A 72,089-nucleotide genomic window follows, 5' to 3' on the forward strand; every position below is an offset into this window, starting at 1 on the left:
TGGACCATGGCCAATATAATTGTGTAGATAATGAATAAAAAATACAGTTTTAATATACTAAATAATTTAGACATTATTGATGTAGTTAAGTTTAACTTGAGTATTGAAGGTACATTATTTTGTATATTATCAAATAATGTACATTTAGTATATAATAAATAATATATTTTTAGTATATTAAAAATGTACCTTTTATTCATGGTCCACAAAATAATTTGCCTACATGGCCCGGGTCGACCATGCCCATGAGAATAAGGCTTCCCGTGAGAAATATAGACAAATGGTAGACATCAATTTAGTAGATTTAATAGTTGAAAAAAAAAAAGAAATTAGGAAAAAAAAGAGAGGGTCAATTTCATAAATATTACAAACTTTAAAATTTGTAATATTTATAAAATTAACATTGTTCTTTTTACTCCCTTATTTTTTAGCCATTGATCATCCTAGATGAATGGATCAGATTAGTCCAAACTTATCACGGGAAACCTTGTTCGCATTTGATCCAGATTATTACGGAGTATTATATATATATGGGAAAATGTTTCGTTCCCCTGAAAAATTCCCCCCTCCTTAAATCCATCCTAGTATAATGTTCTTTATTTGTAATCTTTGATGCTCAACTTTGCATACTATGCATATAGTTTGGCTAATTAATTGACTAAAGTTCATGTTGAATTTTATACTGTTGACGGCTATGTTTTGTAAATTCTGTTAGTAACAATATGAGGAAAAAAAAAAGGATAAGGACAAATGAAGAAAGATTTTTTAATTTTTTTTAAAGTAAACAAAATGTAAAGCTAATTATTGCAAACAATTACATCAACACATTTTTTATTCCGGTTATACTCTTACCTTCGTTGGCTTTTATTATATTTTATAATAAGATTAATATATATATATATATATATATATATATATATATATATAGTTAAATATGGTATTCCATAAAGCTTAATTATTTTATAAGATAATAAATAGATTAAGTTGCATCCATGGAATAATTATGGTTTTTGATCTGACGATGCAAAAAAAAAAAAAAAAATCCTTGATCAATTAATTAGGCACTAGAACATACAATGACTCCTTTTATGGATCTTATTTAAGGGCGGAGCCAATGGGAGGTTAGGGTGTTCAAACTTTTAAAAACATACACAATGTTCTCATTGGCTCACAAATATAGTCCACATAATCATAAAAAAAATAATTACTTCAATTTACCTGAGGGTTCATCAATCAAGTACAACCTAAGGAACCATGGTCTCAAACCATTCAGTCTGCACATACATTTGCTTCTCAATGAACATATATTAAAATCACTATGATCATTGTGGCCTCACATACCCTTAAATCTTCAGGCTGATTAGTTGTCCCAACAAAAGGGGTGCCTACAATTCAGTGAGGGAATTAGTCACTATGTTTGACGGTATGTAGAAACCGTGGGTACACCAAAAAAAATAAAAAATTATGGGCTCACAGACACCAATAACTCATAATAATAAGTTATTTAAATTTTATTTACCATTTATAGTAGTCCTAAAATTTGAACATTAGACTATATATTTTTTTATACATAAATAAACTTTATCAAACATAGTATCATATTATAGTATATTATGTTACATCAAAATAGGGACAGCAACAATATATGTATGCATGTGGACACCTTTAATTTATTTGTTGTTTCAACCTCTTTGCATGGCTGCTTTATTTGTTCAATGTTTCCATCATCTCTCTTTTGAGAAGTCAATCTGCTTTTCATATTCCTGGGCTGTAATGCGCCTGTGCCAATATCTCACGTTGTGTATGTATCAATCCCACTTTCTTCAATAGTGCCTTAGCTTTATATTTCCCATGTCCCTCCCTTAGCTTATAGTATAGATGCTCTCCTCATTCACAAATTAAAATCTTGAGTTTTTGGATGGATGGGTAATATATAGTGGAAAGACCTAGTCATGGCTTATCCTCGACCAATCTTGAAATCATCAATCCTGTTGGTCATTGATTGATACCTAATTGACTTGATTTGCTTGCATAGGAATGTAGGGGCCAAATCTATTTGTTGATGGATTTAGGTTAGATATCTCAACCACTATTTATAGTTTTATTTATTTATTAATCTACATTCTTATTTTCCGTTACTAGCTAGATTCAATTTGCTACGAATTATTTAATTTCTTTTTCTCTTTCTTTATTATTGGTGAAACTATCAGCAACCAAAGAATAAGTTTCAGAATATAAGGCTAGAAAGCAATTAGACACCATTTAGTCAAGTTATGGATCGGAGACAAGACCAATAGGTTATTGTAAGCTTTAGTTCAATCATAACAATCTTCCTAGAATCTACGTATTTCATTTTATTAGTGTACTCTAACTAAATACACAGATCCTTAACTATATCTCCTCCGTTCATTCTAATTAGGACACTCCCTTCACCTAGCAATCGCCCACAATACACACTTTACGTACCTAGGGAGGGCAAAGGGGCGGGGAATTAGGCGAGGACGGAGAATCCCCATCTCCAATCAATTCTTAGTCAAAATCTTAAATTAGTGTAATTTTAATTTTAAAAACTAAGATTTTTATTTAAAAAATTAATATATATATATATATATATATATATATATATATTATTTTTAATTATAATAATTATAATAATTATTCGGGGACAGGGTGTGGCAGGGAAGGGTATTGTCGTCCCGTCTTTGTCCCCGATGGGGAATTACATACATTCCATGTCCCCGTCCCTGTTTCTCAAAAAATTTTCCCAACAGGGTCGGGGCAAATTGCAATTCCTAACTTTACTTTGTACTTTTAGCTCATTCACTATGCATCCTAGGCCAATCCATGGTAAAAATTCAAAACTCATATCCCAACATCCGTCTCTCACTTCTTGTGCAAGTATTGACATGGGAATCATAGTTTTATCAATTATGATGTCATTAAATGATAAAAGACTAAACTCAAGCGAAATATATAGAACAGTGTGATATTATATCTTTTTTGTATCATAGGTAGACGAGTGGATTCCGTGTGCAACTATTGCATAACCTGACTTTTCCGTGGTACCAAACACCAACCTAACCCCTAAAGGTGCCCATATATGATCCTCATAATTCGTCTTTCGTCACTTAGTGAAATCAATCGATGAGAGGGAGACAGAAATGGTGAATATTGGCCTACAATAAGTGAAATCAAATTAAAGTCAGGGCTGTTTTTCCTTTCTCTTTTTCTTTGTCATCTTTTTTTTTTTTTGGGGGGGGGGGGGGGGGGGGTTGGATTTAAGAGGTTGAAATTTGGTAAAAGCCATTTAGTGGGCACTACCAAAAGGTAGACAACACAACAAAGTTCAACTCCCTACACTCATTCACTATAAAAAAGGGTTAATTTTAATAATGACCCTATGTTGGGAAAAACCTAACTCTAGTCATGATGGTGTGCATTGGATAGAGCGAGGCTAATCACATTGCTAAATTTCTGTTTTCCACAATGCTTCAAGGTTGTCGGGAAACCAAAAAACACCTAGTTGTCCCTTAATCAATACTAATTTTGGTATAATAATGATGTGAAGACATTATAAAATTTTAAAATGCAACCAATTAGAGCTAGTTATTAGGTTATAGGCCATGGCAAATCTCCCCATGTTATTCCATTAAGAAACCCCAAGCTGTATGATTGAATATACAATTTATTATTATTATTATTATTATTATTATTATTATTATTATTAATTTCTTTTATGTTACTTCAATTTACTCAACATTTTTAATTGGGGTGTTTGGTAAAATGATAACTCGTAAATTTTTTTAATGGATTTGCCTAATTTTAATTTATTTAGTCAATTCATTAAAGTTATTATTGGGTAAATAGAAAATTTTATAAACAAATATGAAATGCTAAAAGTAGTATTAGTGAATAACATATATTTAATTGAGTTACTTTCATTGGAAGTCTTTTTTTTTTTTTCCAGACCTATTTAAATGACATTAAATATGACGACATTTTAGTTTATTCAGTTTTTAAGTGTTAATTTTTTGGATCCTAGATTTATATGTGCTGCGTAGCCTCAGGTTGTGGAGGTTTTGCTACGGATGTGCGGATTGCAATTGAAGAAGACATGGGACTCTAGCCGTGATTCCGTGAATTAAGAATTTTTTTTAAAAAATAATACAGAGTAACAAATATAGTAGGTTAACTCACTTTGTATAAAAGAGATGAAAATGCCCTCGTATTTAACATCAAATGAACATGTTTGTTGATAGATCGACGACAAAAAATAATCATGTCATAATAATACTAGGACCAATAGGGAATGTTCTGAAAAAAAAAAAGAACTAAAAGTGGAATGACACCTATAAATCTAAGACAAAAAATGGAATTAATTCTTGAACAACAAACTATTTTTCCTACTAATTTATACTATTAATTTATATAATAATAATAATAATAATAATAATAATAATAATAATTATAATAATAATCAAAATGTCATTAATTTATATTTATATTAAACATATTATTAATCATTTATATCTATGCAATGATTTAATTTAAAAATATAAAATATAAAACCTGTAATAAAGGCCCGCACACGTTTCTTTTTTATTTTTCGGCCAGCTCCACAGCAAGAAGAAGAACAATATACAGTAATGATTCTTAAAATTAAATTATTAAAAATAACTAAATAAATAAAATAATATATTTATATCATTATAATCATATTACATATTACTATAAAAAATTAAATATCTAATTTACCTAATATTATTTTTATAAACAATTAATATTATTTACTAATCAAAACAAGTAACACAATATGCACATTATTCTCTAATTACTAAAGCATCTCATTCATTGCTTTAATTAGCATAGGTGTTGATTTGTTATGAATTTTGATGATTTTATTGGAAGCGAGTCCACCATAAATCGAATATAAAGGTACAGATCAGAACGGGAGGATACCGGTCCAAAACGGCGGCCCAAATAATACAAGCTACAATCCAAATAATGGGCTAATAATAATAATGTGGGCATGGGATCAAACCCTAGTATATAATAAGGGTTGAATGCTAAGACCACAAACCACTAAGCCAATTATGATTAGTGATCCAAGGGATGATTTTTAAACAGAGAAAAGGGTGCCTATTTATAGTGTAGAGCCCCCTCTAGATGCTCGACAAATGTACGGCATCAGCTTGCCTTCAATCTTGGCCGTACACGTGTCCCTACTACTTGGATGTCAACGATCTTCACACGGGTAAATAGAGTGGCATACCTTTTTATACACAAGATGCATGGTAGCTAGCTTGGTAGTTTGGAACTTGTGATGTTATGCTTGAGGTTGTGGGTTTTGATACTCCTCGGTAGCACATCTTTTAACATCTTGCTCCATGCTTCCTTCTTCACCCTCTTGGGCCCTATGTCCCCATAAACTTGTGTTAAAAGAGTATTATTTATGAAAAATGATATATGTACTCCAATGGAGTATAATTCCCGCCACATCAGCAGGGAGTAAAACAAAGAGTCAACATTACTTCTACTAAGACTCGAACCCACCCCCTTCCATATGGGAGGGCAACTGGATACTATTAAACCACAAGGTCTTGGGAAGTTTAAGGGCTTTATTTGTACTAACTATAATCATAACGCCCAAAATAAGGTAAAAAAGATTAATAAAATAGGAAAAATGTTGTTTTTGCCTTTGTGGGGGGTAGAGGTAGAGAGTGGATTTTTTTTTTTTTTTTTTGAGTGGAGGCGAGAAGATGCATCAATGACTTTATGCACAGAAACAAACACTATTTGATATTTTTAGTGATTGAATGGTAAAGGGTGTGTAACGTGTGCCGTCACTACAATAAAATGCTCAATGCCACACATTAATTCTGTTAACCTCCCTCACATGCTTACAACTAGTACAATTTTTCTCCATTTTGCCTTTTTACTCCGCAAGTGATGCAAACCCATTAAAACTAGCATTATATAGTGAGCTTAATAATACGAGAATCACATAAAAAGGTTTACAATTCTAATATAAAGGAATACGCTTGAAAATGCTGTTACGAAAATTATTGAAAGATCTTGAAAAATCTTCCGTGCACAATACAGAAAAAAAGAGTAGTAAAAATTATAAGGTGATATTTAGTAAAAATACTCATAGGGTGATAGCAATCATGGACTGTGTAGACCATACTATCAAATAATGTACATTCAGTACACAAATAGTATAATTTTAGTATATTAAAAATGTACATTGTATTAAGGGAAAGTACATTATTTGAGTAATGAAAAGACATTATTTTATATAATATACATTCAGTATACAAATAATGTACTTTTAATATATTAAAAGATGTACTTTTTATTATGGTCCACACAATAAATTGCCGGGTGATAGGGTATGGGCCAGGGCCAGGCCCAATGGGTCTAGGGTCTAGGGAGATTCACAAAGTGTTAGGAGGGAAAGGCAAAATTGGGTTTGGTAATAGGGAATTGGGGGCTAATCCGCTAATGTGTAAAGAAGCAGAATGTTCGAGGTATGAAAACTAGAGCAATCATTATTGCATGGAGCATGGTCCACACAGCTGTGTGAACCAAAAATAAAAAGTACATTATTTTTGTATTGAAGGTACATTATTTTTGTATTGTAGATACATTATTTTAGGGTATATTATTTTTGTATTGAAGGTACATTAATTTTGTACTGTAGGTACATTATTTGATATATACTATCAAATAATGTACTTACAGTACAAAATTAATGTACCTTCAGTACAAAAATAATGTACTTTTTATTTTGGTCCACACAGCTGTGTGGACCATGGTCCATGCAATAATTTGCCAAACTAGAGAGGCAACAAAATTCAAGGTTTGAAATCTAAAGGGTGGACATGTTAGACTTAATTTATCACATAGTAACATAATATGCAATAATCAGGATCGTACTAACCTCCAGCCATAGCTCTTAGTCGATGAAGGTTGAATGACATGGACTGCTGTAGGGTTTACGTGAGTGTTTTGTCTCTCACTTTGCTAGCTCTCTCTAGATGGTGTATGAGAAATGAAGTGTGAGCAGTGAGAAACTTGTGACCTTATATAACCACGGGCCATCATTGTGGTTGTCCTATATCAATAGGTATCCTAAACCCTAACCAGACTCCTAAAGTCTAGCTATCAGGTTGTTAGTGTTGCACCATACATCAAACACTTAATATTATCATAACTTATCCTAATGTAACGATAATGATAATAGGAAAACGTTACATTCTCTCACTTGGTGCAAACACCCTAGCCCAAAAACATAAAAACACCAACCATAGTGATATGTCCACATTAATTAATACGAGTAATATCCATTATGATCAAATGCAAACTGCCCTTAAGCACTTAATTAGGAAACAAAACTTAATGAAACAAACCCTATATATGTTTATTTCAAGTCCAACTGAAGTACATTTTCTTAGTAACATGAAGTAAATGAAAGTGTACACACTCAATTGAGAAAAATGTCTGAATGCAAAAGAATTTTATTAAACTGAATATATATATACCAATTATAAAATGGATGAAAGTCCCATTTTTTGAACCAGATCCTTGAATTTAAATTGAGGCATGCCTTTAGTTAAGGGATCTGCTAACATCAGCTCAGTATTAATGCACTCAATGACTACAACTTTATTCTTGACACGCGCGCTCCTTAATAGCTGGGAACTTTATGTCGATGTGCTTACTTCGACTCCCACTTTTGCCATTCTTAGCTATGAAGACTGTAGCTGAGTTGTCACAATAAACTTTCAATGGCTTCGATATAGAGTCCATAACTCTAAGCCCAGAGATAAAATTCTTTAGTCATACACCTTGTGAAGTAGCCTCGTAACAGGAAACGAACTCAGTTTCCATGGTAGAAGTAGCTATTAAGGTCTGTTTAACACTTCTCCATGAGAAAGCCCCACCGGTCATAATAAAGACGCACCCGGAAGTTGATTTCCGATAATCAACACAACCAGGAAGTCCACATCATAATAACCGACATCTAAATTGTCTGTGTGCCTAACCCAAGCTTGTAATCTCTTGTTGCTTTTAGAAACCTTAGAACCTTCTTCACAACTCTCTAGTGGTCTAATCCCGAACATTGTTCCAAACTGAATTTATCCCCCTTTGCTATGTGAGCAGCAACGCTTGGTAAACTATTTTGCATCTGAAATCTCTCTAAAACTTTGCTTATATAGGTTTCTTAAGATAAACCCAGTATGCCCTGAGACCTATCTCTATGAATTTTAATACCAATAACATAAGAGGCATCACCCATATCCTTAATGTCAAAGTTCTTAGAAAGAAATTGTTTCACATCACGAAGCATCCCCTTATCATTGGTGGCAAGTAAGATGTCATCCACATATAAAACAAGAAAACATATTCAACTCCCACTCACCTTCTGGTACATACAAGGATATAAGGGATTTTCAACAAAACCAAATGAAGAAATTATCCCACCGAATTTGATATACCATTGATGGGAAGCTTGTTTTAGATTGTATATGGATTTCTTAAGCTTACATACTAAATTCTCACCACCCCTAGAAGAGAAACCTTCAAGTTGTTTCATATAAACCTTTTCTTCTAGATCACCATTAAGGAAAGCAGTTTTCACATCCATTTGTTGCAACTCAAGATTAAAATGTGCAACTAAAGCCAGAACGACTCAAAGTGAATCTTTCTTTGATACAGGAGAAAATGTCTCATTACAATCGATTCCTTCTTGTTGTGTAAATTCCTTTGCAACAAATCTGGCCTTATATCTCTCAATGTTGCCTAATGAGTCTTAAAAAACTCATTTACAGCCAATGACCTTAGCCCTATTAGGCAACTCAACAAGATCCCACACCCCATTGCTCTTCATGGAATTCATTTCATCCTTCATGGCTTCAAACCATAAGTCTGACTGTGCACAATTTGTGGCTTGAGAAAACGTTTCAGGATCAGTCTCGGCTCCTATGTCAGATTCTTGTAGATACGAAACATAATAACTAGGAACTCCTGATCGCCTTATCCGTATAGACCGTCTTAAAGTTGGACCTCCACCACCTTGCAGAGGCTGTGGGGCAACAACCTCTTATTGAACTGGGGGCAGTTCTTGAATTGGCTTAGTCTGTCGCTTCAGGATCTTGCTGTAAGCCACGTACAACACCACGTCTCGAATCGAGTAGGGGCTGAACTCGGTCGACCCGACTGACACCCAACAGTCCTTATTCTCTCAATATCTTTTCATATTCTCATTATTCGTTATTTTAACGATTGTGTTGGCCAGTCATTGATTGCCAAAGAGTCATAAAACAAATATTGGCGCCGTCCATGGGGATCGAAATGAAAAGTCTACGTCCGATTTCCACACCAAGAAATTCTAGCATCCCAACTTGGTGACCACTTGAAGACACACTCAAACTGATTGGTTGGCCTGACATCTATGGGAAACCTTCAGCCGCCCAACTCTCGCACACTATATGGTCGGTATGTACCCCCCATGAGGAGATGATTCAAAATACCCCCATGAGGAAATGGAGGTTTGTTCAACTACACGACAGGTCTGAGCGCCTCCTCAAAGCCTTGCAGCGTGACTACATACCAGGAAGTGAGTCTCCATCAGACCCCTCCAGATAGGATTACTCATGGAGATTACGCTACCATGACCGATCGCCCGAGAAAACTCGGGGATCTGCTCCATCCAAGGATCATCGCCTTGCAGTCTCACTCCTAGACCGCTTAGGACCCCGAAGCCAACCATCCATCACCAAGTAGCTAGGGCAAGATAACTTGGCAGAAAAAAGTCAAGCTTAATCCCCAGTGGCGAGTGGAGTTCGCTTAGGCAACAAGCCTCCGAACGCGAACGTCGCAAGTAGATGAGTATAATAAGCAACTAAGACTAAGAGGTCGTGAAACTCGCTTCAGAGGTAAAGGACCTCTAACGGAAGATTGAGGGTAGAAAAAACTGGTCGACTATTTGGTTTCTATTGTCTACCAACCAATTCTCTGAGGAAATCGAAAAATACTGTGCGCCAAGAGACTTTAAGTGCCCAATGATGCCTATGTATGATAGGACAGATAACCCTAGATAGTGATCACATGGTCGGTTTCCAAGCAAATATGATGGTGGTAGGAGCGGAGGATCACATGTAATCATGTGCCTTCTTTTCAACACTTGGGGGGTAGCGCAATGTTAGTTCTTTTCATTTTCACCTCGATCTATTAGCTACTTTGAGACCTTGGTTGAGCAGTTTTTGACACACTTTGCGGGAAGCATAAAGGCTATGAAGAACTTTATGGCCTTAGCTTTCATACAACAAGAGGGAGATAGAAACATTGAAGGAATTCTTGAAACGGTGGCAAAAAGAGGTATGCCCAAACCACCCTAACATTGTTTATGGAAGCTTTGAGATCGGGAGACATATACACTAGCCTGAGGAGGGAAACCCCTGAAACCTATGCATAAGCCATTCAACGAGCTAACAAATATGTAGAAACAGAGGAGGCCTTACGGTAGAAGAAGAAGCGGGATGCAAAACGACCTCATAAAGAAATGGGAATGCGCCGGGGATCGATCGTAAAAATGGAAAACGGACCAAATACCAACACAGGACTGACCAACCTTCTTTACAGAGCGGTCTTTGCACTTGGGTCCTCATCAGTGTATGAGAAATGACAGTGTTACCCCACATCAACAGCAGACCTGCCACCACATCTATTACAGCTACGGGGCTAAAATATTTTTTTTACTACAGGAGTGTAGGACACACTACCAGAGAATGCATCACTCTGTGAAATGAGATCGAAGGTCTCATCCAAAGAGGGCAACCGACTGCTCGCCCAAACCAATGGCGACGACTATCCTCGCTTCCAGCCGAGGATCCCACCCCTGCTGACCCAAGACAAAACCCCCTCCAAAAGGGATGATGACCGCGGGGATCAAGAAAAATTGAACTGGAAACACAAACTTTTAATCAACTTAATATATGGGGGCTAGCAGGAAGGGATAACTTTACTGAAAGGAAATGATGGGCTAGACAACTATATGTAGAGGCAGTACAACATAGGGCAACTCCAAAAAGAAGCTGGAGGGAAACAATCACCTTTATAGATGAGGACCTCTCCAGCAGCCAAGTACCACATCGAGACGTCATTTTAATAGCAATGGGTATCAATGAGATCATTGTCCGAAGGGTACTCGTGGACATTGGTAGTAACGTAAATGTCATGTACCTCGAGATGTACAACAAATTAGGACTAGCCAGGGAGCAATTGCAGCCGGTTAGGACCCTACTCGCTGGATTCACTAGGGACAGTATAGAAACTGGGGGATGCATTACCTTACCTGTTGAGATAGGACAATACCCCAAGGTGTAGGCACTGGACATGGAATTTGTAGCCACCAAGATAAACTCCTCACACAATGTAATTCTCGGGCGACTTGGCAGGAGTGGTAGTGTCACTTGAACATCTTTACTTAAACTTTTGAACCCTAGAAGGAGTGGAAGTTGCCAAATGCAATCGCCATATGGCCATGCTGGTCTTGCTACCTCCTGAACTATGGACAAAGAGGGAGACGAGATATGCAAATCCAAACCAATGGAGGAAAACCAAATTAAATGCATAGGGAATTTTAAGGCGGCTAAAGAAGTTCTATCAATAGCCAGGAGAATAAACCCATATAGTTAACTTTTATGTACAATTGACTATTATAGTATCGTAATAAAACCATTAGTTCGATCTAAAAAAATAATCTTGCCAACCCTTTAAATAAAGTAAATACATTAAAAGATTGCACAGTCAAACAAGATGTTATCCACTCAGCCCATGATAGTTAGTCACCTAGCCCCCGGTAATCGGCTACTCGACCTCCGATTTTTTATCGCAAGACCCTCGGTAGTCGGCCTCTCGACCCCCAATAGTCAAACGCTTAGCCCCCAGTAGGAGGCCATTGGCCCTTGGTAGCTACCTGGTCTTGTGATGGTCGAAATTGGTGTTACCGAGAGGAATATTGGATGGTTAATTAGAGAACTCAAACATTCTCAAAATTCTGGCTATCGGAGAGGAGTACTGGATGGAGTTGACGGGAGGAGTTTTGGATGGTTAATTTGAGAACTCGATCTTTCTCAAAATTTTGGCGATCGGAAAGGAGTATCGGATGGTTAATTTGAGAACTCAAGCGTTATCAAGATTTTCGCGTACGAAGAGGAGTACCAGATGGTTAATTTGAGAACTCGAATGTTCTTAAAATTTTGGTGATTAGGTGTAGGCAGTTAGGTGGACTGGATGGACAGATTGGTCGGGTAGACTGGCCAGACTAGTCAGATGGATGGACTTGTAAGACTAGTCAGGATGACCAGTCGGGCTGGAGGGATGCATCGGTCAGGCAAATTAGACGGGTGGATTGGTTGGAAAAAACAATTAAAATAAAAGGAGGTACCAGGTGGTGGCACCGGTGGCCTACTAGGCAACAAGCGGGACAAAAAAAAAATCGAGTGCCTAAAGCGCTGACCAATCTGCCAAGCTAGGCAACATCATATCGACTGAGCCGCTACTCTGAGCCTAGGTCTTACGGGCCGAATTGACTGATTGAGAATTTTATGTTTTTAATGAATTTACATATTGATCTACTATCCTGTGACATCGACTCCGCGAAATATCAAGAAAGTGGGGAACTAAGATATGAATAGTGTGGCAAACTAACTAAATGGACTGACCCAAGAAAATAATTGGATTATAGAAGCTCAAGAGGGATGCCTAGTACTAGATAGTAAAATAGTTGCGATAGGATTAAGTTTATCATTCATAACATACGAAGTATTAAGGATTGAAATTATTTTACATTGAGCACACTACTTTTAATGTAATTCAGATTCCCGATAGGAAACAGCATGGGATTTCTACTCCTTGTAGGGCTCTTAGTCCAAAATATGTATATAGATAGTTCATCCCATATACGAAAAAATGACAAGCAATATTTATTAATACAATAATTTTTCTCTCAAAATTTCTTTTTGTATTCAATTCTTTATATTCTCACGTACTCATTATTTTAACGGTTTGGTTGTCCAGTCGTCGTTGACTGCCCAAAAGTCATAAAATCAACTCTAGTGATAAGCTTTGTTTTTCAAATTGTAAAAGTCTATTCAAACCCCCTCGCTCCCCCTCTAGACTTTTAACCTCGATGGAATTAACAAGTGGTATCAAAACTATTATTCTAAATAATCTTCTTGATTGAATTTAATTCTTTGTTGCGTTACGTTATTTTTATAAAATATTTTTTAAAATGACATTACTGATTCAATTCGACTATATATTTTCACCCGAAGATTTATGAATTATGATGAGGGTAAAATACTATCAGGCTTTTTACCAAGCCTAATTGTAATTTTGAAATTTCGAAGATTATGATGAGGGGAAGCATTAAGATGAATTGTTGACTTATGGTCTAATTTGTTAGCACATTGAAATTAATATATATATATATATATATATATATAGAGAGAGAGAGAGAGAGAGAGAGAGAGAGAGAGAGAGAGAGAGAGAGAGAGAGAGAGGGGATCGCGTTCAGGTGCGTACGGGCTGCCCATGAGAAAATTGCAGACGAATCGCAGCGCGCCATGTGTCCAGTATGTAGTTGCACCAAACGCTATAACTAGGTGCACTTAATGTTATAACTAGGTGCACCCAGATGCATAAATGTTTAAATTACTTGCACCAAAGTTCGAGCTATTTACGAAAATGCCACCGCGTCATTTTTTTAAAATTGCATGTTTAAATTATTTGCACAAAAGTTCGAGTTATTTACGAAAATGCCACCGCGTCGTTTTTTAAAATTGCATCTGATTCGTTGACCGTGAAACGTTCTCATTTCCTTCTTGGGTGACAGTTAGCACGAGAGTGTGCCCCTATATGATAGCATTTTTTCTTGTAAAATAACACTTCGCTGCTTTAGATAAAACTTGGAAGTAGAATTGGTTGAGGTCCTCTGGAAGAGGCCCTCTTCAAAAATTGGCTTATGCCACTCAATGCGACGCGCACACGGTATTCTTTAGTAAAAGGCGAAAGAATAGTTCGCTATGTGCTCATTGCGTGACTGCATGAGTTTTTCATTGAAAGCCACAATCTTCATATACACGTCGAAGGTGCTGGGCGCGAGTCTCTCTTGTCGATGTGGGACAACGGGTTGTTTCAGTTTTTATATTCCTAATTTCTAAACGCTACTGTTTCACCTATTTGGCTTTCATTTTCTAACCTTTTGAGGTTACTCGAAACATAAGCTATCCAATGGTCCATGCATTTTTCTTTTTAAGAATAAACTTGAATTTTAAATTCTTAAAAACTTACAATAATTCCTTCAATGTGGCATTTTCATTTGTGTTAGTGTGTTTCATAATAGTTACAGTAGTTATTATTTGCCAGAGAATAAATTGAAACTTGAATAGTGTAAAGTGTAAACACTGACAGGAATAGATGACAAATAATAATCCTAGGAAGCTGCTAATCATCATTACTAATTACTAATTACTAATTACGATCCCTTCTATGTACAGGTTAACACTGAAGAGAAATGTAAAGTCATAAGCAGTAGTATAGAGTTATGCATGTAACCTGAATTCCTTAATTTATGTAGTTTCTTTTAAAGTTATGAGCGAACAAACCATTATCCGCCAAAGAACTTGTGGTCAAGCGGCACCTGGTGTACACTCCCTTATGGAAGGGAGGGGGTTCGAGTCTCAGTGGAAGCATCTATTCTCTTTCAGTTTCAATAGATCAAGAAAGTAATTATGAACAGATATTACGTTGTAACAGAGTCAGTGGAAGTCAAAAAAAAAAAAAACCATTGTCCAACACAGGTGATATATGGTTCACGATGAGGAGCCTCTTCTCAAACTCATCAATATTTGCTTGTAATAATAAACAGGATTTCTTACTTAGCTTCTCAAACCCATTATTTGAAGGGCAAATGATATTTCAAGAAACAAGTACCTGAAGGATGCATGACTGAAGATGTTATGAAACCAATTCAAATGCATATTCACCCACACGTGGATGACAAATGGTTGCCACTTCTTTAAAGGCTGTTGTATTTTGATCTGTTAGAATAAACATAAAAAGTCAGTTTCAAGGAATATTTATATTTAAATCTGAAAACATAAGCTGATATTGACAATTTTAATAAAATATACGCATGAAGAGATGCAGGTATATATAAGTGTTATATCTTAAACAATACGGGGTGGAAATTGTATTGAGATTAGTTGTATGGGGAGAAAAGGTTTTAAAAGTCATATTGTAGTATCATTGAAGGGCTGAAATTCTAAAAATAATAATATTGTTGAGAGTGGGATTTGAACCCACGCCCTTTCGGACCAGAACCTTAATCTGGCGCCTTAGACCAACTCGGCCATCTCAACTTTTAATTATTTTTTCGCTGGAATCATATACATTGCTACATGTGTTTTTTCCTCAGGAATACAGGATTGAAGGCATTTCTGGGGTAAAAACGCAATCTAGCAGTGCATTTTACCTTTGTTTTAGAAAAAAAAAAATTGATAAAGGTGAAAGGTGGGTAATATACGGGTATTAAAACTGTATATCCCTCTACTATCTAAATATTTTTTTTTTGAAAATATACTAATATAAATCTAAATACATAATAAGTTTCAATAATGAGAGTTATATCCTTAATTTATGCCCATGTTTTATATGCTAACCTTTTTTGTACATTGTGTTTTTTGAGTTGTACTATGAAATAGTTTGGACAAAAATGCCCCTACGGATATAACATCTGTTATCTTTTCTATTATTGTTACCATACACATGCATTCACCATATATCTACAATCTCAATAAGAGTCAATAATGTTAGGGTTATAACGGGAAGAAAAAAATGCTGGTGTAATTATTTACTTAAACGAATGGTTCATATTATTTTGATTTTAGTAATTTTTTATGATTTTTCTTCTTTACCCTCTATTATATTGTTTTCTTCCCTTAAATAACCTGACATTCCGTTAGTATAAACGTTAGTAACAGAATATTTCGTTAACTTTTAACTTACCCATTAATTTCTATAAGAAATGTCTTAGGTTCGAATCACATCCCAATTAGAGTTAACATCACTGTTAAACATATACTACGAATATGTTAAGAGTATATTATTGAAAAAGTAAGTACCACTCTATTACTCTTATTAAATTAAATAAATTAACAGTTACAAAAAAAATACATATGCATTTCTTTAATTTAGAATTCGATGTTCACAATGCATTTATTCAAAAAAAAATATTCATTATCAAAAATTTTAAAAAGAGATAATTCAATTCATTTTTTTAGTACTACTGACTCTGTTACAATATAATTTCAATTCATTAGTTATATTGTCTTTATTTTTTACAATAAAAAGTACTCATTATCAAAAAATTTAAAAAGAGATATAATTTCATTAGTTATATGTCTTTATTTTCTACAATAAAAATTATTCGTTATAAAAAACATGGTATCATATACCATAACATCCTTGCACGAATCATGCATTTTCATTCACTACCACCAATAAACAAGATGCAATAAAGACACATCCAACAAAAAGGAAACTCAACTTCACTAAAGATGGAGAAGATGAAGACAATCCCGAGCCTCAGCAAATGAGTACTAAGAAAAAATTAATTCACTTTCCTCAGCAATTTTGATCATGATAGATAGTCATCTATAGTTAGTGGTTTATTTGTTTTTACTTACTTTAGTTGTAATTTATCTATTTACAATTTCGTTATATTTTACTAAAATATATAAGCATCGAGACTATTTAATTTCTTTGATTTGTATTAATTTAGCATTTTTTTCTCTCATTATTATATGAATACTTTAACCAATTAAGAAAAAGTAATTTCAAAATACACATTGACCATTGGTCTAAATGATCATTGTACGCATCATTCTTATTCACTACCACCAGTAAACAAGATGCAGTAAAGACACAACCAGCAAAAAAGAAACTACACCTCACAAAAGATGGAGAAGATGAAGACAATTCTCAGCCTTACCAAACGCGTACTAAGTAAAATAAATTTAATCCTCTCAAATTAGTACTTTTTTTCCAATTGTTTTTTTCTCGTGGTTCATCATGATAGATAGTTAGCTTTAGTTAGTGGTTTATTTGTTCGACTTACTTTAGTTATAATTTTGTTATTTTCAATTTCTTTATCTTTTATTATAATATAAGAGATTTTAATATTTTTCTATCTCTCTCATTATTATATGACTACTTTAACCAATTAAGGAACACTAATTGAAAAATATGCATTGGACATTATTTTAATCGCGCAAAGTACATGTAATAACTAGTAATTATATATGTTACGAAATTTGCCTAAAGTTTTGAACATCACCAGAGGGAGTGGAAGTCGCCTCGCCATATGGCTAGACAGGTCTTGCTACCTCCTGACGTATCGACAAATAGGGAGACAAGATTTGCAAATCAAAACCAATTAAACCCATATAGAACTCAAGACAGCTCAAGAAGTTCTATCAATAGCTCGGAGAGTAAACCCATATAGTTAGCTACTATGTACAATTAACAATTATTGTATCATAATAAAATCATTAGTTCGATCTAAAAAACTATTTGTTGTACTCTTTAAATAAAGTAAATACATTCAAAAATTGCACAATCAAACAAGAAGTTGTCTACTCAATCCCTAGTAGTCGACCACATGGCCCAGTACTCAACCACTTGGCGCCTAGTAATCAGCCACACGACCGTCGATAGTAGGTCACTCGGCCCCCGATAGTCAGCCGCTTGGCCCCCAGTAAAAGGTCATTGGCCCCTGGTAGCTACCTGCTTGGTGTTGAGATGGTTGAAACTGGTGTTACCGAGAGGAGTATTGGATAGTTAATTTGAGAATTCGAACGTTCTCAAAATTTTGGCAATCAGAGAGGAGTACTAGATGGAATTGATGGGATGACTATTGGATGGTTAATTTGAGAAGTCGATCATTCTCAAAATTTTGGCGATCAGAAAGGAGTATCGGATGGTTAATTTGAGAACTCAAGCATTATCAAGATTTTGTCGATAAAAGAGGAGTACCAGATGGTTAATTTGAGAACTCGAACGTTCTCAAAATTTTGATCGTAGAGGAGTATTGGATGGTTAATTTAAGAACTCAAGCATTATCAAGATTTTGGCGAACACAGAGGAATACCAGATGGTTAATTTAAGAACTCGAACACTCTCAAAATTTTGGCGATTAGGAGTGGGCGATCAGTGGATGGACAGGCTAGGTATACTAGATGGATAGACTAGTCAGAATGACCGGTCGGGCTAGAGGGATGGATCGGTCAGGTAAACCGGACATGTGGATTGGTTAGAAAAATTGGATAGATAGACTGGTTGGACTGATTAGGGGGACTAGTTAGAGTGGACGGGCAGAAATTGTGGGTGGACAGGTCGAAAAAAATAAAAAGGAGATAGCAAACGGTGGCCAGCTGACCTGGCCGGTCGATCTCGCAGCCAGCTAGGCCACAAGCTGGACAAAAATAAATATGATGCCTAAAGCGCTGACCAGTCAGCCTGCTTTAGCGCAACATCAACCGAGCCGCTATTCTGAGCCTCGAGCTTACTGGCCGAACAAACTGATTGATAATTTTCTATTTTTGATGAATTTACAGATTAATCTACTTTCCTGAGATATCGACTCCATCTCCATGAAATCTCAAGAAAGTAGAGGACTAGATGATGGATAGTGTGCTAGACTAACTAAATGGATCGGGTCAAGAAAATAATTAGATTATGGAAGCCCAAGAGGGAGGAGGGAGGCCTATACAAGATAGTAAAATAGTTACGATAGAATTAGGCTTATCATTCATATATTAAGGATTGGACTTATCTTGCATTGAGCCCACAACTTTTAATGTAATTCAGACTCCCAATAAGAAGCAACTAACATAGGTTTTCTACTCCTTGCACTACAAGAAATCTGACATTTAACGACGAAAGATTTTGTGACGCTATAAAAAACGTCGTTAAACGTCACATTTTGTGAAGGTTATATTGCATATCGTCACTATTTATACTTGTATGAATAATGAAGACTTCATTACTTTTTACTGACGAAATTTTATTTTTTTCATCGGCAAAGGTATAGAATAGATGACATTATATAATAAACGTCACCAAAGCTTTTATTCTACAAATGAGTTGTGAAATAAATCGTCGCTAAAAGTAAAATGTAACTTTACCGGGAAAAATTTTCAGTTCGCGCCCTCCACTTAGAATAACTAAAACAAATAATAATCAATAAAAATGAATAAATTTCTCTTTTAATCCACAGCCTCACAAAATTTTCTCAGAAACCTCACCACTCTCACGGTAAACACTCTTCAGAATCTCAGGTAAGCTCTCATCTCTTCACCAAATTGAACTCAAATGCTTCATAGTGTTGCAACACATCAACAAAAACTGTACACAGTGAAGAAGAAGAGGTTGTATGCCTAGGTGAATATAAACCCTAACTTACAAATCTTCACCCAACCATGGCCGCATGTGTAAACCCAAATCCATATGTTCTTGCTTTTCTATTCAACTAGTATTAACCTTTTCTTTCTTCTATTCTTAGTTCTAGTTTTTGTAAAATCTATTCAAAGTTTTTTTTGTATTTTATTTTTATTTTTTAGTATTTAGATTTTAAAAGAAAACTTGAGATTAAACCATCATGTATGTGATTAGTGGTTATCTGTTGTCTTTACCATTTGTATTCTTCCCTGTTATACTCTGTAAGTGTTAATGAAGAAGGAATCAGAAAAAAAAAATTGAAGAAGGAAATTAGATCCTGAAATTTGTAAAATTTTATGTTTTTATTTTTATTTTTTATATATGTTTGTATTACAGATATTAATAAAATTGAAGTAATAATCGTATTTTCAGTGCTAAGTGTTTTTTTTTTTGGTTTTGCAGTTACTAATTTTGAGGAGTACATCAACTGCACAATTGCAATACATAGGTGATTTTTTAAAACTATTATGCCTTTCAGCCTTTGCTTGATTAATAATGCTACTTTCCAATAATATTTCATTCATTTAAGAATGCGGGTACTGTATTCATTTTGTTAATATTATTTTTTAGTTTTTTACATGCAAATCTCGATATAAGGCAATCATGTATGTGATTAGTGGTTCTCTAGTTCAATTGCCTTTACCATTTGTATTCTCTCATAGTCATACTCTGTAAATGGTAAGTTTGGGTTATGTGTATTAATGAAGAATGAATTAGAAAAACAAAAAATTGAAGGAGATCAGAAGATCATGTACTGATTTAAAGTTTCTTTGCCCTCTCCTTCACTGCTTTTGTAGTGTCAAGTCATAATTCTTCAAATACTAGTTTTATTTGTCGCCAGAAGATGATGTCAAAGGCAAGTACATTCTCAGTTGGGCATGTTCATTGCCCAGTTCTTTTGGGGTGTTTTATTGTTTGAGACATTATATTTTATCATTATACTCTCTGCTCTCATCTTGTTCTGAAATTTGTAAATTTTAATTTTTTTTTCATTTTTTATATATGTTTTTATTAAAGATATTTATAATATTAAACTAATCATATTTTCAATGCTAAGTGATTTATTCTTTTTTATTTTTTGCAGTGACTAATTTCAGAAAGCACATCAACTAGCAATACAGAGGTGATTTTTTAAAACACTATTATGCCCTTGTTTGGTTAAGAATACTAGTTTGCAATGACATTCACTTATTTAAGAATCTTGCGGCAGTGTATGTTGATTTCTTTTTCATCCATATATATTTTATTTTTAAAATGTAAAGTTTATGTTATTATTGTGCATTATTTAAATTGTTTGTTCCTTATTCATATAATTCTTCTTATTTGCATTTGACTGGTATATGTCTATATTTTTCTATTAAAGAAAATTAATTTTAATAGAGAGCAAAAAAAAAAATTATTATTATGACAACAAAGGAATAGAAGAAAGAGATGAAGTAAATGTATCACATTTTTGTGATCTACACTATAATGCAATGTTATGTTAGATTGTTAACTATTTGAGCATTTATTTTTTGAAAAAATGCTTTAATATTTCTAAAAATAAACCAAACCAAGTCAAGCATTTATTCTGAACTATAGTACAAAGAGAGCGAGTGTGTAAAAATTGAAATAAAAGACAAATGAATGGAAAAGGATGAAGTAAATGCATCATGTCAGTTTGTCTTCTACACTATAATACAATGTTATGTTTGCCATTGGGCATTTATTTTTTGAGAAAATACTTTAATATTTCTAAAGTAAACAAAGCCAAATCAAGCATTTAATCTGAACTATATCACTATAGCAGAGAGAGTGTGTGTATATGTATGTATGTATGCATGTACATATGTATATAAAATATTTTTCAATGTTTGCCTCAAATTCTTCATTTAATGTATGTGATAATGTAATAGTCCATTATAGCTTTGAATAATTTATGTTGTAAGTCATTTTGTGTTATATAATAGGTATATCAGTGTTTCACTATGGATAAGGCATGGATGACACAAAATAAAAGGTCCAATGAATATATTGAAGGACTTAAGGAATTTATGATATTTGTGGTTAAGAACAAGGGACATGATTGTGAGATAAGGTGCCCATGTAAAAAATGTTTAAACACATGTTTCTTAAATCAAAGTTTAGTATACATGCATTTGCGCCAAAATGGTATAGACACAGGTTACACACGTTGGATATTCCATGGAGAGCCACCAATTTTTCAAGAATCCGTTACAAATGATTTTCAGAATGAGGATGATGATTTAAGTGAGGAACACATAGATGGAGTCCAAGAGTTCTTAAATGATTACGAAAATTTTGTGGATTTCAACTCTCATTTAAACCCCAATATAGAAAGTTGTGAAGTTGATGATTTTGAGAACATGATGAGGGAAGCAAAACAAGAATTATATCCGGGTTGCACTAAATTCTCAAAATTGTCTTTAATAGTGAAGTTGCTTCATTTGAAAGTGTATAATAAATGGAGTAATAAATCATTTGACATGTTGCTTGAATTGCTAAGTGAATGCTTACCTATTGGAAATACACTTCCACGTTCTCACTATGAGTCTAAAGCTATGCTTCGTAGTTTGGGATTGGGATATATAAATATTCATGCATGCAAATATGATTGTGTATTATTTTGGAAGGAATTAGAGAAACATGAGTTTTGTCCTATTTGTGGTACTTCTAGATGGAAAGTTAAGGATGGTAAAGGAAAGAATATTCCTCATAAAATATTGAGATACTTTCCTCTAAAACCTAGGCTTCAAAGATTTTTTATGTCAAAAAAAACTGCAAAAGATATGAGATGGCATAAAGAAAGACGAATTGATGATGGTGAATATTTGCGTCATCCGGCCGATTCTAAGGCTTGGAAGGATTTTGATCAAGAGTTTCCATGGTTTGCTAATGATGCACGGAATGTTAGGCTTGGTTTAGCTTCAGATGGATTCAACCCATTTGGTAATATGGATAATTCTTATAGCATGTGGCCTGTTATATTAATCCCTTATAATTTACCGCCATGGATGTGTATGAAAGATCCATTCTTTATGCTAACATTACTTATACCTGGCCCTAAAGCACCTGGAAGAGATATATTGACGTTTATTTGCAACCTTTAATTGAAGATCTCATGGAATTATGGGAAAGAGGTGTGACAACATATGAAGATCTCATGGAATTATGGGAAAGAGGTGTGACAACATATGATGCTTGTTCTTTAACAAATTTTCAAGGTGTGACAACATATGATGCTTGTTCTTTAACAAATTTTCAATTACATGCAACATATGATGCTTGTTCTTTAACAAATTTTCAATTACATGCTTCTATCCTGTGGACTATAAATACAAATTTTCAATTACATGCTTCTATCCTGTGGACTATAAATGATTTTCCAGCATATGGCAACTTGTCGGGGTGGACTATAAATGATTTTCCAGCATATGGCAACTTGTCGGGATGGTCTACTAAAGGATACCTGGCTTGCCCAGTTTGCAATGATGACCCATGTTCTGTTAGATTAAGGAGTAAGTTGGGATATATAGGCCATCGCCGTTTCTTGCCCACTAATCACACATGAAGGCGAAGCAAGAAGTTTAATGGAAAAGTGGAGAGTCGAAGTGCCCCTTTGGAGTTATCTGGTGAGGAAGTGTTAAGGCAACTACATGAAATAAGTGACAGTCCATTTGGGAAGCATCCGAACAAAAGAAAAAGGAAACGAAATCTTGAAGACCTTAACTGGTGTAAAAAGAGTATATTCTTCAAGCTTCCATATTGGAAAAAATTGAAATTAAGGCACAATCTTGATGTTATGCATATTGAGAAAAACATATGTGATAATATCATTGGAACTTTGCTAAATATTGATGGAAAAAATAAGGACACTTTGAAAGCAAGACAAGATTTAGATGATATGAATATTAGGAAGGAATTGCATTTGGTTAAGAAATTAAATGGATCATATGAAGTTCCACATCCATGTTATATGTTAACAAGAGAAGAGAGATTGAAATTTGCAGAATTTTTGAAGTCTGTTAAGTTTCTAGATGGTTATGCTTCTAATATCACTAGGTGTGTGAATGTTGATGGTAAACTTATGGGTTTAAAAAGCCATGACTGCCATGTTTTATTACAAAGAGTATTACCTATTGGAGTGCGTGGAAGCTTAGAAAAAGAAGTTACCACTGTGTTATCTGAATTAGGAGATTTCTTTAGGAAGTTGTTGTAACACCCCAATTTTCACATCTTGGATTTATTACAAAATCCCTAATAATGCAATACACTGCGGAAGCATCTAACCAGCAGAAAACTAGGTGTTACCGCCACGCTTAGGTATCTCTCCTATACCCAAACGCTAAGGCTAAACTTACAACCTCAAATAACCATATCAACATCCAAATATGTACACATGGAAATAATTCTTCCAGGGTATCTATTCTAGGATAGAGTAGTCCTCAACCTCGACTTCCATCCTATTCAGAGCTCATCGGGCTTCAGGAGCCCACACTAGACAACATCTGTAAACACATCGAAGTGTAGTTAGCGCGACGGCTAAGTAAGGAAATCCATTGTCACTCAAAAGTAAACAAAGGTTTCGAAAAACATAATTCTCAGAAAACTATAGCTTTACCCATAAGTTGAAAAATCTACCTGCAACCAGATTATCAACAAAAGAAAGTATAGTAGAGTATATGAGTGACATTAGCATATAATACTTTCATTTCCGAGAATTTCCATCATTTAACTCAAAATAGAGAGTTCACAACACACACACTTTACTGTCCAAGACTCGTGACATTTTATTCTTCGACATAGTTACGGAGTAACTATGTTTTCATAGTTAGTAAAATTTACTTAGTTTCCCCCTGGATAAGTGTATGGTAATCTCGGAATATTTTCAAGAACCTCGGGCCGCGGCACTCATGCTTCCCGCAGGTCAAACATTTCAACAACTTCCGGGCCCCGGCTCACAAGCCTCCCGCAAAGTCAAACATCTCAATAACTTCCGGGTCACGGCTCACAAGCCTCCCGCAAAGTCAAACATCTCAATAACTTCNCTGTGGACTATAAATGATTTTCCAGCATATGGCAACTTGTCGGGATGGTCTACTAAAGGATACCTGGCTTGCCCAGTTTGCAATGATGACCCATGTTCTGTTAGATTAAGGAGTAAGTTGGGATATATAGGCCATCGCCGTTTCTTGCCCACTAATCACACATGAAGGCGAAGCAAGAAGTTTAATGGAAAAGTGGAGAGTCGAAGTGCCCCTTTGGAGTTATCTGGTGAGGAAGTGTTAAGGCAACTACATGAAATAAGTGACAGTCCATTTGGGAAGCATCCGAACAAAAGAAAAAGGAAACGAAATCTTGAAGACCTTAACTGGTGTAAAAAGAGTATATTCTTCAAGCTTCCATATTGGAAAAAATTGAAATTAAGGCACAATCTTGATGTTATGCATATTGAGAAAAACATATGTGATAATATCATTGGAACTTTGCTAAATATTGATGGAAAAAATAAGGACACTTTGAAAGCAAGACAAGATTTAGATGATATGAATATTAGGAAGGAATTGCATTTGGTTAAGAAATTAAATGGATCATATGAAGTTCCACATCCATGTTATATGTTAACAAGAGAAGAGAGATTGAAATTTGCAGAATTTTTGAAGTCTGTTAAGTTTCTAGATGGTTATGCTTCTAATATCACTAGGTGTGTGAATGTTGATGGTAAACTTATGGGTTTAAAAAGCCATGACTGCCATGTTTTATTACAAAGAGTATTACCTATTGGAGTGCGTGGAAGCTTAGAAAAAGAAGTTACCACTGTGTTATCTGAATTAGGAGATTTCTTTAGGAAGTTGTTGTAACACCCCAATTTTCACATCTTGGATTTATTACAAAATCCCTAATAATGCAATACACTGCGGAAGCATCTAACCAGCAGAAAACTAGGTGTTACCGCCACGCTTAGGTATCTCTCCTATACCCAAACGCTAAGGCTAAACTTACAACCTCAAATAACCATATCAACATCCAAATATGTACACATGGAAATAATTCTTCCAGGGTATCTATTCTAGGATAGAGTAGTCCTCAACCTCGACTTCCATCCTATTCAGAGCTCATCGGGCTTCAGGAGCCCACACTAGACAACATCTGTAAACACATCGAAGTGTAGTTAGCGCGACGGCTAAGTAAGGAAATCCATTGTCACTCAAAAGTAAACAAAGGTTTCGAAAAACATAATTCTCAGAAAACTATAGCTTTACCCATAAGTTGAAAAATCTACCTGCAACCAGATTATCAACAAAAGAAAGTATAGTAGAGTATATGAGTGACATTAGCATATAATACTTTCATTTCCGAGAATTTCCATCATTTAACTCAAAATAGAGAGTTCACAACACACACACTTTACTGTCCAAGACTCGTGACATTTTATTCTTCGACATAGTTACGGAGTAACTATGTTTTCATAGTTAGTAAAATTTACTTAGTTTCCCCCTGGATAAGTGTATGGTAATCTCGGAATATTTTCAAGAACCTCGGGCCGCGGCACTCATGCTTCCCGCAGGTCAAACATTTCAACAACTTCCGGGCCCCGGCTCACAAGCCTCCCGCAAAGTCAAACATCTCAATAACTTCCGGGTCACGGCTCACAAGCCTCCCGCAAAGTCAAACATCTCAATAACTTCGGGGTCACGGCTCACAAGCCTCTCGTGAAGTCAAACATCTCAATAACTTCGGGGCCACGGCTCACAAGCCTCCCGCGAAGTTAAACATCTCAATAACTTCCGGGCCACGGCTCACAAGCCTCCCGCGAAGTTGAACATCTCAATAACTTCCGGTCCACGGCTCACAAGCCTCCCGTAAAGTCAAACATCTCAATAACTTCGGGGCCACGGCTCACAAGCCTCCCGCGAAGTCAAACATCTCAATAACTTCGGGGCCACGGCTCACAAGCCTCCCGCGAAGTCAAACATCTCAATAACTTCCGGGTTACGGCTCACAAGCCTCCCGCGAAGTCAAACATCTCAATAACTTCCGGGCCACGGCTCACAAGCCTCCCGTAAAGTCAAATATCTCAATAACTTCGGGGCCACGGCTCACAAGCCTCCCGCGAAGTCAAACATCTCAATAACTTCGGAGCCACGGCTCACAAGCCTCCCGCGAAGTCAAACATCTCAGTAACGTTATCTAGAAACTAAGGTTTTCAAAACAGTCATCCTTTCCTTGAGTTTAATTAGTATTTTACACATGATGTCTCAAAACAATTATTCTTATCCAAAAATGTTTCCAAAATACTCATGTTTGCCAATGACTTTTCACCATAAATTCCCAAGTGACAAGGGACACACTTGTTTCTTAAAAACACGGTATTTCTCCAAATTGATGAACATAATTTACAAAATAATATTTGAACTTTCAAAAATTGACTCGGTTGCCCGTAGGCCTTCCAAACATCATAACATTCAGGAGCAAAAACATCGGAAGAAAGTTCGGTCGAAAACGGATCCGCGTCGCGCAGACTCGCGGAAGTCCGCAACGTCGGACACGTGCGTCCGGGCAGCGTCCGCCCGTTCGGCTTGACGCCGAAACATTGGACACCCACGGACGCGCAGCGGACGCGCGTCTGTGGTCGCGTTCGGCCTTTCGGCCGTGACGTCGTAACTTCAGGCACCCACGGACGCGCAGCGGACGCGCGTCCGCGGTCGCGTTCGGCCTTTCTGCCGTGACGCCGAAACGTTGGACGCCGATGGACGCGCGGTGGACGCGCGTCCACCGCCGCGTCCATCCGGATCTGCCAACTTCGGGCAGCAAAAACTGGGTTGCAACGCCTCGATTTTCCACTATTCTCACAAGTATAAGCTTATATGGGCATAAATACAACATATACATGCATAATTTAGCCATGAACATGTATACAAAAATTACCAAAAATTCCAAGTGTTGTCCTTTGAGCCAACTTGTAGATTCACAAACTTAACACATTATTTTCACATAAAATTCCTAGTTTCATAATTTACTAGCATTTGTTCACCTTCAAGTGAGTAAACCAACTTAAGGGATTCCTTACCTCCCAAGTAGATTTTTAAGACCGTAGAAAGATGGTGACCTTCTCCTTCAAACTTTTCACCGAAGATCCTAAACAAAAAATCACCATAACAACATTTTCATGAACCCTTAGCTTAAACTTAAGTTCTAGGGAGGATTCTAGTCATATTAACCGAATAAACCAAAGTTTTACCTATTATGGAAGCACTTGTGTTGAAGAAAATAGCTATGGAGTTCTTGGATCTCAAAGATGAAGATGATATTTTCCTTCTCCCTTTTTCCTTCTCTAATTTTCGAAAATGGTAGGGATGGGGAAGACTTGGAGATCAATTTTCTTAGCTAGCTTATCCCATACTCTTCCCATTTAATTAATTATTTATTACCATGTGGTAAATAAATGTGACACTTGTCACAATCCCATGGTATGCCTTGTAGAGTAAGTTTGCTTTGCCAGTTAGGGATTAAATCAGATAAAAGTTCGGAGGAATATAACTTAATTCGGGAAAATTTTAATACCAAAATTATTCTAAAAAATAATCCCATCATTAACCACTAAAATCGGGAATTTTCCGGTATCTCGCGAAATACAATGGTACGGAGGTTCGTAATAAATTCACTCTTACAGTTCGTCTAATTTCCACTGAACTGAGTAGGAAGTTCACGCTTAATCGTATCATGCTTAATAATCCATCTCCTAGGGAAATTCGAACTGTATATACGTCCTTAAAAATTTTACGGTTCGTGACCGGTACGTAGATCGCAGTTTTTTAATAACTAGTCCCACTTATAAAAATCCTTCTGAAGTACTGAGAGATCATTTCATAAATGTCATAGCCTAAAAAAATATTTTTCGAACCATAAACTTATCGGAATAGACGAGGGGTTACAGTTGTGTTGTAAGACCTTAAAGCTAGCAGATTTCGATGTCCTACGCAATGATATTGTTATCATACTTTGTAAGTTAGAGATGATTTATCCACCGGCTTTCTTTGATGTCATGGTACATCTAGCAATTCACCTTCCACAAGAAGTTGCTCTAGGTGGACCAGTACAATTTAAATGGATGTTTATGATTGAAAGGTGATATATACTTCATATAATAATTTTCATTTAACTCTCTATTGACCTTACAAACACTTATACTATTGTAATATAATCTAAAAACTTCATTCTTGTTGTAGGTTCTTAGGCTCACTTAAACATTATGTGAGAAATAAAGCTCATCCAGAAGGATCAATTGCTGAGGGTTATGTTGCAAATGAATGCTTAACTTTTCTTTCTCTATACCTTAATGGAGTAGAGACTCGTTTCAAAAAACCGGATAGAAATAATGATAGACAAGAAACACATGATGGGTTGTTAATATTTTCACATAAGGTTCGTCCGTTTGGTGGTTGGAAATATGAAAAATTAACCAAGGAAGAACTTAATAAGATTGAATGGTTTGTATTGAGTAATTGTGATGAAGTTGAATCATATATTGAGTAAGTATATTTTCTGGATATAAGATCATATAATTAAATTTAAAATTTAAAGCTAATTTATTTTAGTTAATATTTTCTTATTCTTTCTCTCATTCGTAGTGAACACATTGGTTTACTTGAGAAGGAAAGTTTGTCTAATGTTAATGAAAGACATAAGAGGGAGTTCCCAAAGTGGTTTAGGGAGAAGGTTAGTGCAACATTAATATTATTAAACAATACTTAAAATATGCTTTATTCTAATTATTGCTATTTTTGTAATTAAACTGTTAGGTATTCCAATTACATAATGCACATGCAACTAAAGCTATGGATGACTTATACTCATTAGCTTGTGGACCTCAACTGTGTGTTCGGAAATATACATCTTGCATAGTTAATGGAGTTAGATTTCATACAAAAGATCGTGACAGTCGTCATAAAACTCAAAATTGTGGAATTTCTGTGCAAGGAAATCATGGAGATGAATTGATTGATTTTTATGGTGTGTTAAACGATGTAATTGAGTTGGAATACATTAAAGGATACCGCATTGTTCTTTTCAAGTGTGATTGGTTTGATATTGGAAAAAGGCCATGCATTCAACATGATGGGATATTTACTAGCATTAAAGTTTCAAGCTTTTGGTATAAAAATGATCCATATGTTTTAGCTTCTCAAGCAAAACATGTTTTCTACCTAAATGATCCAAAGTTGGGATTAAATTGGCGAGTTGTTCAACAATTTCAGCATAGACATATTTATGATGAAAATGAGGTTGGTAGTATACCAGATGATAAAGATGACACACATGATAATAATGATGTTTATCAAGACAATGAGATGGTATCTAGTAATGGCATAACTATTGGACTATCTGATGACATTTCTACATCCTTGCATAGAGTAGATGTAGAATCACACATTGTGGAAGCTATTATTGTGCCATCTGAAAGAATTGAACCAGAAGAAGATTTTGTAATATCAGATGATGAAGATGAATCTCCTATTGAGTATGATATTAATGAGGAAGAAATGAATGATGATTCTGATGAAATTGAAGATTCATAAGTGAATTGTTTAATTGTTTTCTCAAAGTATGTTAATTAAAGAGTATGAATTGACATTTAAAAATAGCAAACCATTACTTTAGCTAATTATTTTTTCTCTCTCACTTTTGCAGGGTATGAAATGGCACCTGGTCAATCAAAAAAACGCAGCAAGTTTTCAACATCAACTGCTGAAGTCACTACTGGATTTCACTCACAACTAATACTGAAGTGATGGGTTCTACAGCTTTTCTTCCAAGATCTAATCTTGAAGTGAACAATACGCAATCTATAGATCAACTAAATCAAAGCATGCCATCCACTTTATCACCAGATGCAACACCAAACACAGGTTACAATTTGAAAATAAGAAATCCAATGATACCAATAGAAACATATTATATTTTCTAACACTATAATGTTGTAAACATTATTATTATTATTATTATTATTATTATTATTTCACATTTATTTTTTAGATGGTGGGTTATCCAAAAAGAAGCCATGTAGAGGACCGACAAGGGGATTTGGATTGGTTAAAAGGAATGAGGTTGCCGGAAAGAAGCTACAAGTTGTTGTTGATGTAGAGCATGGGCGTCCTTTAAATCGAATTGAATCAGCTAAGTTATCCAATGAACTCGGCCAAATAGTTAGAGATTACATGCCATGTCCAATAAAATATTCTAACTACACTAAGGAAGAAAAGAATTGTGCTTGGGAACAACTTCTTGTAAGTACCTAACAATATTGAATATTTGCAAACTTTAAAAACATTGTTTATGTTAATATATAAATTGTTTTCAGTATTTAATTAGGTACCAACTTCTAAAATTTACAATATTTTTCCTTATTTTTGGCAGATGAGGTTAGATATTGTAAACTTTCGAGAAGATCCTCGGGTCTTTCAATGTGTGGAGAACATTCTAAAAGTTCGCTATAGAAACTACAAGCATGCATTGCACAAAGAGTTCTTGAAATATCACTCTGCAACTGAGGCAAAGTTACATGTTCCTAAAGGTCTAACAACTGAGAATTGGAATGAGCTATGTGATTATTGGTCTAAAGGAGATGTACAGGTTTTTTTCTTCCTCATATTATAGTTATATGGTTATACTTTTGCCTTGATGAAAATATTTATATTATTGTGATGCTTATATTATAGGTGAAATGCATGATAAACTCTTGGTGCCGCAACCAACAAAAAATGCCTCATAATCAAGGATCGGCAGCATTTGTGCCGGTCTTTAATGAACTCGTATGTATTCAAATTTCATTTATGGTTCAATTCAGATATATATTTAATTGATTATTGCTTATTTGTTTAACCATAGAGGCAAAAAGAGGAGGGATGTTTCATGCCTAATAGGATTGCTTTGTTTAAGTTCACACGTTGTAAGAATGACAAGTGGATTACAAATGAAGCTGAGGAGAACTATGTACGTGATTTTAGAAACTTTAAGCAATACAAATCTTCAACTATTATTATGATCTATAATATTTTATAACATTTTTCATTTAAGTGAATTTGTCAACTTTTTCAGAAAAAAATGGTGGCCATGCTTGAGACTTCAGAGTTAGAAGGAAACCCCATGACTGCTGATCAGGTGTATGATGCTGTAATGGGCAAAAGATCAGGATATGTTAAAGGAATGGGGAATGGACCAAAACTGGTGACATCTACATCTACTCGAGCAAATAATTCCCATCTTGAGGAGAAAATGAAAGCAACAATGGAAGAAAACACTCAACTAAAGAATGAAGTTCAAGAATTGAAGATGAAGTTTGAACGATATGAAAAGTATGAAGAGTTACTTGCTGCATTAGCTGCAGAGAGATCAACCCAAGATTGGTATCAATATATTATTAAAATTACTATTATTAATTATTGAATTGAACTTCTAACTCTAATGCATCATAAAAAAATTTCGAATTGCAGATCCTACTAACCATTTTTTTGTGAATTACAAGGTAAGATACACAACTAAACTTAAGTTTTTTTTTTAATTTAATTTTTTAAGTATTCAGTCTTATGATAGTTGCAGTAAACCAACTCATAACTTTTTATTTTTTAATTGGCTTTTATATAGGATATAATTTTTGACATAGTTTGAACTTTTGGAGTCAAAAGCTGTGAAAATGGACTGTGAGCCAGCTACAAACTGGTGTTATTTAGTACTTTTGGTGTTGGAGCATCTTTTGTATCATTGCTGGAAGGAGTTGGAACATCTTTAGTATCCGACTTTTTGCTAAAGAATCTATTATCCCTATCACCAACTTTAACAAGAATTTAAAACATTCGGTAAGCACATTTTGTTGTAGGTACTTATAATAGTTTCTTATGAGTCTTACATTAGAATTATCATTTGCAGGACTCTTTCTGAACCTAGGTGTGACTTCATGTTTTGAAACATTGCTAGGACACTACATATATAATATTATTTTGGGTAAGCTTTCTTACTTTGACTACATATATAATATTATTTTGGGTAAGCTTTCTTACTTTGATAACTCAATATTGTATGCAAGTTAAGTGTGTAGGTTTGTGATTTTTTTGAAACAGTGCTAGAACAACTTAAATATCAAGATTGTATGCAAGTTTTTTTTTTTTTTTTGAGAAGATTGTATGCAAGTTAGTGTGTAGGTTTGTGATTTTTTTTTCATTTACATTTTATGGTATATATATTTGAACTTGTTTACAATAGTTGAACGATAGACAAAGTATGTTTTTTTTTTCCTTAGACGATATCATTAAAATTCCATATGTCATATTAACTTGTGTTTTTAAATTGATGCATATTCCATATGTCATATTAACTTGTGTTTTTAAATTGATGCATAATGAAGTTAGTAATGTCATATTAACTTGTGTTTTTCTCTATCAATAAAGGAACCAGGTAGTCTGATGCAGAGTTTTTCTCTATCAATAAAGGAACCAGGTAGTCTGATGCAGAACTTGGAAGTTTCATATTGGCGAGTCTAATTCAATGCTCTTTTTAATATATATATTGTATTTTAGTTATTAGCAAATCTATTAGAATACTTATTTTAACTATATCCTTGTAATTCAGTACTCTATTACAATATTTTAATGCTAGTCATATCAAATTTATTAATTAATACTTTTGTATTTCTTATAGTTAGTTTTTATAATTAAATTACAAATAAAAATATTTACAACCACCAAACAACATAATATTTATTGATGCATTTTGAATTTCATCAGTAAATTCTTTTCAACAATTCATAATATTCGTCACCAACAGCATAATACATGACAAAGATTCCAATATATAAAATGCTAGCTAATGTATATTTTGTGACGCATTTAAAATTTTGTCAATAAATATTCCTTGATGTTGGGCGTCGGCAGGGTTGGCTGAGTTCAGCCCCTACTCGATTCGAGACGTGGCGCTGTGGCTTACCATGGAGGGATGTGGTTAAATGGTTAATGTCTACCTATCTATCACCAATTGGTTTTAAGTAGGATATGGCAACCAGATAGCCAAAGAACTCTGTGATTAAGCGTGCTTGACTTCCGGCAGTCACGGGATGGGTGACCCCATAGGAAGTAAGCATAGTGCAGCGCTGAGATCCATCAATTGGTATCAGAGCCGAGGTCACGTGTTCGAATCGATGGCGAGGCGAAAGCCGAGTCCAGTCCCAGGTGGGATGTGGGCGTAGGTCAGGCGGACCGAGTCAGGCATGCTGCATATCTGGGCTTGGTGATCAAAGGTTGATGCCCTTTGATGCAAGCATGGGATGTGGGCGTAGGTCAGGCGGACCGAGTCAGGCATGCTGCATATCTGGGCTTGGTGATCAAAGGTTGATGCCCTTTGATGCAGGTGCTGGGAGTCAGGCATGCTGCATATCTGGGCTTGGTGATCAAAGGTTGATGCCCTTTGATGCAGGTGCTGGGAGGGGGATTGTTGGGCGTCGGCAGGGTTGGCCGAGTTCAGCCCCTGCTCGATTCGAGACGCCACCTACCTATCACCCCTGCTCGATTCGAGACGTGGCGCTGTGGCTTACCATGGAGGGATGTGGTTAAATGGTTAATGTCCACCTACATATCACCAATTGGTTTTAAGTAGGATATGGCAACCAGATAGCCAAAGAACTCTTTGGTTAAGCGGCAGTCACGGGATGGGTGACCCCCTAGGAAGTAAGCATAGTGCAGCGCTGAGATCCATCACTTGACGATTTCTCAATTTTCGCCGCCAATCGTTATCATTGATGACAAGCATAAAAATATATAAAGCATCAGTAAAGCTCTAATTAACAACGCTTTTTTCATTTCGTCGTTCATACTTTTGCCGACGTTTTATTATATATTCGTCACAAATTCTAACGTTTACACGACATAATTTAAAATATATAAAAATGTCGGCAATTATAACATTTAACGACGAAATTCTAATTTCGTCAGTAATACCTTTCCATACGTCGCAAGGGCGACGACCATGGTGACGTTTTTATTTCGTCACTAATAATTATTAGTGACGTTTTTCTTTCATTTACCGGCGTTTTTAAACGTCGGCAAATGTGCAATTTCTTGTAGTGTTGTAGGGTTCTTAGCACAAAATAAGCACAAACTATGTATAAATAGTCCCTTCCATATACGAAAAGGGAAAAGCGATCTTCAGTAATACAATACTTTTTCTCTCAAAATTTCTTTTCGTATTCTCTATATTCTCATATACTTGTTATTTTAACGGTTGTGTTTGTCATTCGTTGACTGCCCAAAAGTCATAAAACCAACACTAGTGATAAGTTTTGTTTTTTTAAAAAAAAAAAAAAAATCATTCAAGTTAAATTTTGTAAAAGTCTATTCACACTCCCCTTTAGACCTTTAATCTCGATGGGACCAACAAGTGGTATCAGAGTCGTTTTTCTAAATAATCTTATCGATTGAATTGTATTGAATTGATCTCGTTTTTTTATAATAAAAAAAAATTCTTTGTAGTGTTACTTTATTTTATAAAATATTTTTAAAATGACACTTACTGATTTGATTCTAATATTTCCACCTGAAGATTATGATGATCGGAGAATATATATGTAGATATATCTATCAGCAATGCACAACCGGATGTGGATGGTCATCCAGCACGTCCCAATTATTACCATCAGGAAAAACAATATTATTGCACCACTAGCTCCAGCTCAACGGGATGCCGATGTTGTTGAATCTTCAATACAAGCTGAGGAACAAATAGCAATCAGGCCTATCTATGTGGAAAAGGCCATAGAAGAATGGACGAAGCAGGACCATATCTCGTAAAATCTTGACAACCAGGCAATAAACATAATAGTCCAAATGTTGAATCCCATAACTTTCAGCAAGGTCAAAGCCTATACAAGATCAGCAAATTAAAGCAATTATAGGATAAGCTAGTCGAGTTGTTCGTCGGTAATGAGCATATTCGTGAGAATAAGCTTAGTGTAGTTGTTCAACAGTTTGAAAATTTTGAAAGCTAACTAGTGAATCCATTGAAAAAATGGAGATTCGATTTATTAATTGTTGGGTGAGTTGTTTGTTTTGCAAAGAGAATACACTCCAAGGGAGATCAACCATAAAATACTACAAACATTGTCAAAAGAATGACAGATCAAGACTACCAACATCAAGAGCCAGAGGGACTTCGCCACAATACCAACTGAATCCTTGTCTTGGGAAGCTGCAAGTTCTTCACTACTTAACTTCCTCCTTTAAGGGTCGTCTTCCCAGCCACATTGAGAGAAGCCCACCAAATCCTTGAGACAAGGAATTTTAGTATAAAAGACTAATTGGACAGAATTTGGATAGATTCTTGAAGTGTTATAGTAGAATAGTTGGATACTTGATGAGTTTGCTCATAGAAGAATTCTTTGCTTTACATAATCTCTTTTTTACTTTTTAATGCGCTAGGAGTGGTTCTTGATATAAACCTGAGGGCATGAAATTTTGAATGTTTGAAAAATTTTTATTTGCGCCTTCTGAAATTGTAGGTGTTCAAAAGCTACCATTTCCTCCTTTTCTCAATACACCATTGATCATTACCTAAAAATCATTTCCTTTTAGGTGAAAGGAATGTCTCTGATTGGTGCATGTCCAAAAAACATGTTTACTTGTAATCTAAAGATATCTTGTCTACGTGCTGAAAATATGTCTGCTGGTAGATGTAGGATCTGTTGCATAAATGTGAGTCCTTATTTTAATTCTTTTGATGTTTCTAATCTTAGTCAAATGATAAGACATCTACCAAAGATATTAACACATGAATTAACAGGTTTGCCATTAACATTAACTCAAAACTAATTGAGAGTTGCCGATATTCCCATAAAATATAAATATAATTTTCATTCATAACATAATAAGTTTAATAATTTTTTATTTTTCATAAATAATAATTTATTAATGAACTTGTTAAATTGTATTTATAAAAAAAAAAATTTAAAGAAAATCAATACTAAAGGGAGTTTGTGTACAACTCCCGTAGTTGGGGTAAGAGGTGAATCTTATATCACACGCCCTTAAAAGTCTTGCTCTAGCGACAAGGTAGGTGAGAGGTGAATCATTAATTGTGTGGACCATGGTCTAGAAGGAATAATTAGAATCAATTTTTAACAAATCTTATATCACAGGTCCCTAAAAGTCTTGCTCTAGCAACAAGGTGGAGTGAGAGGTGGAGCATTATTGTGTGGACCATGGTCCACGGTCCACGCAGCTATTTGGAACATAAATAAAATGTATATTATTTGTGTACATAAAATACATTATTTGAGTACTAAAAGTACATTATTTTGTATACTATCAAATAACTGTATATTCAGTGCACAAATAATATATTTTTAATATATTAGAAATGTACCTTATATTCATGAAAAATACATTATTTGAGTACTAAAAGAACATTATTTTTTATAATGTACATCCAATACATAAATAATGTACTTTTAGTATATTGAAAATATACTACCTCCGTCCCATTTTGGTTGTCTAATTCGTTTACCGAGGTTTGACTGAAGTTATTTTTAATCTAATTTTTCATAATATTAAGTTTAGCATTAATATATAAAATTTATATATTTAGAAACTATATTAAAAGTACTATTAAACACAAAAAATTAAATTTAAAAATAATAAAAAGTTACTAAAAAAAATAAACAATAAAGAAAGATTTGATTTGACAAATGAATAGTAAATATGGCAGATAAAATGGGACAGAGGGAGTACTTTTTTATGGTCCACGTAATAATTTGCTATGGAGATTGATGAAGATTCGTGTGCATATAATGTACAGACACGAGTGTAAGAGGCTATTAAAAATGCAAAATATTCATTACTAATAATTATTCTGAGTATGGTAGGGGCTTAAAGGTGCCTCCTACTCTTAACATATGCTCATGACACTTCGTGGTCTAAGAAAAAAAATTGATATCTATAATTAATTTGGAGCACAAATACTATGAAATACAGTTGCAATAGGATGCCTGAATTTCAGCTATCTAAATTAATTTGTATTACAATCAAACATATTATTATATTTTAAGAAAAAAAAAAAGAAGGAAAAAAATTACAAATTTTATGTAAAAACAAGGCTGTTGTAGTCTTGTTCATCATATACTTAAGTTTCTCTATTTTTTTTAATAGCTCAAATTTTATTAAGCCAAAGTAAAATAATACAGGCACAAACCAGCCTTCAAAAAAGTAGAGACAAACCCACTAATATAAACAAAACAAAAATAATAACACGAGCATGCCTCAACCATAATAGCTCGGACGACCCCGCTCTTTAGCACGATGGCCAATAACCCTCATATTCTTCTCTATTAGTTAACGTTCTTCCTTTCTTCACCATCTCTTGTCAATATTTGCACTTTGCATAGCCTGAAATTTTTCCAAAAAAAAAAAAAACAACTATTAAACAACAATAAAATAAAATTTTGAATTTTAACAAATTAATTTTCTTAAAAGAAGAAAAGCCTACTTGGATTTTTAGAAGTTAGTGTTCCGGTCTGCTCAAAATCACAGTCAAAATCGTGTCTACCGGCGCCTTGATAGTATGCATTCATGGCATACGCCGCATGAGCCCGAACAGTGTTGGGTAGAAAGCACGCGCCGCCCTTCCGAATCGGGTCGCAATTCAAGCCCAGCCCGCACACATAATCAATATTTCTCTGCAGCGCCTCCTCATCCGCTCCGGATTTGGGGAGGCACCATTTCTTCCTCGCGGGGGTGCCTACCGGGCTGGGCGGCCCAGCCCGTGGGTGCGAAGGGAACGTTCCGCTTGCCTGTCAGATAGCCAAATTTTACAAACCAATAATCAAACCAATTATGAAGCAGCAAAGTTGTGCAAGAAAGTATGTAGTGTGATGATGATGACGACGACGACAACGATGACGAACGCCACTGGCGGCGGCGGAGGAGGCTACCGTTCGCCGGAGAATCCCGATGTCGTAGACGGGCGTCATATCGGGCTGGAAGAGCCCGAAGTTTCTCTCGCAAGTCGGGCCGGGCTTCAAGTCCTCATTAAACAACGCGAAAATGTAGGTCTCGAAGGTCCTGTTGGGCATCAGGGGCGTCCCGATTCCCGACGTCACATGTTTCATGAGCTTCCGGTTGTACTCGGCGGCGCTGTCGGCGTCTACTCCGGCCTGCCCGGGGTCCCCCTTGGACGGCCACCCCGTCTCGGCAATCACCAAATCAACATCCTCAAATCCAAGAAATTTCATGGCGGAATAAACCGCGTCTAGCTGCCCATCCAACATGTTCTTATACATAAGCTTCGTGTTCTCATCAAACGCCCCTGAATTTAACCGAAACAGGGCGAAATCAAGAGTATCCTCGGAGCTACCGAAGAATGGGTAGGGATTAACCATGAACGGCGAATTAGTAGCTCTAAGGAAACCCAATAACGGCTTGATGACGTGGGTGTCGTATCCGGGCCGGAATTTCCCGGAGGAGGGCGGGCTGGAGTTGGAGAGGATCCCCAGAGAATGGGGAGTGGAGATCTGAATGTGGCGGTGGAACGGCTCGGCCGTTAGGGCGGCGTGGAGCGCTTGCATGGCGGGGACGAGGTTGGAGATGAAGAGCTTGTTGGCGGTTGAGATAACCTCGTTGCCGACCAAGATTCGTACGATGTTTGTGGCGGGGATGTAAGGGAGGATGTTGAGTTTGACCCATTGTTGGGCGAAGGCGTATTTTGCGAGACGCGGGATTTGGTCGTTGGGGACCGTGACCGTGACGGCTACGCCGGTGTGAGCGAATGCTTTGAGGATGTCGGGGTTGGTGTCGAAGAGCCTCACGCGGTTGATGATGGTGGACTCGGTGAGGAAACGCGCCACCTGTGGCGGCGGAGGGAGGTTGTTGGCCACCGTGCCGTAGTTCACTCCGATTATCGCTTCACTTCCTTTGATGTAAAATGGTGGGAGAAGGAGGAGGAATGTGTAGAAGAGGCAAGTGCTGGAGAATTTGTCCATTGGTCTGTTTGTGAAGTTAGAGAGATCCAATAATTCTTTGGATGATTTGGTAAGGCCTAAGGGTAAAGAAAGGCATATCTCATCTCATCCCGTAGATGCTTTTCTTGCAATTCCATTTTCAGCTTGGAGTGTGTAGTGAGCAAAGGAAAATTCACAAGCCAGCTCTGCTGCCTTTTCATTTGATTTCAATCTCTTCCAATGATATAGCAATGCTAGCTAGGTATATTGGTTTCATATTAACTAAGATATTTAATTAACAATGGAAGTTGTTTCAAAAAAACAAACAGTGAAAGTATATAATTTTTATGTTTTATATATGTTTACGAAATTTAGATATAGAATCTAAAATGTGGAAGATAAAAGCAGAAAAAATCCCAGGCCAACAATTCATATTCACTTTAGTAGGTCTAAAGTATTATTGTAAATCAAAATTTCAAAAGAAGCTCCAAGTCATCCCGTTGGAAAGTTATCAACTTAGAAAGAAAAAATAATAATAATAATAATAAGCAAGGAGGAATGGAGAGTACGTATTTAGCACCAAAAAAGAGAGAAAGAAACAAAATTCATTGTCTTACCTACACATGCATTTAGGGAAGAGGAAAATCATTTTCACGGTCTCCGGGTTTCTATAGAAAGGAACAATTTTATATGAAATTACATTTTGTATCCCGGTTTGGACCTAGAAAATCATCTAAGTGGGACAAAGTTTAAATGATGGCATGTTAGAAATGTAAATGACAAAATATTACCAAATATATAATGAGATTCAAACCTATGACACAGGCTACTATATTTAACAAGTTTAGAGTTCTAACCAACTAAAATACTCAAACCTTTAGTAATGTATACATCAATAATATAGATTTTATATATAAGTTAATGATATATATGTATATATAAACATACATATATATAAGGGAGTAGGGTAGGGGAGGGGGGCACTGGCCCCACCGTGGTTCCGCCCCTCAAAGAATATAATGCAAAGTTCAAATTTTATGTAGCTGGCATATGAACCCCGTTGATTCAAATTCATGGACACTCATATGCCCTGTTGTTGCGGGGTTCATATGCCAAGGTGAGTTTGAGTTGAACGATGAGTGTGAGCCACAACAAGGAGTCGTAAAAGTGTTCATGAACGCATAAAACTAGCTATGGATGACCAATTAGGACCACGAGTCGACTTGTAAGCACATTGGTCGAGAAGTGTGAAAAAGCGCAGGTACGTGTTAAAGCTAAGAGTCACAAAGAGTTGCATATCAAATGCGCGGGGAGGGGGTCGGGATCGCTCCAACCCAAACGAAAGGGAGCTCCCAAGAGGTGTTCTGGCTAACTATGGTGGGATATATCTAGATAAAAATGAGAACACCAAGTGTCGTGACCGCTCGATCCTATAAACTTACTAGTCACCACTCCTTTTATGACCCAAATAATGTAGGAAGTTTACCCCATCGATATGTGGGTTCCAGGGAACTAAAACTACAATGGGAAAATCGATCGAGAAGAACATGTGAATTTGTACTATGGTAATATGTTGATGATGGGAATAACATATACCATTATATGCCAAACTTTCTTTTCCATGGGGGTTGAGCGACTGAGTGGTTCAAAACTCTTGAACCAGGATCAATCAAAAACTTTGTTGAATTGCTATAAAACAATTCATATTGAGAAATAATTACGCAACGTCAACGGAGGCTGGCAACTATTAGGAAACAAGAAGAAATCAGGGCGGATGAAAGTCTGTATTGAGATAGACATGGCGGGGTTTTATAAAAGTTGATGTGTGTATTGAAGTTCAAAATTTATCTAATCAAGGAGTTCAAGGTTCATATCACTCTAGGGAAGTAAATTACTGAATGTCACTACGTGTTAGTTCAAGAGCTGATTCACTAACATTAATGTCAACTTTGGTGTACTGCTCAGACATTTTCTCTAGTCCTTTTTCGAGAATGGGTGAGGGATTGTTGGAAAACCATTCATGGAAAAAAGACATGTACTCACATTTAGTCATGACTTTCTTAGTCAAGATCCATAGCCACATAAATAGTGCAAAATGAGTTGTGAAGAAAAGAGATGTTTGTTAAGCTTAGGAGATTTTTGTTAAGCTTCTTGCTATAAATTACTGACTTCCAATTCAAAGGAAAGGTCGTGCTTCTAAGCCTTATTCTCTCTTCACTACTGGTCCTCACCTTTTGCCTTCTTTGTATGAGCATATACATAGTCATTAATCTTTGTAGCCAGTTGAGAACGTCCAGGACTGTCACCGAAAATTAAACGCTTTTAAGGCAGTGTTTTATAACACGGCACAGACTTTCATCCAACCTAATTTCTTCTTGTTTCCTAATAGTTGCCAGCCTCTGTTGATGTTGCGTAATTATTTCTCAACAGTTAAACGCGTTTAATTTTGCAATAGTCAGCCTTTAGAATCGAAAGCTCCTTCTGTCATACCCGACCTATCCAAAATCTCTGCCCTAGATGGGAAAAACTATGAAAGGTGGGCTCAAAGGATGCTTATTCTTTTCCAACAATTGAAGTTGGTCTATGTGTTGTCCTCCAATCCACCCGAACCCACTAAATCAATATTCCCTTTTGTTGATCAAGAATCGAGAGAAGTAAGCTCTGAACCGAATTACCCCCGCCCCTCCCGAACAAGCATGGGGTGTAACCCCGATGCAATTTGAAGATGACAACATTGCAGCTAGAGGATACCTTCTGTCATAGATGAATGACAAGCTCTTTGACATCTATGTCAAACAAGACTTGGCAAAGATCATTTGGGAAACACTATCAAAAAAAAATATGGTGCAAATGATGCTGAAAGTCAAAGGGTCAGAAATAAAAGGAACAAATGGAGTGGAAAAATCAAGAAACTCAAATGAGTCTGCTTCGTGTGCGGTAAGCAAGGACACCGAGCGTTTCAATGCTATTACCGCAAGGGCAAAACTAGTGGAGGACAAAGCTGAACCAGATTGAACCACAGATCAATTTGACAAGTGCAAGATGAGTATAGTGTTCCCTTAAATAGTAATTATTTTTGAATAACTCGTATTTGCTCTAGTTTCTGAGAGCTCGCATAAAATGAGATATTATTAGTACTAAATGTTAGTTGAGTTGTCTAAATCTCTGAATATATGTTAGTACTTATTAGTGTCCTGATAGCATGAAAAAGTCATCATTCTTGAATACTCTGTCTAGGAAGGTGGTTTTTAAGTAAACTTTTGTTTCACCACTCAACCTAAGAGTATCTAAGAAGTAGGGAGTTGATCATGCAGGCTAGTGAAGGGCTACTTGATCCCCACCTGAAATAAGGTTGACTTTAATATGTTATTAAACAATCAAAGCCTTGCAATAGATATTGCTTAAGTAGTGCAATAGTAGTGTTGATTTAAATTGCCATTTTATAAGAATGAATTTCTTTTGAGAATAAATATGAAATGTGTATTACTTTGCATTACATCAGGGCTATATATGAGTTATGTAATGAAGGAAAATTGTGAAGTTGAAATTAACTTTGAATGCTAAAGTTATAGATGCTAAATTTCAACTTGTTGAAATTTATGTAAATAAATATTTATCTAATGCATGCATGTTTGGATCTTTGAGTATGAGATCTAATTTTCTCAAGAAAGTATGTGAAACTTATAATTGTGATGTACAATCTAAAGCAATGTGCAATAAACATTATCTCTATATTATGCTAGCAATGAGCGTTTATACATATTATTTCAATTCTTAATTGAATCAATTTGAAGATCTACGAAGGTTCCTATATAAAGGAAAATCCTAGTGGTTTGAGGCAACCTATTTGGTTGAAATATATTCCACTATTAAGTATGTATTAACCAAGTGCATAGTTGCTATAAAGTCTGCATAGCACAGTATGCTCTGGGTAAGAAAACAAATATTTTGAGAAAATTATTTGTAAGTGTTGCATTGTGGGGGAAATTAAATCTGTACATTTCATTTTTAGAAGCTTGTCTGTTGTACCTAGAATGATGAAAAGAATGTTTCATGTTAAGCATGAAAATTTCAAGGGAATTACTTGTGAGTAAATAAAGTACATGTCAAAGTGTACGTAAGTTTGATCGAGAGTATAAACTTACTTTAACAAAAAAGACTACTTATGAGGTTGAATTATTGATGGGATGACTAAAAGCCCAAGAGGTGATGAATTCGTGGTGGGTCACACTTTCGTGGTCAAACGAAGCCATGGAAAGAATCACAAAATAGTACACTAATTGGTTATTCCTATGATGTGTGTACTAGTGAGGTTGAGCTGCAGCTCTTAATGAATTTATAACCCTATGAGATGGGTGGCCCTATTGAGATGGACTTAATAAATTCAGTGCTTAATTAATAATTGAGAAGGTGGGCATAAAATGCTCTTAATGATTTCATACCCTAATTTGGGTATAGTCTATATTTAGATAGACCTAACGAAATCACTTACTTGAGTAAAAAGGGTTAACCACCTGTTATGAAAGATAATGAGTTATCTTTCTAGAGTACTCATGAGCATCTGAGGTTCAGTGATCAGTGGATATGTTTTCACAATGTGTGGTGTAGCTACTTCTTGAAAATCCACTAAACCAATCTTGCATAGCTAAATCAACTATGGATGCAAAATTCATAGCACTTGGTTGAAGAAGCCAAGAAGCTGAGTGGTTAAGAAATATGTTGGTAGATGTGCAGTTGTGGGGGAGTCTCACAACTTCAGTACCTATGCTTTGTGATTCACAAACTGTCATTTGTGTCGCAAAATTAGTGTCTAAATTAGGAAGAATAGACACATAAGAGTTAGACATGAGTCTATACGACAATTAATTGTTAACGTGGTGATCACAATGGAACATGTGAAGTTCGTTATGACTTGTAAAATAGTCATAATTCACTCTGTAGCCTAGAATGGGTAGTCTATGTTGAGATAGACTTGACAAAGGTAAAATCTATATTGAGATAGACTTGACGGATTTGAAAATTCTATATTGAGATAGACATAACGGGGTTTTATAAAAGTTGATGTGTGCATTGAAGTTCAAAATTTATCTAATCAAGGAGTTCAAGGTTCATATCACTCTTGGGAAGTAAATTACTCAATGTCACTACGTGTTAGTTCAAGAGCTGATTCACTAACATTAATGTCAACTTTGGTGTACTGCTCAGACATTTTCTCTAGTCCTTTTTCGAGAATGGGTGGGAGATTGTTGGAAAACCATTCATGGAAAAAAGACATGTCCACACATTTAGTCATGACTTTCTTAGTCAAGATCCATAGCCACATAAATAGCGCAAAATGAGTGGTGAGGAAAGGAGTTGTTTGTTAAGCTTAGGAGATGTTTGTTAAGCTTCTTGCTATAAATTACTGACTTCTAATTCAAAGGAAAGGCCGTGCTTCTAAGCCTTATTCTCTCTTCACTACTGGTATTCACCTTTTGCTTTCTTTATCTGAGCATATGCATAGCCATTAATCTGTGTAGCCAGTCGAGAGCGTCCAGGACCGTCACCGGAAATTAAACGCTTTTAAGGCAGTGTTTTACAACACGGCACAGACTTTCATCCGCCCTGATTTCTTCTTGTTTCCTAATAGTTGCCAGCCTCCGTTGACGTTGTGTAATTATTTCTCAACAATTCATTCATAGATTTGTAACTTCTAAGTCAACAAAGAAGCACTTTAAACTTGGTCCGAACTATCTGCTTAATATGCCCACGCAAGATAAAGGATCCATCAGAGACTCCAATCTTGGTCCGAAAATGTTGAAACAAGGCACGCCCCAAAGGCTTTGTAAGGACATCAACAATTTGACACTTCGAAGACACATGCCGAACGACCAAGGCCCCATCAGCTACTAACTCACGTACAAAAAAATAATCTAGTGCACGATGTTTCATTCGGGAATGGAAAACATGATTCCAACAAACATAAGTGGCGCGCGCTAAGATTATCACAAAATAGCACAGGAGAACGACATAACGGGTTTTTCAATTCACGCAATAGGTTCTGAACCCATAATATCTCTGTAGCAACATTAGCCAGAACGCGATACTCGACTTTGTAGAAGAACGAGACGCTAATTTTTTATGTGTGGATTTCCAAGAAATAATATTGAAACCAAGATACAATATGTAAGCTGGGAGAACGGCCAGAGGTAGAAGAGTCACCTCAATCTGAATCGGAGAACGCCATCAAGTCAAGAAAAGAACCACTTTTAAGAAATAAACCATGGCACATCGTCCCTTTGAGGTAGCTCATGACCCGCTTTGCAGCTGACCAATGAGAAGCTACAGGAGTATGCATGAACTAAGAGAGACGATTAATAGCAAAAGAAACATCTGGTCGTGTAATTCCCAAGTACTGCAATAGTCCAATCAAACAACAGAACCCAGTCGCATCCACAATATCTGAAGAAGTAGTCGGCGACAAAATATCTGAAGTATGCATGGGTGTAGAGACCTCCTTCGCACCATCCATCTTAAATTTAACCAAGATGTCGACAAAAATAAACCAGAGGTAGGTGAAACAACATCAAATTATAACACGTAAATTATATCGTAGACCAAGATTCACATTGCAATGTAAACTGTTGGTTTTATAACTACGTGGTAGTCAGTCGATAAGCTAACACAACTATAAAATCAACAAATACTCTATGGTATATTTGAACAATATCGTATGGTAGAATAATAATGGCTTTATAAATAATACACCAAGAAAATTACTCTAGAAAAGAGAGATGTGTCACAAATAGATTACTTAAATACCAAGTCTCTACTAGAGATTTTCTTAAACATGTACAATCACTCTACAAAGATTAATCTCACCTACAGGATATGAACAAAATAGTAATTGATAATATGAGAGGATAATAGTAAAGAGACAGATATTACGTGGATTCTTAGTAATTGCATAATTGTCATGCTATAAATCCCAATCCGAGAGGACATTTCACACCCATTATTTGCTCACCAATTCAATTCTATACCGGCCTGTCAACTTTAAGTAAAAATCTCACAAGACAAATTCCTCTTATATGCTCGGGTATCTCTCTCCTTGTCATGTCAAATGAGCTGGTTGATCTATTATTTGCTTCGTTACTATTTGGCTAGAGCAAGCAAAATTTGGGTCATGTTGGGATAAGACACACAATAATTTATTTAACAATTAAATGGTTCAACTGAAAGAAAATAAAATTAAAAAGTGTTTAGGAATATATTGTTATTCAAATTATTTTATCTAATTGATTATGTTGCATATTTTGTCATAAATATTTTCACAAAATTCACCCACTTAAGTATATTTTGGCTTTGACCCTAACTATTATGTAATCTATCAAAAACACTTTATTGTAATTTATGATGTATTTTGTATGGGAAAATGACACTTTTTCCCCCTATGTTATGTGCATATAGCACTTTTTCCCCCTGTGTTATTAAAGTGGCAGTTTTCCTCCCTCAGTTATTTTAAAAGTGGTAGCTTTCCCCCCTGTAATGTTAAATTGACATTTTTACCCTTAAAATAATTATTTCATTTATTTTTATTCTCCAACCAAGTATTACTAATATGTATGGAAGATCATGGTTCGATACGAACCTAATCGAACACTGTAGCAATTGAACTTAAATAGTATGGACGGTTACGGTTACGATTTAGAACCGAAAAAATAAAATAAAATAATTGTTGAATTTAGACTATTTTTAAATAAGAAATAAAATTAAAAAATAAATAATTAATTAAATAAGTTTTGATTGGCGGTTCAAAATCGAAATTGGAATTGAACCGTACCGATTTATCAAAGTAAGTGTTTGATCATTTTCACTATATATGACTGTAGTTCAGTTCCAGTTCACGGTTCAACAATTATTTAATTTTATTTTTTTCGATTCTGATTCGTAACCAGAATCGTCCATACTATTTCGGTATGATTGCTAAAACAATGTTTGGTTAGGTTCGAACCGAATCGTGATCATCCATACATATAAGTAATAATTTGTTGGAGAAGAAAAATAAATGAAATAATTATTTTTTAAGGGTAAAAATGTCAATTTAACATTTCAGGGGGAAAAATAGCCACTTTAATAACACAGGGGGGAAAAGTGCTATATGCACATAACATAGGCGGAAAAAGTGTCATTTTCCCTATTTTGTATTTTAACCTTACTATGGTTGTTTTATATTTTGTCATTGACATTTCTAACGTAATTTAAATTTTGCCCCCAGTCAATCAATTTTCGGGATCCGTCCCTGATTACAAGTAGATAAACCAACCTTGGTTGCACATAGTTGACTGACTCAGTCCAAGAAGCTCAATAATAGAGTTTAACTTGAAATCTTGTGATTACAAAACAAACTGTCTATTCAACTTGACTGGGGTTGCCCCATTGTTTTATTGCTTCTGATTATGGTTGTTGGGGCATGAGACTTTATTAGTTACTGTAAGATAAGTTTTTGTTAATTGAAGTAGAAAATCTTATTAGTTATGTTAGAACATGAAACCTTATTGTATTAACATCTAATGTGTATTTATAACTTTTATCTAGTTAGTATTATTATATTTTTATGTATAAAAAATATTATTATTATTATTGTTGTTGTTGTTGTTGTTTTTGTTGTTATTATTAAAATAACGACAAAAGTTTGTGTACGGATCATTGCCCGTGAAGCGTGTTAAGTCAAGATGAAATTGTAATACTAATAAGGAATAAACTATTTGTTATTTATAATGGGAAATATAATACTTTTGAAAAAAAAATGTATGGAGTAATACTTTTACGAGTTTATTACCAAAATGGTCCCTCAACTATTGTGAAATTACCAATTTGGTCCTCAACAATTTTTCGTGCCCAATTAAGTCCCTTGACTTTAAAAAATTTAACCAAGTTGATCCTCCGTTTATTTTGCCATTAAACATCCGTTAAATCGGGACCAAATTGGTAATTTTGCTATAGTCAAGGGACAATTTGGTAATTAATTTTTTCCTAAAATGGTCCCTTGACTATAGCAAAATTACCAATTTGGTCCCGATTTAACGGATGTTTAACGGAAAAATAAACAGAGGATCAAATTGGTTAAATTTTTCAAAGTCGATGGACTTAATTGGGCACGAAAAATTATCGAGGACCAAATTGGTAAGTTCACAATAGTCGATGGACCATTTCAGTAATAAACTCTACTTTTACATTTCAATTTAAAAGAATTACATTTTTCTCAAAAGTATTACAATTCTCTTATAAATAAATAAAAACACTTTATTATTGATTAATATTAAAATTTTCAGTATAAATATTACATTTTCATATTGACTTACCTATCTCACCAATCCTCACAAGAGAGTCACTCTAAAATAATTAATATTTTATAAAAAATAATTTTCTAATAAATTTTTGTTTATATTTTTAAAAATGAACTACAAATAAAAATTATTTTTTCTAAATTTTAGTTAAATAAAAATATAATTTTTTTACTTTCAAATAAACACTAAAAATTAAAATTTTAAAAAGTATTTTTTTAAATGTTGTAGTTTTTTTTTTAAAAAATAATATTTTATGAATTTTTAAATTAACCCTAATTAAAAAAAATGATTAAAACCCCCTTTAGCATGGGATATTGGGATTTGGGAATTTGTGATAACGAAAATATTACGGGTGCAGGGTGTATATGGAATCAAAATTAGAATATGTGTTAAATATTTGGTAATGATAATGGTAATGGGTTTTGGTGAAAATATTTTGCATGTTTGGTAGTACGATTAAATGAATGATTATTAATAGTTCAGAAAGCGGTTAATGAGAGAAGTGATGAAACTCTTATCTTATTAGGAGATGAATTTTGGGTGATCAAAGTTTATAGTAGTATTATAAAAACTTAAACAATGAATTTGACATCCATTCTTTATAGTTAAACCTATCAATCAAACACACTTTATATATATTTTCATTTTCTACTTTTAACTTTTGCTTCTACATAAAAAATTTTGATGTAGACATAAGACGAAAAAATTAATTTATCAGTACCAATCACATTATGGAGTAAAAATTTAGACAGTACGATTTGAGAATTTAAATAGTTTGAACTCTTTGATAAACCGGTCCGGATAGGATCGTAGGATAAATTGCGAGTTTGACCCGTTTCCAAATTTCTATTCTTTCTGTAGAGTGTAGAACTGTAGACGGTAGACCCGTTCGTCCTTGGATTCTTCTCCTTCTTACACTTCTTTGTCTCTCTAATTCTCTAAATCGCAGTTGGATTGTGACAAAAGGAAAGCTTACTCCAGAAATTCTCTGTAGGGTTTTGTGAATCTGAGCTGGATAGATATGGAGAACACCAACATCGATAAGCTAGACGGTCTGGCTCGGTGGTTTGGCTCAAGCGTCGCGTCGGCGTTCTTCGCGTCTTTGGAGCGTTGCTCCTGTGTTAACCTCAACACCTGCGACAGCGACGACGAGGATGATGAAGAGGCCAAGGATGCCCCTCTCATGCTCAATTCCCTTACTCCTTCTCACATCGACCCTGACTGCTCGAGCCCTAACCCTAAATCTGACTCTCTAGCGGCCTCCGTCGAAAAGCTCCCCGTATGATCACTCGTCCGTCGATAGATCCATCAAATCGTTGGTAAATGTCAAATCTTTATCTTTTATGCTCGAAAAGTTTTATTGTATTATATCCTTTTGGAGTGTATTGCTACTCGATCCCATCAATGTTGCTTTGTTGGGGTTTTGGAATTTTTATACTTTGTTTGAGAGCAATAAGAGATAATGTGAAGTGAATGGTGTTGTGAAAACTCTTTTATTGATTTGATTGGCAATATCTTTATTGGATTTCCAGTTTCTAGTTGAATACTATTATTAATATGGTAATGTTGGTATTTAGGATTTTAGAGGCTTAACACAAGTAGTTAGAATCATTGTGGGCAGTTGATTGAGTAGTTTGGTCACTGAATACTGATTCAGGACAATAATGTATAAGATCAGGAATAAATAATGACAAGTTAGAAAGCAATAATTGAGATAATAACAAGCTGCCCAATCCTCCTGAGCAGTATGATTGAATGTAGTGATGGTGTGGAACCCCTTCCCAAGTGATGAGAGATCATATTTATACATATATGTGAGCCTATAGCTAAATGACCCAATAGAATCAATCCAAGTGCATAAATTTTTTAGTTTGTTATCATCCTTGAAAAATGAGCCTCGGAAGTAGTTATAACTACCCAATCAGTACCTTACTCCTGATCGAGGAACTTACTAGAAGACAAAATACTCAACCAGGAGTAAGGTACTGATTGGGTAGTTAGGTTCTGAAGCACAAGCTTAGCCTCGATTGACCCCATGTTTCCTTGATTCTGAACTCTCCTTAGGCTGGTATATTGATCTTATTGAGACAGAACCAACAAGATGGGTTAAAATGCCAACAGGTATCTAACTTGATTTTGTGACATTCTGGTTAGAGAAAAGCTATAAATTCCACCTTTGACATTCCTAATGTGTGTTTGTCTTCCAGATTTGAGGTTTGGGCAATTTATGTATATTAATGTTAGAGAAATGTGTGGGTTTTATTTGATTGCATACTGAATTTGGGCATTGTGAAAAAGTTTAGGAATTGATACAACAATCAATAATCATTTCTCTCTCTTCTACCCTTTGTATAAATGACAAGGGAGATTCTTAGTGTTTGATAAGAAAAACACATAATTATGTACTTAATATATGACACTATGCTTAGGGAGTAGAAATGCCTTTGTGGATTGTCAAATGTTTAAATTTTCTTCCCTGACCTGTGTCCAAACAAATCATATGAACTACAAGTCTACAAACCGAGAAGAGGTACAAGGCTTTGTGTAGGTGCATTTAACTATTCTAGTCATGGAAGGTCCAAATGGCTTAATGGCATGGCCAACTTGGTCTTAGCTGCACTTATGCAGTGCATGTGATTCCCCCACTTCATTTCAAGTCTCCTTTAAATAGCCGTGGGCCCATGAATGCTCACCACACTTGCTCTTAAGTGTGCCTAACTGCCTATAGCAACCTGTCCTTTCAAGACTTGTCTAAGAAGCCTGCTGGCTGCTACCAGCAGTCCATCACATTGCCTAATAGACTCTGCTCTAGCATAAGCCCTATGACCATAGCACGATATCCACGGTGATCACACTGTATTTAGGGAGTGGCTTTTAGAGTTCAGACTATTTTTCACTCATGATTTGTGGTATCTCTCCCAAATTGGATTCTTTGTTTGTCTTTTGCAAGATTTGCCCTTGACTAGGTAAGTGTGCACTGTACATGAGTGCGGGACTTCAATGTTTTAGTTCTAACCTATGTGCATACCTCGAGAAGTCAATTGGGTGCTATTACATTCACCTTGTGCTTATTGATGATTTTGTTGTGTACCTCTAATATATAACCTCCATCTTCTACAACAGGTGTTATTTAGTCTGCAACTGACTTTTGGTATGCTTGGTGGCAATTGTCACATAATGCACTTTTGGTGCATTTACTTGTGCTTATTTGTACAATGTTGACTGTATTCATGATATCTAGCTTAACAAGCTTGTACCCATTTTAATAGATAAGGTGCACAAAGTTTATGCTGCTTTGCAGAGCATGGCCAATTCTAATCTTCATGTTACACATAACTTATTATTGCTTTTTGTAGTGCTATGGAGGTAACCATTGTTATACCATGGACCAGGGTTCGTATAAAGAGAGTGTTGTAAGTATGTTGAGGCCAAAATAATTAAAAATTACTAAAGAAGAAATAGTTGGTTTGACTAATGAATAGTAAACAATACAGACAAAATGGAACAGATGGAGTATTAATTTTATAGGTGGTGGGGTCAGGTGGGGTTTTACATATAAAACTCGAATTCAAACTCAATCCACCGCGGGTTTGGGGTTTTAGGACCTACTCCCAATCCACCACCCAAAAAACTTGATCCATGCGGGGTGAATTCGGGTGGATATTTGTAGGATGGATTGAAATTTTCATGATCGGGAATATTGAGTGATAGATATTTAGGTTGAATTGATTTCACCTCCCCGATGGATGGATGGATCACTATAATGAAACATTGTAATTATTGATGTTGAGTGGAATTGGTTATACGGGTACTGTAGTGTAGTGTAGGACGGGTGGGGGAGCTGCCAATTGCCAAACCACCTCAAGGACAATTAGTTAATTGGCAAGGGTTGAAATGCTGGGTTGGGTAGGCGTAACATCACTTCAATTACAAGAATGAACAATAATGGGATGTTTGGTTGGATGGAAAATCTTTTTCATGGTAAAGATTTTCCATGAAGATGAGGAAAATGTGTTTTTTCAGTTGTTTGGTTGAATGGAAAATATTTAAAGGCATATTGATCTTTATATTCATAATTCTTTACCAATCTAAATCCAACCAAACAATGGAATTTGTATTCCCAATAATTTCTTTTCTTTTCTACCAACTAAACAATGGAATTTATTTTCATGTTAATTTGTTTTTTATGGAATTTGAATTCTATTTCCTTCAAATATTTTTCAGCAAACTAAATGGACTGTAAGAAAGGGAAATTAACCTGGGGTATAATTCCTTTCAAAAAAAAAAAAAAACTGAGATATAATAGTGAAAGAGACTCATTCATTCTTAATCAAATGTTAAAGAGACTCAATCATCCTTAACCAAATGTTAAGAAAAAGTGCCTACAATTTAGCGAGAATTAATTATTGTGTCCGACGATGCAAACTTTAATTACACTCAAAAAGAAAAATTAAGGAAATTGAAATCAAAACTGTATGAACCCAAGAGAGGTTCACACTCTGCATTAACTAAAATAAGAAAGGAAATTGAAATCAAAACTGAATGAACCCAAGAGAGGTTCACACTCTGCTAACTATGCTTCGTTGATGAAATAACTAACTCTGTGGTGGTTATTATATGCAAATACCAAAAGGGACTAATAAAAACACTTCTTTCTACAAGGTCCCACAGGCACCTTATATGGATATATCACCACCCCTCATCCTTATCTCTATTTATTTCTCTAGGCCCCTTTCACACATCAACTAACCAAATCAAATAATACATACATACATTCAAACTGAGATCAGTGTTTGGCCTATCTCAATGACTGCCCACATTAAACAAACACTCCCTACCACCAGTCTAATGTTGTTTGTTTGTATGTATGTATATCTCAAGAGACCCTCCCATTTCTCAAATGAAGCCATTCCGTACGCCTTATCTGCCCGGCTGCAACTCACTCAAACAACCGGATCACATGCATGCTTCGGCAGCATAGAGGCGTTGGTGCCAACTCAAATGTTATTTCCGCGTTTTCTGAGCCCTCTCTTCCTTATAGCCGTACTGGCAATCCATAATTGTGGAATGACCTAATCCGCCCGTCCCACCCCGCAGTGACGATAACTAAACTCCAGGCGTGACTGGAAGACGAAATTTGGTAAGAGCTCTTGAGGAACTTGTATTGAGACTTGGACATTGGCGGTGAATTATGAGCACTTGATAACGGAAGCTTTTCCTCGGGCCAGGTTGCAGAGCACTTAGGAAACGCCTCCAAGAAAAATTCGTGGCCCAGAGACGTAAAAGAGAAGGGCAAAGTGTTGTTTAAACTTTCATCGCCTCCATTTGACTGACACCCGCTATCTGGCTCTCTAAATTTCAACCCAGACCAAGGCACTGCAACAGACGCATCACCTGAGAAGAACTCGAGTGCCTTCACCACTTTTGTTTTGGATGGGGAAGATTCTTTAGGACTAACGTAATCCCACAGATTAACGTTAAAATCTTCAGATGCAGAGATAATATGCTTCCCATCCGACGTGAAAGAGGCAGAGATCTGATGCCCACAATTCCGAGGCCCTATAGAGCAGAAGAGCAAGAAAGTTGGCAAACATATAAACTAGAACAAAATTCTGAAAACATGCAAATAATGTAGTATAGAACCGTTCAAATTTATGGTGACTAATGCACGTTAATGATGACACCGTATAAATTTAGTTCAAAACTAGTTAGGGCGCCATCAGGATTTTCGGTCAATAATATACCCCCACCCTAACCAAATGGTATTGCAGGCAGATAATCAATCAGCTAACAGAATAATTCTACGAGGGAAACGGGAGTACCTCTATACTTGCCAATCACATTGATCCCGTTAATGATTCGGACATGGGAGTCCGCACAAGTAACCATTACTTTGCTGGGGTCACTCGGAACAAACTGCATTCAGATATTTTTTTTCCATTTCAAACAATCCAAACCATGAAAAGAAACAACACAATAGAGTGTGTGAGGACAAATTAAAACAACCTGAATGCCAGTAATCCTTTTGACAGGGGACTTCTTTTTACTGATCATGCAAAGTTGTGGTTCCAGTTGGATGCGATTCTCTGAAAACCCCAAGAGAACAAATGTCAATGAATGTACAACATAAATAGTAATATTGCCTCAAGAATAAGATAATCAAGTTTTTTACTCAAAATAATATCGCACAACTATCTCATAAACAAACTAAACCATATATATATAAGGGAGGGTTCAGGTGAAAACACTCCCCCCATAAAAAGTGTGGACACATCCACACCCTTCATCTTGAGAAATCAAAGGCTAGGATTTTACCATTACTAAACTTTCAAGTTTGTAATAATTATAAAATGAACCTGGCTCTTTAAAGTTTTTAATAGTTATAAAATTGACCCGTGATTGTTTTTACTAAAACCCTCAACCATTGATGAACTCTGATAGACGGCTAAGATCAGTCTTCACTTTTTACACAAGAGGCATGTTCTCATTTGATCCTGCCCCTATATATATATATATATATATAACAAGACTCCCACCCAGCCAAAAAAAAGGATACTTTTACTTTTCATCAATTACCAAATCCAAGCTAAACAGTGAAAATCAAGATTCAACTAATGTTCCGTATACCCACAAACATCATAACTCAATATAATTATTCTAAATGGTGGTAATAAAAAAAAATTCAAAATCATGGCCTCCTAGTCATGTTGAGAAAAGCAACTAAACTGTTTTCATGGAGACACAAGACATCAGCATAGCAACCAAAAAAGAGCATTACCTGTTACATTGAAAAAGTGACAAGTGCCTGTTATAGACCCAATAATCCCACCCTAAAATCAAATAAAAACACGTTATCAATCTTGATTTCGGTAACTATATCTCAGTTGTAGAAGAAAAGAGTTGCAAGACCAGCAGACCTGACCACTTGGATGATATGAAACAGCAGTGACTATGTCTCTTATTTCAGTCCAGTGAACTACTTGACCACCATCAGTAGCCCAAATACGTATCTTTCCATCAATTGAACCGCTAATGAAATAGCCATCATTTACAGGATTAAATTCAGCACAGGTAACTGCATCACATTAAAACATAAAGAAAGCAAAACAAAGAAATAAGGCTTGACGGAATAAATAGCCAGACATTGAAAAATGTTCGAAGAGAAAATTAAGACAAAATTTAACTGGTGAGTACCATAATTACTATGTGAAAATACCCTAAGGCACTGGTTCAATCCAACTTTCCATAGACGCACAGTTTTGTCAATTGAGGACGAAAGAAGAAGCTGCAGCAGAAAATGAGTGTGAAAATAGTTGCAAATTAAACTAGAACAATAGAGTATAATGAACATACATTATTCTTTGACCAGGAAAGATGCAAAATCTCTGCACAGTGCCCATGGAAAACATGTAGAGGATTCTCCTGAATTCGAAAAACCTTGGGAGGGAAAATGACACAGGCCGAGTCTGCTGCTTTTCTGATGCCCATCAATCTATGAATTCTTTCTTTCTCTGTTGCCACGGTTGTCAATTGTGAAAGATGGTTCACTGAAAAGTATAAGCATGATGGATCCAACTCTGGGATATCAAAGTCATTGGATCTCTCATCTGCTACAACTTGCCACACACGCAAAATCTTATCTTCACCAGCACTTGCTAGATACTGCCCGTCAAGGCTGAATTTCATTGTTAAAATTGAACCATCATGCGCTGGAATATCCTGCCCCATAAAAAGGGCAGATAGTTCCTTCGAATTCTTTCTACAATGGTGTACCTTAACCCTCTGAACTCCAGTCCCGTCAATAGGGCTAGAGGCATTGGATTTTAAATTCTCTGTTTTTCCTTCACTATTCATTAAGTGTCTGAGTGAGCGCAATCTATTCAAGCAATGAATTTTCACTCTTTTCAGTATCGTCCGAACTTTCCCATTCACCGGACTTTCTCTTTGTCTGGGTTGCTGAGCCGAGCGGGATTCACACGAATGATTCTCAAAGTCTTCAGACATTAGAAGTTGCCCGAACCCCACATTTGGGCGATTACTCGACATGAGATGCTCTGCCAAACTGTGTACATTGCAGTCCATCTCGCAATCTGTATTGTCACTTCCAAATATGAAGTTCGCATGTGAACCCGACTCTTCTGATGAACCCGACACAGAAGATTGGCTAAAGGAAAATTCATCTTTAGAGATGGAGTTCCGCAGCACAGACCCAGTGCTTACCATAATTCTATCAATCTCTTCACCAAGGGCATTGGCATCACCATATAGATCATCTGGATCTTCACTGGGCGCCCTATCTACCGATAAGTCCATCCATTCATTAAGGAACTTCCTACGGCGCTCTCTTACACTTCTGGGCCTTCGAACCCACAAATCATATTCATAGCTATTAGAGGTAGACTCCAGGCAACTAGAACATAAATCAGATGCCTGAGCAATAGTCTCAGGGGCATCAAAATACCGACATTCCCCTTCATCGTCACTGAAGCTACCCATGATACCTCGAGTTCACCCCATGAAATCCCACCTCAAGACATCACCTCTATTAGCCGTAGACAATGTAGGTAATTTGTTCCCTTATGATAGAACCTGATAAGAAGAAAATAAACTAAGTAACTCAGCAGAAACACAGACACAACTACCTAGAACATAAAGCCACAAATAAATAAATACTACAAGTTCAATTATTCTAGCAACACACTTCCTACAATGTTTACAGCCAAACAGAAAAAGAACAATACAGATCCAGCATGGATCCCAACCCACACCCATTGAACCTGGTCTCCAAAAAGAAACAATCCCAGAGAGTAAAACTTCAAAAAAAATCATAAGAAAGACTTAAATATTATATTCTATGCATAGAAACATGAACCCTAAGTCAGTACCCATCACCCAGAAAACAAAATAATAAACTAATAATAACAACATCCAGAAGTCATAAGCAAATAAAAATCAAAACTAACTACCAGAACGGTAAACAGTGATGACCCCAGAGCCCAGAGATGAATTCACCACATTTCATTTGGAGCAATCGAAAAAATTAAACAAAAAAAAATTCTCAACATTTATCGGACAAAATCAAATCATTGAAGATTCAAGAAATTTAACAAGGCAGAGGGTTGCTCACATGGGTATGATTGAATCTGTGCAGGATAAAATTGGTCAGCATTGATAGCAAGATTTACGAAGGCGTAAATATGGGTCTTCGTTCCTCTCTCTCTATCGCCTCTTAAGCAAAGAAGAGAGAGAGAGGACTGACCATTAAAGATGAGAAAATGAAAAAATACGGAGCAGTGTAAATGATGAAAGAGAATGGTGGTTAGTGTTAAACCAGGGAAATTATATTTGGAGAGGGGGGGGGAATAAATAAATAGCAAAAATAAAGAGGCAGAAATTTTCCTTGATATTCGTTTCTAGGAATGGCCCGATTAACGAGGTTTCGAAAGTGGTGAGTGTAGATCATGGCTCTTTCCAGTTAATGCATACTTTCATTACGGAACGGATAGTAAGACAACTTACGGGAATAACTAACAAATGTAAAATGTTTCCACTAATCTTTTTGTCGCCTATTTTTTTTTTACTTAAATTCGATTTTTTTAATACTACTGACTCTAATACAATATAATATACTAGTATTTGTCAATACATGATGATCTCTCATTTAAAGAGTCATAGACGTGTCATTGAACTACAAGTTAAGTTACTTGGCTACTTAATACTGATTTAATAAGTGTAAAAGAACCAAATCACAAAATTTCAAGTTTGATGCTCAGTAAAAGTGACATATTAACTTTCTTTATTTGAGTCGATTAATTATAGATAATTTAAATTGATTTATCTTTTTTTGATGTTTTGCTACCTCTCATTTAAAGAGTCATAAAGATGTCATTGAGTTACAAGTTACTTGGCTACTTAATATTAATTTACATTAGTTTACTGAATACACATTATCAACTAGTAGTAGTGAGTTTCCATTGTTACGCAAAAACAAAAACAAAAATGAAAAGCCAAATAATAAAGCTCTAAAATATATAAATGAGAGAGTGCTTATATGAGACGTGTAATTCTGAGTATTTTTTATATAAAAATAATATTTTCTATAAACTCATAAAAAATATTACAGCGTGAATTCATTTATGAGTCAGAATAGCATAAGATTGATGTAAGTACAAATTCACACCCCTATTTAGAGTGTGAATTCATTTAGTTAATTGTTTGTTTAGATTTTTCAGTTATAGTATATCTAAATATGAATTTAATTCTAATATTATAATGTGGTTTAAAATTTCTCTTATTTAACTCAAAGTTTGAAATTATAATTTATGATTATAATTATAAATAATAGCAAAATTTTGAATGTATCGTTGATACCCGAAACTGTCATTTAGATCATATAAAATTGTACTAAAAATAATTGAAAAGCACTACCAATAATATCCAATATGATACATGATGATAGAGAATATGATCGATTATCAAAAAAAATCTAATATAAATGATATATTAAATGATAATTAATGAATTAAGTACTTCATGAATTCTAAACTATTTTGAAGGAATTGAAAAGCATTTATTCATGTGTTATAATTGAAGTGTTTAAAGTTAGAGTAATAAAGTTAATACAAGTATAACATCCTTTTAGAATATTGGGTATATCCAACTAAACTAAAAATTGAAGTATTTTATACCCAAACTGAGTTCCTTAAGATATGTGTCTAAACAATCACTTGAAATTTTTATTTCAAACAAAATTTAGGTATCCCTTAAACCAACGTGACACTCACACCTACACTTTAATTAACAATTTATAAACCAGTGTTGCAAAAATTCCGCATATTCTTTCATCTTCATGATATTAAGTCTCAAATTGGTTATGCTATGTTTTATCTCCACTATCGTATATGAGAACAATAAAGCTTGTGTTGCACAAATGATAAATGGGTGTATTTAGAAATATTTGACAACATATATAGTGCCAAGATTCAACCTGCATAAGCTCCAACAGAGCTACAAGATTAGTATATAAAATGTTCACTCTAGTGACAATCTTGAATATTGTACCATATCCCTTTTCTACACTTATTTTAAACAATGTTTTATTATATTAGAACATGTAGGTTTTGAAAATTGTTATCTTTAGGGGGAGCGACAACATCTTCGTGTACTTGAATGGATAATTTGGAGGACTCTTGAAATCTTGAAGATTATACTCTGAAGGCTTATGGTTGTGCTCTTTTTTCCTTAGCTATTTTTTTTTCACTGGGTTTTCGTAAGCTAAGGTTAAGGGTGAAGAAATCGTTAAGCGCTCCTCAAGTGCCCGTGTATTTTTTATTTTATTTAAATTTGTTAATTTTTTTAAATTTATTAAGACTTGGTAATTATAAACTATTTAATAGTTTAATAGTTAATACTGAAATATTAAATATTAACCTAAAAAACATCTAGTGTTTGAACGACTTAGGATTATTTCGCTAAAAACGATGTCGTTTTGAGTGAAATAACCCATTTAAAGAAAAAGTAAAAATGAACAATAGCTAACTGGCCGACTAGGTGGCCTAGTCGGCCGCCTAGACCAATGATTATGGTGATATACGCTAGGCTAAGGTTTGTAATGAGGCAACCGGTGCAACATATGATTTTACATACATCATGTACTCTTTTTCTCGGTTAGATTTTTTTCACAGGGTTTTCTAGTGAGGCTAACAATACATGAGTGTGGTAGGATAATGGTCAAAGGGGAGTATTATAAATATACAATTAGGCCATTATCCCCATCATCCCACTGCCCCTTATTTGATGAGGTTTGTTATGTTCATTTATTGACTATGTTTGGTAGAACTAATTTTAGAACTTATAATTTATTTTAACCTACAAATAAGTTGTAATCTCTATTTGGTAAAACATGAGGAGCTTAAAATAATAGCTTATTTTGAAACGCTACTTTCTAGCGTTTCAAAATAAACTAGTAGCCATTAGCTTTCAAACTTTCAACTTTAAGCTATCTTTCAAGCTAGTTATACCAAACATAGCCATTCTCCGATGATCAAGCAAATGATCAATGAAATGGGGTGGCTGACAAGTTCCTGTATTTTTAGTTTCCTTTCTCTCTATTTCTCTCTCTCTCTCTCTCTCTCGGTTCTCAATATTATTCTCTATATACAACTAGTACTCTTAAATGGGGTTAGATCTGAGTACAATTGTGTGATTGAGAATCACAAATGAGCCAAGATTTCTCTTTTTCTTTAGCAATAAAATTGGAGCATCCTCAGTTTGTGGTTGGGCTTTTGTTATACCCAAAAGAAAAAAGTCTATATTTCATTGTGAAGGAAACAAACTGATTAAAAAACAAAAGAAAAAAAAACACACCTTAGGGAGGAAAACAGCACACCTTAAGAAGGAAAACAACGCATCTTATATTAAGAAGGAAAATCACGTACCAACAGCTTTAGATCGGCGCACCTTAAAACGGAAAAAAATGCACCTTAAGAAGGAAAATCACGCACCTAAAGCTTAAGACCGATGCACCTTAAGAAGGAAAACAAAGCACCGTAAGAAGGAAAACAAAGCACCGTAAGAAGGAAAACAACGCACCTTAAGAAAGAAAACCACAGGCCTTAAGATGAAAAACCACACACCTAAAGCTTTAGACCGAAGCACTTAAGTTTTAACAACTGACGCACCTTAAGCACACAACATATAAACCACGTACCTTAAGCACAAAACCCACACACCTTAAATTTGACCTAGATACAAAAAGATCAAATTGCTACCGCGTTTTTTTTTTAATTCTTGTTAATCCTAGACGTTGATATTAACAAGATTAATAACCCTCATCTCACCCCACAACTTCACGGGAACCCATATATATATATATATATATATATATATATATATATATATATATATATATATATATATATGATTTTTACTCAAATGAGGACACACCTTAAAAAGGAGGACAATTAGGACTAATCTGGGCCATATAATTTTGGGGCATGGATGACTGCGATTAGATGGACAAAATAAATTATTTAAATAGTGATTTAATTTAAAGGGTATCACAGTAAATTTATACGCAAATTAATTATGCGCGGTAGTTGGTTAGGGAAATAATGTGTGATTTTAGGGAGAAATATTTATGGTAGTCTATGATTCTCCCAACCATATCCCACGATCCACCATTAGCAAATCAATAACAAAAATAAATTTAGCAAATCAATAACCAAGTACTAAAATCAATCAAAATGCTTGAGAGAGTATATCAACAAGAGACAACAAGCTCTCTCGACAACATCCATGGCTGCCTCTAGCTCTTTGTGGTATTTCGCTATTTGCTCCTAAAACGGGAGCATCGATGTCAACCTTTAACTCGATGAGCAACATAATTACGAAAATTAAATTGTATAAGCTTAGAGAACTAACTATGAAACCATAGGATTCCAATCGAATATTAGAACCTGACGGTGAAGCAACGCCGACGGGGAGGCTGATCGAACGGACAACATTGATGAGTGGAGGCCTTTGACCATCCGTTTTTGGACCATTTTGCCTTGTTATCTGAAACGTCTACATTTCAAGCTCCCCCATACTTAAGTTAAACTTTTCCTTCCTCGAACCATAAACACATGAACAAGGTCTCATTTCGGTACAATTACCTAGAATTCAATCAACAATTTAGTACAAATGAAGCTAACTTATAAGCTATTTCATGGCTTATCACCCTAGGATTCCAATTGAATATTAGAACCTAATAGTGAAGCAGTGCTGGCGGGGGGGCTAACCGAACGGACGACATTGATGAGTGGAGGCCTTGGATTGTATATTCAAAAGTGTGTGCACTGACGCGGTGATATGTGTGCACTCATCTGGTTGCTGGCCGATTTTGGGTGATAGTTGTGCACATTGACTTGGTGGTATGTGTGCACTTGGCTAGTTGTCGTGTGATCTTGAGTGCTAGGTGTATGCACTGATTTGGTGGTGTGTGTGCACTCGTCTGGTTGCAGTGTGGTCGTGAGTGCCATGTGTACTGATTTTGTGGTGTGTGGGCACTCAATTGGTTACCGTGTGGTTTGAATGCCAGGTGTGCATTGATTTGGTGGTGTGTGAGCACTCATTTGGTTGCAGTGTGCTTTGAGTGCCAGGTGCGTACATTGATTTGGTGGTGTGTGCACTCGTCTGGTTTTCATGTGGACTTGAGTGCTAGTGCACACGATATTTCATAAAAGCGCACACACCGAACTACTGTTGACGTGATGACATACGGACAAATCAAAGTCAACTGTTAAAATAAGTACGGATAAAAAAGCTTTGAAAATAAATAAATAATATAAGCATAATAAATGGAATATTCTACATGAAGAATCCTATTCTACCATAAATACACTCCTAAAATCAAGTATAACATCCTAATCAAATTCTATCCCTAATTAAATCCTATGTATAGTCTCTATTATGCCCTTATTAATTATGATTCCATTAATCCAATCATATATGTCGAATCAATCACATCCACTTAAATCTTTGCATCCAATGGATAAAATTTGTCCTAACCGTCCTCCTTTTAGATGTATCTTCATGTGAACAAGAGCTACACACACACACACACACATATATATATATATATGAGAACCAACCTTTCCATGAGTCCATGAGAACCAATCTGGTGCATTAGAAAAATAGTTCTATATATGGATAAGATTGATTGCGAGAATTAAAAACGCGCATGTGCATATGGAGCATTATGATGTGTGCATATTAAGCATGTTTAATGCACCAGATTGATTTTCATAGACGCATTAGGAGGTTGGTTCTCATAGGAACATCACTATACACACACACACACACACAGAGCGTGTGTGTGTGTTAATACCCGATTTGGTCATCAACTATTAGGATTTCACCACTTTAGTCATCGACATCCAAACTTGCTCAATTTTATCCCCAACTATTCAATTGTTAACCAAAATGGTCCTAATCACGACTATTTTGGTTTGAAAAAAGACTATTTTAGGTATAAGAAAAATAAAAATTACATTGTTCGAGATGAAATTAAGCAAGTTTGAAAGTCGAAGACCAAAATGGTGAAACCCTAAGGGCATGTTTGGCTGGCAGGAAGTGCTTTTCCATGGGAAGTGGGTTCCTCAAAATCAAAAAAATTGATATTTTCTCATGTTTGGTTCACTAGAATTTGTTTTCCATTGGAACTTCAATTCCTCATTTTTTTAGGAAAACAAAATTCGACCTACACCCCAGGATTTTGTTTTTCGGTGCTGTTGGTGAGAAAAATTGGTTTGTGAAGACTATTTTACCCTTGTTTTCATCTTCCTCCTCTGCTCACTGCTGCTCGTTTGCAACTCGCCAGTGGTCGACTCCGTCGCCGCCTCTGCCTCTCTGGATCTGTCGACTGCTTCCGCCTCTACCTCCACCGCCTCTGCCCGACGGCCCTCTAGTTTCTGCTCGACAGCGACGTTGTAACACCCCGTAATTTCGTTCAAGCCTTGAGACCGGTAATTATTTCTACCGGGTAATTTATTTGATTTAATTTGGCTTCGTTCTTCTAATTGATATATATATATATATATATATATATATATATATATATATATATATATATATATATATATATATTCCTTATTCCGGAATTAATTATTTGTTCTAAGGCCCAATTCTTGATTTAATTCCTATAAGGGATTTCTTTAAATTGGATCCTTATATTTCTTATAAATAGAATATTTTGTAATGGCCCAATTTATTTATTTTTGTAGGACCAACTTCATACTTACTAGTATTATATTGAATAATGCAAGACCCATTCTTCATAAGGGCCCATTATTTATTCTAGTTACCCTAATATAATACATACACTATGTATGTAATGATTTTCACTATCCATATAAAAGAGCTTGTATTAATCCTTTCTACTCTTTTTCGTTTCTCTGCAAAACATTTCCTTCCTACCCTATCATTCCTAAGAACCCTACAATATACACTATCTTCTATTCTTCGAGATTCAAGACCAAGATTGCTCCTTTAGGATTTCTAGGGCTTGGGTAAGTGTTTATCTTTAGGAATATGCCTTGTATCATCTTATTTTCATGATCTTTCTATAAGTTCTTATGGTGTTCTTTTGGGATCTTTCTTTAGGAAAAAGATGATCAAGTGGGTGGGAGTGACTTGTGAAGAAGGAGGTGTTTGCTTGGTTTGAAGTGTGCTACAAGAGGTAACCATCATGTCTCACTAAAACCTATTTTACACTCTTAATCTATATGCATATGATTTGGTGTTGGAATCCTGTAATTTCTTGGGTTATAGCTTTATTGATGGTCTGTGAACCTTGATTTGTGGATTGTTGGACTTGTGTTCATCATCCTTTGTATCTAGATGTGTATGAGTAATTCTTGTTATGGATTCCATGATTTATTGGCTTCGGAGATATGTAATCTGAGTATTCTGAGCATGATTTGTATTCTGGACTGAGCTTGGTGTATTTCTGTTTCGGATCTGTAATCTGTGTTGGGTTGCACTTGCGGTGCACTTGGACGGTATAATGTGTCCCGTCCAAGCGTTCCGTACGTGTCTGTGGGGTGTGGAGTGGTGGAAGGGTGAGTTCCGCTGGAGAGATCCGCTGGTTCACGCGGAAGGTAGGGCTCCACCGAGGTGTTCCGTGAGAAGGAGACGGGGAGGTGTGGCGGTGCACTCTGTTCCGTTTGCACACACCGCTATAAGTACTCCTGGTTCTGTTCCAGTGCGCCTTTTTGTGGTCTGTTAACTCTGTTGTTTCCCTTTTTATTCTGGAATGTGTACTGAGCATCTTGTTGAGTATTCCATCTTGATTGTTGAGTATTTATTCATGATCTTTGGACATTACCTTTATCTCTTGAGTTAGTATCCTTGGTTCATTCTTTGATTTCTATCCTGAGTATGCTCTGTGTTCGTATTGTGAGATGAACACTGTTGGTAGGTGATTTGTGTGAATGAATCTGAGTTGGTATGTGGGGATCTTTAGTTCTTATGAGCATTTATTCCCTTGTTGAATCTTTGGTAACCTTGGGGGTTTAGTTGGTGGTATTATGGTCTATTTGAGGTTGGAATTGGGAGGGTATTGTATGCCTCCTTATTTGGGCCCGTGTGCCTCTGTAATTGGGAGTTGGGTACCTCTGTGATAATGGGCTTGTGTGCCTCTGTGATATGGGCTTGTGTGCCTTTGTGATATGGGCTTGTATGCCTTTGTAGTTGGGCTTATTGCCTCCGTGATTGTGATATGGATGTGGTGGTTAGTTTTATGGTTATTATTGTGATTTGGGGATGGTGGGTTGGGGCTTATCTTTTGTATGATGGTAGGAGTGGTTTCCTTGTGATCTTTTGATAGAGGTTGTACCTCAGTTGGTGTTTGTTATTCCTTGATATGTCGGTTTGGTTGGTTCCCTTGTGTTCATTCTGTTGGTATTGTGATTTAATTGGTATCTCGTGTATAGACTTGATGTTTATGCAGTCGTATTGGACATTGGTTTTACTTGGAGAGTCCTTGGTTTATGGCTTATTCAGCGTATTGTTGTTGAGTCTCTGATTTAAACACAGAACAGTTCGTTGGTGTGTATATTCTATATGGGTGTGTAAACCTATTTACAAACTTACTATATTATGTATGTTCTCACGAGTGTGAGTGGTGGTTGCTTAGCATTCTTTTGCTAATGGTTTTTTTAAATGTTTTCTAGGTATGGAGTAATCTAAGCCGTGAGCACGCTAGAGCTATATCGTTATGAGGCTTTGCTTAGACTAGATTATGTTTAGTTTCCTTTCAGGGCCTATGTGTCTTTGTCTTGGATTATGTACCTTTGACTAGCTTGTTGCTATGACGTTTGAGGATTTATGTTTTGTCTTTGGATTTATAGCCTGTGCACCTAGGAAGGATTGTACCTAGGTGTGGCATGACACCCTTCAGGTTTTATATATGCTTCCGCTTTGGTTATGATTAGTTCTTGAGATCTATAGCTTTTATGTTAAGTTATATCTATCTCAGTTCGTGAAAAGTCAGGGTGTCACAGACGTTGCCTCTGCCCGACGGTCCTTTGATTTCTGCCTCTCTGGCTCTGCCGACTGGAGAATGGCTCAACACACGGGAGAACGAGTCAATGAGGATGGAGGAGACGGGAAAAAGAACGAAGAAAAGTAGAAAACCTAAAGATTTGGCCCAATCATCTTTCAAACAAAATACTAATTGGCACCAAATTAAAACAAACTTTATTATTAATTTTATTATAATTATTAATATATAATGGCATATGTCTTTTACATATTATTGCTTACCCTTTTACACCCAACCAAACAATATAATTCATATTCCCAGTAACTTCTTTTCTTCCAACCAAACAATAGAATCTATCTTCCTGGTAACTACTTTTCCATGGAATTTCACTTTCACTTCCCTTCAAATATTTTTCCGCAAACCAAACGGACCCTAATGGTCGAGGACCAAATCGAGTATTAACTCTATTATATATATATATTTTTTAAAAACAACAAGTACTTATATTTTTTTTAAGTACTATTGACTCTATTACATTGTAGTATCTATCTCTACATACTTTAACCTATTGAAGCACAAAAAATCAATGCCGCAATGACGTTTGAACATGTAACCCCCCAAAACAAAATATTCTACAGATAAATATAAACTTGCATTGCAAGCCAAAGTCCTTGTGGTCTAGTTGCACCAAGTTGCAACCCACATTGGAGGGGGTGAGTTCGAACCTCAGTGGAGGCGATATTGACTCTTTGTGCTTCATTTGATTGAGAAAGTAGTTATGAACAGATACTACATTGTAACCGAGTCAATAGTACTCATATATATATATATATATATATATATATATACATACTTGCAACAGTACAATATGGAACCCCATATAATTAATATTTTTTATTTATATTACTTTTTCTATTTTTGATAATTTACCTTTCTTATTTTCTATTGTCAAAATAATTTTTTTTTACTTATTTTTTAATATTTTTAAAAATTTTCTTTTAATGTAATACAATCTGTAAATAGTTTTAGTCAACACACCTAAATTAAATTGGACTGATAAAGTAAGCCGGAGTTAGCATTATTATTATTATTATTATTATTATTATTATTATTATTATTATATAGTATAGTTATAATAATTATACGATATGTATAAATGAAAAGATTGTTAAAAATAGAAGCCAATTTCTTAAAAAGTTACGGAGTATTATAATCCTATTCACTACTTTCCCATTACGACCTACTCTATAGGTAGTAGTTCAATGCTTCAATTTATCTAAACATGCATTCTTAATTTAATAATAATACGTTAATTTTTTTTCAATATTAGTTTATAAGTGAATACACATTTAGTACAATCTATATTAATATAAAATTCATTTGTGATGATGGCAAGTGTTTGTCTTTTATGACCACTAGGTGCGGATGCACTACTAAGCTAAAAGCAGTTATTAGAATAATTTATTTATGTTTTACATAAGATTAAGAATAAAGGTATAATATATATTGTATGGTTTAATAACATAGTTTAAAATTTTTTAGAAGTATTTACTATTTTTTTCCAGCAAACCCCGTTAGTCTCTTCTCCTTTTGTTTTTAAATTATAATATAAAGTTAGAAAAGCTTTCACGTTTAAATTGTCTCCACTTTATAAATTATATTGTCCTCATTAAATAAATGGAAGGATAAAAATTTTTGTGTAGATTTGGTTCTTTTCACTTTGAAGGTAAAACCCACCTTGCATAGAATTTTATTCCTAATTTCTTTTTTTCCCTATGGGCTATGAGATTGTTTACTCTAACAAAAATTTTAAATGTACAATTAATTATAACATAAAAGTAAATATAAAATGCATTAGAATAGAGTAACATGCGTTAAAAGAGTTCTTCAAATTGAGTATAACTAAAACTTGAGTTCAAAAGAAATTATGTCAGCTTGCATCAATGTAAGTTAAAATATATTTTTATCATGGTATATCATAATTCTCTGAGAATTATAATCTTAATGTTAATATGTGTAACTATAAAAGAATTTTTAAATAAGGTTACGTGCACGCCATTTAAATTGTAACCCGTGACACATACATTTTTTTTAATGGATTAGAAAAAAAATTAATGCATTCATTTTTTTTTATTAAATCATCACGTCAACATTAATTAATATCAAAAGAGGGTATTAGCTAAAACCACGAATCGAATGTAAGGAATTTATTTTTCTTAAAAAGGTTGAATTCTCAACTCTAAGGATCTCCCACGCCTCGGTTTGACAGAGCATCTGAAAGGGTGTAAATCATGGTTGGCTGGCTAGACCTTTGTTTACTGTGCACAAAGAGTCTCCCTCACTTTGAGAGGTTGTTTCCACACTGTCGCGGGTGAGACTCGATTCATAATCTTTTTTCTCAAATTTCACATTATAACCAATTAAGCTGCCTGTATGGGTAGGAATTTATTTTGATAATGGGAAGGGCATGTGGGTGTTAATCAAATTGATTAAGAATGTGAAAGGGATAATGTAGCGTGGGGTTCATAGGAATAACACCTGTACTTTGTCTTATTTCAAAACTTGCAACTACACTACATAATTGTCAGAACTAAAAATGATGATTTTCCTGTTTTCTTTCTTGGAACAAATGATCATCATTTTCAATTCCTAAAATAAAACACTACCTACAATATATTGGAAAGGGACATCAAAACTTTTGTATTATATATCTATTTAACACCAAAGTTAAAGTTTACTAATTATGAAATTCTTTTAAGTAATTCATTCTATATTATTTTTAATATTTTATTTTATTTATACATTATAAAATTGGTCATTTTAATTTATGTGTAGTATATGTAGTAAATTCAATTTTAACAAACTTTTTTTTTGGTAAAAAGCTATTCATTAATCTCTTTACCATTTTACACCAAAAAAAAATAAAAATTCCAATGGGAGTATTAACAAAAGCTGAAAAGGTAGTGTGGAAATGGCATGGGGCTTTTGAATGGTTAAATTGTTTTGTTTATATAAGTGTAAATAAAATTTGTTTTAACTTCATTTTTCTTCAGTCGCGCATGTTCAAGATAATTCTTTGTGTCGTGCACAAAAATGTAGTTAGCTGTCAAGTCTGTCTCATTACACAAAAATGGACTCACACATTAAAGCTTCAATTTTCAATGTAGATGCAATAATATTATTCAGATTTCAGAATCATAGTTGGTGAAACATGAAAACATCAACAGGTATTTTTTGACCAATAATTTTCAAAATGTAGATTCGTACGTACGTGTTAGAGCACATTAATTTACAAACTGAAAAAAAAATTATTAGTTACTAAGAATCTGATATAATTAAAACATACATAATTATGATGTTTCCTTGAAAAGTTCATTTCAATTAGCTATTCCACATTGACTCTGTATATTTTTAATAACCTAATTTCCCAGTGAAGTGATAAAAATAGAAAAAGAAATAAATTTTGTAAGAGTCAATTTTTTTTTTAATTTAAAATTTATGTGACATTTCACTTTTAGTCTTGTTTTAGAACGTCTTTCGTTGGTCCTATCAGTATTGCGGCATGATCATTTTTGGTTCATCGTCAACAAATATGTTTAAATGACGTTAAATATGATGACATTTTGCTTTATTCAACATACATATATCTTCTTAACTCATCTTAATTTGTTCTAATGGGTTAATTCTCTCTTTTTTTGTCATAAATTTATAGGTGGCGTTCTATTAGGAGGCCAAAATTTGAATATATAATATGACTACGTGAGCGTACTATTGTGTAATCTTACCTTGTACATGTAATGCATGGTTTGACTATATAATATATTTTTTTAAATTTGAATTAAAAATTGTTATGCTATTGTGGTAGTCATCAGTGTATAACCATCTCAACCATTTTGCCATAACATAAGGAAAAAGATGTGTATAATTGAGAAGACTACAACATGGTGTCTAGGGATTTTAAGTGATTTATGAAAGAAGGATTAAAAGTAGAATAAAATCTATAAATCTATGACCGAAAAAGGAATCAACTCATTAGAATAAAGAGGAGTTGAGGAGATGGTAGGGTGAATAGACTAAAACGCCCTTATATTTGACATCATTTAAACAGATATGTTGACGGATGACCAAAAATGGTCACACCACAATAATGCTAGGATCAATGAGGGATGCTTTGAATATAAAAGGACTAAGGGTGTGTTTGGAAAGCAGGAAAATGGTTTCTGAAAAATGATTTCTGGAAAATGAGTCATTTTCCAGAAAATATTTTCCTTTCTTGTGTTTGGCTGTAGAACAGAAAACTGTGTTGGTGTGTTTGGCTCATTTTCCAGAAAATGGGTAGGAAAATGAACAGAATTATATAATTGAATATTTTAATTAATTTGTTTAAATGTAACAACATTTATAACAAATATACAATCCAAAAAATAAAATAATCACAAAAAAAAATCACAACAAAATAATATCTATCTCATAAAAAAAATAAAAAATAAAATTGGCCGACTGATTTCAGATGTCAAATAAAAAAAATAAAACTCATAATATCTATCTCATAATAAAAAAATAAATTATTACTTAAAAACAAAAAGAAAAAGTTGAAGATGTCATGAAGATGAAGAAGTTAAAGCATTTAGGAGGCCTAAGGAGATGGAAGAAGCAAAGGAGAAGGAAGAAGCAAACTTCCGGAAAATGACTTCCCCCAAAAAAAAAAGGGAAGTCATTTTCCATAAAATTGGGCTTATTTTCCATTGACCAAGAAGTTCATTTCCATTGACTCTATTTTCCCCTCCTTCCCAAACACTAAAAACCCGGAAAATGATTTCCAGAAATCATTTTCCGGGTTTCCAAACACACCCTAAAAGTAAAATGACACATATAAATCTAGAATTAGAAATAAAATTAAATAATGTTATTTTTTCATCTTTATTTTACCTTTAAATATTTATTTTTATGTGAGAATAAAACTCTTTATATTCTTTAGTTACACATATATAAATGGATGACCTCACCTCACATTAAAAAAAGTTACTCATTAATCAAATACATATAGAAAATTAGAAACAATCCAATGCACACAATATACCCCTAAAGTAGATTGTGCGCATTTGTGTAGTAAATTGTATGCATTCATGAAGGATCACAAATTATATATATATATATATATATATATATATATATATATACATGATAATAG

The 72,089-nt window shown here is 35.0% G+C and overlaps 3 protein-coding genes and 2 non-coding genes across 5 annotated transcripts; 1 reads left to right on the plus strand and 4 right to left on the minus strand.

Annotated features, from left to right (window-relative positions):
- Positions 1–13,995: 13,995 nt before the first annotated feature.
- Positions 13,996–14,112, minus strand: LOC116014542. Its single transcript, XR_004097412.1, has one exon. It is a non-coding gene; the product is annotated as a U5 spliceosomal RNA (small nuclear RNA).
- A 1,238-nt stretch (positions 14,113–15,350) lies between these two features.
- On the minus strand, positions 15,351–15,431 carry TRNAL-AAG. Its single transcript has one exon. It is a non-coding gene; the product is annotated as a tRNA-Leu (tRNA).
- Positions 15,432–21,701: 6,270 nt separating this feature from the next.
- Positions 21,702–23,788, plus strand: LOC116013079. The gene is made up of 4 exons (XM_031252738.1): positions 21,702–22,587; positions 22,686–22,793; positions 22,959–23,022; positions 23,143–23,788. Exons 1-4 carry the CDS (start codon positions 21,702–21,704, stop codon positions 23,786–23,788), a joined length of 1,704 nt encoding a protein of 567 aa, XP_031108598.1.
- A 13,833-nt stretch (positions 23,789–37,621) lies between these two features.
- LOC116012502 (glucan endo-1,3-beta-glucosidase) lies at positions 37,622–39,658 on the minus strand. The gene is made up of 3 exons (XM_031252053.1): positions 38,540–39,658; positions 38,095–38,398; positions 37,622–37,994 (listed from the first exon to the last, which is right to left on the minus strand). The coding sequence occupies exons 1-3, from the start codon at positions 39,584–39,586 to the stop codon at positions 37,972–37,974; spliced, it is 1,374 nt and encodes a 457-aa protein (XP_031107913.1). The 5' UTR covers positions 39,587–39,658; the 3' UTR covers positions 37,622–37,971.
- Positions 39,659–53,332: 13,674 nt separating this feature from the next.
- LOC116013432 (uncharacterized WD repeat-containing protein alr3466-like) lies at positions 53,333–58,215 on the minus strand. The gene is made up of 8 exons (XM_031253181.1): positions 58,001–58,215; positions 56,227–57,462; positions 56,068–56,158; positions 55,791–55,948; positions 55,652–55,703; positions 54,880–54,959; positions 54,696–54,789; positions 53,333–54,432 (listed from the first exon to the last, which is right to left on the minus strand). The coding sequence occupies exons 2-8, from the start codon at positions 57,367–57,369 to the stop codon at positions 53,909–53,911; spliced, it is 2,142 nt and encodes a 713-aa protein (XP_031109041.1). The 5' UTR covers positions 57,370–57,462; positions 58,001–58,215; the 3' UTR covers positions 53,333–53,908.
- Positions 58,216–72,089: the final 13,874 nt, after the last annotated feature.

This window comes from Ipomoea triloba, chromosome 3 (genome assembly GCF_003576645.1).
Source record: "Ipomoea triloba cultivar NCNSP0323 chromosome 3, ASM357664v1".
NCBI classification, from domain to species: domain Eukaryota; kingdom Viridiplantae; phylum Streptophyta; class Magnoliopsida; order Solanales; family Convolvulaceae; genus Ipomoea; species Ipomoea triloba.

What these genes read in the sequence shown, in the direction of transcription:
- LOC116013079 (XM_031252738.1), top strand. Translation starts at nt 21,702, where the DNA reads ATGCATTTGCGCCAAAATGGTATAGACACAGGTTACACACGTTGGATA. An exon ending in TAATTTACCGCCATGGATGT is followed by an intron (nt 22,588 to 22,685) that starts GTATGAAAGATC and finishes CTTTAATTGAAG; the next exon opens with ATCTCATGGAATTATGGGAA. An exon ending in TATGGCAACTTGTCGGGATG is followed by an intron (nt 23,023 to 23,142) that starts GTCTACTAAAGG and finishes TCACACATGAAG; the next exon opens with GCGAAGCAAGAAGTTTAATG.
- LOC116012502 (XM_031252053.1), bottom strand. Translation starts at nt 39,586, where the DNA reads ATGGACAAATTCTCCAGCACTTGCCTCTTCTACACATTCCTCCTCCTT. An exon ending in TCGGGATTCTCCGGCGAACG is followed by an intron (nt 38,399 to 38,539) that starts GTAGCCTCCTCC and finishes GCTATCTGACAG; the next exon opens with GCAAGCGGAACGTTCCCTTC. An exon ending in ACTAACTTCTAAAAATCCAA is followed by an intron (nt 37,995 to 38,094) that starts GTAGGCTTTTCT and finishes GAAAAATTTCAG; the next exon opens with GCTATGCAAAGTGCAAATAT.
- LOC116013432 (XM_031253181.1), bottom strand. Translation starts at nt 57,369, where the DNA reads ATGGGTAGCTTCAGTGACGATGAAGGGGAATGTCGGTATTTTGATGCC. An exon ending in CATATCATCCAAGTGGTCAG is followed by an intron (nt 55,704 to 55,790) that starts GTCTGCTGGTCT and finishes ATTTGATTTTAG; the next exon opens with GGTGGGATTATTGGGTCTAT. An exon ending in TCACTTTTTCAATGTAACAG is followed by an intron (nt 54,960 to 55,651) that starts GTAATGCTCTTT and finishes TGGGGTTTTCAG; the next exon opens with AGAATCGCATCCAACTGGAA.